Source organism: Eurytemora carolleeae, unplaced genomic scaffold (assembly GCF_000591075.1).
Source record: "Eurytemora carolleeae unplaced genomic scaffold, Eaff_2.0 scaffold562, whole genome shotgun sequence".
NCBI classification, from domain to species: Eukaryota; Metazoa; Arthropoda; class Copepoda; order Calanoida; family Temoridae; genus Eurytemora; species Eurytemora carolleeae.
In genome coordinates this window covers 1-72,089 of record NW_019396470.1, presented here as the reverse complement: position 1 = coordinate 72,089, position 72,089 = coordinate 1, and the positions used below count along the sequence as shown (strand labels likewise).

The 72,089-nt window shown below is 32.1% G+C and overlaps 4 protein-coding genes across 4 annotated transcripts in view; 2 read left to right on the top strand and 2 right to left on the bottom strand.

Annotated features, from left to right (window-relative positions):
* The window catches only part of LOC111703893 (uncharacterized), an 80,998-nt gene extending 64,092 nt beyond the window's left edge, over positions 1-16,906 (top strand). The window contains exons 47-55 of the mRNA XM_023475978.1: positions 1,218-1,299; positions 4,056-4,100; positions 5,540-5,661; positions 6,301-6,386; positions 7,797-7,874; positions 10,697-10,762; positions 11,609-12,022; positions 15,470-15,554; positions 16,750-16,906. Of these exons, the coding sequence (XP_023331746.1) occupies positions 1,218-1,299; positions 4,056-4,100; positions 5,540-5,661; positions 6,301-6,386; positions 7,797-7,874; positions 10,697-10,762; positions 11,609-12,022; positions 15,470-15,554; positions 16,750-16,852 (1,081 nt within the window). The 3' untranslated portion in view covers positions 16,853-16,906. The remainder of the gene's footprint in view (positions 1-1,217; positions 1,300-4,055; positions 4,101-5,539; positions 5,662-6,300; positions 6,387-7,796; positions 7,875-10,696; positions 10,763-11,608; positions 12,023-15,469; positions 15,555-16,749) is intronic.
* Positions 16,907-37,991: 21,085 nt separating this feature from the next.
* On the bottom strand, positions 37,992-53,664 carry LOC111703891 (UPF0652 protein). Its single transcript, XM_023475977.1, has 19 exons — positions 53,559-53,664; positions 53,077-53,172; positions 52,138-52,275; positions 50,972-51,087; positions 48,856-48,974; positions 48,264-48,325; positions 47,286-47,364; positions 46,044-46,106; positions 45,592-45,706; positions 44,884-45,011; positions 43,800-43,931; positions 42,853-42,965; positions 42,573-42,682; positions 42,285-42,384; positions 41,100-41,154; positions 40,487-40,566; positions 39,983-40,037; positions 38,720-38,781; positions 37,992-38,280 (listed from the first exon to the last, which is right to left on the bottom strand). The coding sequence occupies exons 1-19, from the start codon at positions 53,643-53,645 to the stop codon at positions 38,218-38,220; spliced, it is 1,773 nt and encodes a 590-aa protein (XP_023331745.1). The 5' UTR covers positions 53,646-53,664; the 3' UTR covers positions 37,992-38,217.
* Positions 53,665-58,337: 4,673 nt separating this feature from the next.
* LOC111703895 (zinc finger and BTB domain-containing protein 14) lies at positions 58,338-63,750 on the bottom strand. Its single transcript, XM_023475980.1, has 8 exons — positions 63,502-63,750; positions 62,385-62,498; positions 61,625-61,726; positions 60,862-61,450; positions 60,283-60,401; positions 59,592-59,674; positions 59,389-59,485; positions 58,338-58,966 (listed from the first exon to the last, which is right to left on the bottom strand). Exons 1-8 carry the CDS (start codon positions 63,550-63,552, stop codon positions 58,718-58,720), a joined length of 1,404 nt encoding a protein of 467 aa, XP_023331748.1. The 5' UTR covers positions 63,553-63,750; the 3' UTR covers positions 58,338-58,717.
* Positions 63,751-68,517: 4,767 nt separating this feature from the next.
* Positions 68,518-71,598, top strand: LOC111703896 (egl nine homolog 1; the record flags this gene model as incomplete). The annotated part of the gene is given in 4 exon segments (XM_023475982.1): positions 68,518-68,919; positions 69,804-69,912; positions 70,689-70,750; positions 71,543-71,598. Coding segments are annotated over 4 exon segments (278 nt in total), but the record flags the coding sequence as incomplete, so codon positions are not given.
* Between the last annotated feature and the right edge of the window lie 491 nt (positions 71,599-72,089).

Genomic DNA, 72,089 nt, shown 5'->3' with positions numbered 1-72,089 from the left:
CTTGAGACATAGTTGAACCTGCCGTAGGTCGCTCAGCGACATTAATAAAATTCCGTCTCAGGTTCCAAAGTTGTAAGAACTAAGTAGTAAATTGCTGAATATGTTTTCTGCTTGTTTGTTTTGAAGCTTGGAGCACCAAAACGGCCAACTCGACATGACTACATTGTTTTTGTCAACTATAAAGTTTGATTTTCATGTTTCTGCAAATCTAGAAAGAAATACAGAAAATCTGCAAACACATTTTCCTGGCGCAATATAATCATGTTCAAAGTGAAAAATTGGAAGAAACAAGAAAACCGGAAAGATAAAATTATCATTATCTTTCTTGAAATTTATATTCAGAAATAATGGAATTTACTCGACACAAACTCTAACTTTTTGTATTCGTCATATCTCAGCAACCAGAGGGTCTAAACCTTAAACTTTTCTAACTTTGATTTGACATCAGGTTGCAAAAATAAAAAAGATTTGGGTATGATAAAAGGTTTGTTATACAAACCCCATTATTTTAAGAAAGACATTTCTTGTTTTTAAAAACCGAGTTAAAATAATAAAAAACCAAGTACTTTTTCAGGTTTAAGATTAATTCTGGAAATAAAATTTTCTAATTTGTCAACAGTTCGTTGCAATACTCTAAAAGTTTTGATTATCAAAACAAAACATTGCTAAATTTCAAATTTAATTTCCTCCAGAAAAGAACTGAGTTTTTGCCACAAACTCAGATTTTTTAAGTGCTACATCTTTGCAGCCCAATGTCGTAGATATTTGATATTTCAAGCTAAGCATTTTTACAGATCAAAAAATCTAAGTTTGAAATATAAGATATAGTAATTAAAAATTTGATTTTGCAGTAAAGACACAATTCCATAAAAACTTCATATCCTCCAGATATTAACAAAAAATAAAGAATTAAGTCTTTGCTACAAACTCTGATTTTCTCATACCTATATCTCTGCAATCCAATGTCGTAGACCTTAGATATTTCAAACTATGAATTCTGTAAGATGAAATAATCTTAGTTTGAAATATCAAAGGAGTAAGCACTCAGGTGGCAGAGATATAGGGATTAGAAAATTTAAGTTTGTGGCAAAGACTCAATTCTTTTAACAAACTGTTAACTGCTTCTTGCTCTTATTGTTTCAAGCTTGAAAGAGATAAAATGGAAGAAAAAATATTGAAAGAAGTAGAATTTTAAATTTAAATTGTGTTTACTTTAGACTGGAAGGACGGATGGTGATCCTGGAAGAGCATAATAAACAGTTGGAATCCCAGCTCGGAAAACTTAAACAAATTCTAGAGGTAATTAGAAAATAAACATTTCAAATTGTTAAAAAATATTTTTGTTCTAACGTTTAATTTATTTTTACAAAACAACTGATTTTTTTTTAAATTGTGTATTTGGTGGTTTAATTGTATCTACTTATCCGTATAATCCTTCCTAATAACAACCTTCATGAAGATAACAATCAAATATTTCAAATATTTTTCAATTTTATAATCATGTAAAAACAATCTACAATAACTAAACAGTTACAAAACATTAACCTCCATTTGAAAAAATTGTCGAATTAGAAATGATTTCTTAAAATTGTAAGATATTGTTAAAAATGAAATCTAAATACAAAGACAACTATATATACTTTTTTCAATATCTAATGTGTCTAATTTGGAAACAATCTCTTTAATCAATAATTCTGTTTGAGTTTATAAGACGATTTTATTAATTGAATGAAGTTTCAACTAACAAAGTTTGAGGAGTTTAAACTTCAACCTTTAACATTTAGATCAATTTTCACCAAAACTTTCAGCAAAAGGCAACAAATTCAACCAGTCGCACCCCAGAGGGTTCAGCTAACAAGATTTTAACTATTTCATTAAATATACCCCTTGCCCTTATTATGCATATGCAAAGTTGTCACCAACACCAAAAAAGACTTGAAAATTACACGAAAAATAGCGCAAAATTAATGAATAATTAATTTTAAAAATACAACAACAAAGTTTTTTAATAAAGCAAAGTATTGATCAAGATTTAAAGATGATACATGGATACAAGGTTGGAAAGTTAATTGCTTCGCGTATACTCTGCGTTCATATTGAAACCAGTTCTCTCTGGGAGGAATTTATAAACAAGAATAGATGCTCAATTTTCGTTTAGTATCCGAGGAGGTTAACAGCATTAAATTTTGATAATTTTGATAATTCACATAATAGTTTCCTATGACCAGAATATTTCATTAATATTTTTATGTTAAATATGGATCCCATGCCAGGCTTCGACATCCGTCTTGTGTTTACATTACCGCCCAGAGACAGTACACTGCAGTACAAAAGATGCGTACACTTCTGAAATAACTTTCCTTGCATTACATCCTTGCATGGATACATGTAATATGCAAGTAGAATAAGCTTATAAATATATATGAAGGCCTTAAGGGCATTATTTAAGGTCAATTTTTATTTTAAAAGGAATTGAGTCTTTGCAACAAATCCCAATTTTCTAATACCTATATATCTACAACCAAATATTGGGAACCTTAGATATTTAAAAATTTGATTGTTTAATATAACAGAAGTCATAGTTTAAAATATCTAAGGTCTCCAAGATCGGGTTGTTAAGATATTGGGATTCCTTTTAATGTATTTCTATCATAGGCAATTTCAAATTTAAATTAATTAAACCATAACATAAAATTTTTGCGGATTTATCAAAAATATTTGTGAATTTTGAAAAATCATATTTATTTTCTGAACTCCATCCATAACCCTTCCCTGGGATTATGTGAGGTCACACAAAAAATTTAATTATAAATTGAAATCAGTTTAAATCAATGCAAGTTACAAATGATAGCATGTTTCAAATGAGAAGATTATCAGAATATATCTAAATAGCCTATTCTCATCATGAAAAACAAGGCATTTTAAAAGGAATGTTGTGACCAAAAACCAGTCACCTCCCCCCCCCCAAAAAAAAACAAACACAAATACACCATTGTGTGGGGGAGGGGTGAGGATAGATGGAGGATATCAGTTTACTATCTTCATCATAAACTATCAAATATAAGATTATTCAAATTCTGGAAATTTCACTAATTGGGATTTACATATCCCAAATTTCTTCTCTTTTCTCTTTCTCTTTTCATCTTAAATTTCAACATATTAGCAGTTTTGCGAATTTTACATTTCTTTCTGTTAAAATAAATTTAAAACATTTTCAAATGTTGTTAATGACATTGAGTATTTCATTATTTTTTCTAAACATTTTTACAAATATCTTAATCACAATAGAAGAAATAGGTTTGTCCATTAGAACTTTATAAAACCTACGACTTTGGGTTGCAAAGATGTTGAAATTAGAAAATCAGAGTTTGTGGCAAAGACTCGATTCATTTTCAAAAACATTTAAAAATTTTCTTAATTTTTTTTTTTTTTTGCATTTTTGAATTCATTTAATCTCGTTAAAGTAAGATTGAAAAACAATCTTAAAAGAAAAAAACGGAACTTATAAAACGAATAGGTTTTTTTCTTTTTTTACCTGAAAACCAAACCAACCAAATAAATCAGCTCTAAAGTTATATTTTAAAATGTTAGATTGAAATTCAATTGTTATCATTGTAAACTTTATTTGCTAAAGAATATTCATGAGCTCAAAAATATGTCTGCAATATTTGTCATGTAGCTGTCTGTACAATATCAATGAAAATGTTTCTGCAAAACTCTTGTTGAAACTAGGGATGGCCATAGTTTTGAGCATTGTTTTCCGTTTTGAGTGTACATTTTGGAAATAGTTTTCGTTTCAAAACGAAACGATTGATTTTTGCCACGATCGTTTTTTTATTTTAAAAAACGAAAAACCGTTTTGAAAAAAATCTAAGATGACTTTTGAATTTAAAATGAAAAAAACTACTGTTTTGAAATTTTCCACAGTTTCTTAATTTTTGGTTTTAAGTCAATCGTTTTTAAAGATTTAAAAATTATTTTAACCAAAAACCCGAAAGTGTCCATTCCTAGTTGTGACTAGATCTTGTTGTTTACTAATTGTGTTTGTTTTCTAGCCCGGAGCCGTATCCTGGAATCCAACCGGAACACTAACTACAAAGGTACAAACTTTTATTTCAACAGAAAATTAGGAATTTCCGAGAGTTGTATTTTTCTGGAATTTTTCTGTAATTTTTCTTGAAAATCATAACATTCCATTTGTTATATTAATTTTCTTTTCTAATTATTAAGATTAACTTTTCTTTTTGGAGGACTTATTAGAATATATAAACGATGTTGTCTAATTTGTAACATTTAATAACAGTTTTTCCCATTTTTCGTTCTTTTTTCCTCCAGCTGTCTGGATTTTATTTCCAAATTGTGGTTTTTCTATTTTGCACCTTTTATAAAGCGATCAATAACTTTGCTACAGTTTCAACTTTTTTAATTTGAGGAAAATTATCTAATTTCCAAATATCTCTTATCATGTTTTACAAAACGTTAGATCACAGCTTGTGCAAAGTTTATCCATCAATCCATATGAAAGATCAATGAAGATTTGAACATTTTCACTTTTCTACATTCTCACGTTTTTTGGCTCACCCTGTATCTTCTTTTTCTAAACTCCTTTAAAGTGTCGCAATTCATACTAATTTGAACATTTAAATGCTTCATGAATTGATCATTTGAAGAATTTTTAGTGAAAATATAAAAGAAATTTATTCATTAATCATCCATGAGCTTGATTTCCTTTTTGAGTTTGTTTATTTGCATTTTGTTTCTTGAACAAATGTTTAAATTATTTTTCATAAGTTGTAAAAACTGTTTAATGCATACAAATTTACAAATTTACAATGCAGCTCAAAAACAAAAAGTTATTTATAAAATATAATATTAACCATGGTAAGATGTGTAAAGATGACCTTTTAACCTGTTTTTGAATAGAAAAAATCTCGTAGCTTATCTTTCTTGAATAGACATTAACTCTATCAATTTCCGTTTCGGACTCTGCTTCATATATTTGCAAGTACCACAGATAAAAATTATCAATTTTTGATGATAAAAAAATATATCCGTCAATCTTGCTCTGACTAAAGATTAAAATATACCATTCAGGCTCTTAAAAATTACGTATAGGCCATATTGATGTGGTAATATTAATTTTTTCCGCTTAAAGGGAATGTAAGCGTATTTTAAATTTAACCTTTCATTTAAAAATGGCAATGCCCGATTGACAACGATACCCGTATTTTCTTGTCTGATCAAGTATAAATCAGATATAAATTTTTATGATTTAAAAACCGATTGTGACTTACGCATTTATAAATGATATAAGAATATAAGAATTATCAGAATTAAGCCTAGAAACTATAATTGATCAGATAAAGGTATCAAAGGTATCGTTGTAAATCGGCCATTATCATCTTTACATTAAGCCTAGAAACTATAATTGATCAGATAAAGGTATCAAAGGTATCGTTGTAAATCGGCCATTATCATCTTTACATGAAGGGTCATTTGAATTACACGCGTACACCCTCTTTGATATTAAATGTTCTAGGCTGTGACAGCATCTCTGCTGGCAACGGATTCCCCTGTTCTACCTCACAAGATGAATGGAGGATATATCAACCCTCCACAAGTTAAACAAAATGGGAAAACTCCCCCTGCAGTCCCAGCTAGGTTAATAAACCCTTCCCATGGGATATTTTGGGAATATACACTCGCTTAGTTTTAATTAGCAAGAAGTGGAGTAACATTTTTAAATTGGATCCGATTCCGTCGTTAGAGTTTTGTATATTCTAACTTTTATAATTGATTATGGCTCTATAAGTCTATGTATTCTATGGCCAGTTTAGAAAATAAAGTTTTTTAAATATGCATTAATGAAACCTTTAAAAATGGCTCTCCAAATTTTTAGATTACTAGGCTATTGGGCGTTTCGCACCCATCTTCTATTTTAACTTTTAAGTGTGGCTCTATCTCTGAGTATCTTCTCTTTGTACAGTATAAAACAAAAACAAAAAAAGTTTGCGGATTTCATAATATTTTTTCGCGCATTTTCAAAATTTTACAAAACTAAAAAACTTTTTAAAAACAAACTTTGAAAATTTTGATCATTCATAAACCTTCCCTGGGGTCACGTGAGGTCCTACACAAAATTTGACAAGCTAAATTTTTATTTAGAAGAACAAATGGGTAGACATAGATAAAAGCTTTAATCAGAAAAAAAAACAGACTTTTACAATAAATTTATGAAAATAAAGCACACACTAATACTTTTATTTATTTTTTGAATTATCCAAAACATTACTTTTTTAGAACCCGAGACGGAAGTGGAACCAGACTAAATGGTTCCTCTACTCTGAAACGAGGAAGCTCAACCAGTGCAGGACAACAAGCTTTAGGAACATCAATTATCCAGTTCTCAAAGCGAATCCCCCTCCTACCCAAAGCAAGCAAGAAAAAAAAAATGTTAATCAATAAAAAGTCTTTTTTTCTTATGGCCTATAGGTAGGATTTTGAATTCATAAATCAATCAAACATATGCTAGAATTTCTGTTTGGCAAGAAATTGAGTCTTTGTCACAAACTCTGATTTTCTAATCCCTATATCCAATGTCGTAGGCCTGAGATATTTAAACTATGAATTATGTTGGATCAAATAGTCTAAACTTGAAATATCAAAGGTTTATACCATCAGGTTATCAAAGTATGATTAGAAAATGTGATTTTATGGCAAAGACTCTATTCTTTTACCATTTTCACAAACAGAAATTCTAGCATATGTTTGATTGATTTATGAATTAAAACTCCTAACTAACTAAATTGTAAAAGAATACAACAGGGTGAATGTCCACAAAGGCTTCTAGAACTCCCTCCCCCCCCCCCCCCCCCCCCCCCCCCCCCACTAACCCTACCGTCGAATTTTTATTAAATCGTGTAAAAAACAGAAATAGTTAAAATAAACCCAAATATGGACTAAATATTTACAACAAAAACACATTCCACTTTTTAGATTAAAATTTGCAGTTTTAAAATTAAAATCCCGAATTGTATTTAAGCCCAGGAGGAGGGGAGGGCTGTTTATTAATCCAAGCTTTAATAGATAAAATATATGCAATATTGAATACTTTTTGCATAAAATAAAATTCATAATTTTATTCCTGCAATTGAAATACATTTATTTGAGGAGGGTTTAGGAAGGGGACTTTTTTTTAAACCAAGTTTTCCATTTTCATTAAATATTTAATTCCATTGAAACATTTTATGTAAAGTGACAAAAAGGGTGGAGGGTCAGAATCTACTTTGAAATATTTGCAAAATACAGATTAATTTCTAGTTTTCATGGCTGGCAGTTTTTAATTCACATATCTGCGCATTCGACAGAAAATATTCAATCCCTTATTAGACATTTGAAAATATTCAATCCCTTATTAGACATTTGAAAATATTCAATCCCTTATTAGACATTTGAAAATATTCAATCCCTTATTAGACATTTGAAAATATTCAATCCCTTATTAGACATTTGAAAATATTCAATCCCTTATTAGACATTTGAAAATATTCAATCCCTTACTAGACATTTGAAAAATTCATTTGAAAAAAATGATTTAAAATTAGATTATCATAGAATTACTTATTGTTTCTTGTACCCTTTATGGCTAAATTAATATTTTTATATACATTTGTATAGAGGTATCATTCTGCGTTGTTCCTTAAAATATGAAAATAAAAGAAATAATTAATTTTCTAATTTTCTAATTTTCTAATTTTCTATTTTTCTATTTTCTAATGTTGGATAATGATTTGCAGAAGAAGTATTCCGAGCAAGTACTCTATCTAGAAGGGAGGGAAAGGAAGGAAGGATTCCATTCAGACGAGAGGCTTCAGGTAGATTCGTCACATATTTTGAAACCCATTCTCTGGTTGCAGTGAGAGGTTTCGTGAATGTATAATTTTTTCCTAAAGGTTTCTCTATACATTTTCCCCAGAAACGGACAGAAATTGTGTCAAATCCCTGGCGATAGCTCTAATTCCAAGGAATTTTGATAAACCTAGAACTAATTACAGCGCACCTCACATTGGCTTTTTCAGCTGAATACAAGCCTTTTACACTTATCTTACACACACATGAACCTCTGTACTCGACGAATACACAAAGTTTTTAAGATTACCGTTGTAAATCGGACATTGTTCTCTTTGCATGAAAGATCACTTTAAGTTAAACTTACGGTCCCTTTGAGGCAAGGATGTAAGGCAAGGAAAGTCATTTCAGAAGTGTACACATCTTCAGTACTGCAGTGTACTGTCTCTGGGCGCTAATGTAAACACAAGACGGATGTCGAAGCCTGACATTGGATCCATCATTCACATAAAAAATCAATGAAATATTCTGGTCATAGGAAATTATTATGTGAATTATCAACATTATCAAAATTTAATGCTTTTAATCTCCTCGGATACTAAACGAACACTGATTCATCTATTATTGTTTACTAATTCCGCCCAAAGAGAACTGGTTTCAATATGTACGCAGAGTATACACGACTGCAATTGACTTTCCTTTCATTACATTTTTGCTTTGAGGGTTGCATTCTTTAAAATGTACCATTAAAACATGTGTACAATACAATTGTATAATTGTACACACAAACTATGCTAGCCTGAATTGTATTCCTGTTTTCCTTTATTTCTGTATTCACGTATTCTTGTATTAAAAAAATCCTGTATTTCTGCATTCGTGTATTCCTGTTTTCCTGTATTCCTGTATTCCTGTTTTCTTGTATTCCTGTATTCCTTTATTCCTGTATTCCTGTTTTCCTCTATTCCTCTATTACTCTATTCCTCTATTCCTCTATTTCTGTATTCATGCATTTCTCTATTCCTTTATTCCTGAATTCATGCATTTCTCTATTCCTGTATTCCTATATTCCTATATTCCTATATTCCTGTATTCCTATATTCCTGTATTCCTATATTCCTGTATTCCTAGATTCCTGTATTCCTGTATTCCTCTATTCCTCTATTTCTGTATTCATGCATTCCTCTATTCCTCTATTTCTGTATTCCTGAATTCTTCTAATCCTATATTCCTTTATTCCTGTATTCCTATATTCCTGTATTACTATATTCCTGTATTCCTGTATTCCTCTATTCCTCTATTTCTTTATTCATGCATTCCTCTATTCCTCTATTTCTGTATTCCTGAATTCTTCTAATCCTATATTCCTTTACTCCTGTATTCCTGCATTCCTATATTTCTGTATTCCTGTATTCCTGTATTCCTGTATTATTGTATTCCTGAATTTCTGTATCCCTGTTTATCTGTATTCCTGTATTCCTGTATTCCTGTATTCCTCTATTTCTGTATTCCTGCATTCCTCTAATCCTATATTCCTTTATTCCTGTTTTCCTATATTCATCTATTCCTCTATTTCTGTGTTTTTGCATTCCTCTATTCCTCTATTCCTCTATTCCTCTATTCCTCTATTCCTCTTTTCCTCTATTCCTCTATTTCTGTATTCCTGCATTCCTTTCTGTATTCCTGCATTCCTCTATTCCTCTTTTACTCTATTCTTCAATTCCTCTGTTCCTCTATTTCTCTATTCATTTTTTCCGCTTTTCCTCTATTCTTGTATTCCTGTATTCCTGTTTTCCTCTATTCCTGTATTCCTGTATTCCTGTATTCCTGTATTCCTATTCTAATGTATTCGAGTATTCCTGGAAGATGTGTTGAAATGTTTTATCTGTTCAGATATATAACTGTATTAAAAAAATCCTTTTTTGTGAGTAAAATCTAAATTTTCTTATTTTCATGTCATTTTTTAAACAGAGCAATTCTTTTTAATTATAAATTGAGAAATTGAGATTTTGTTTTAGTTTTTTTCAAGCTTTATTTTTTAACATATCATTTGTAATTTTCTGTTCGTAAAAAATATATTTTTAACTCTAAATGTTGTAGAGTTGTAGAAAGAGTAATTCATTTTAAACCTTTGTGAGAGAAAGAATTGAAAGGTTTGAGTTCAGGATTCTTTAAATACACACTCGACAATTCTTTAAATCAGTTGGACAAATGGAATTACAGTCGGCAGTTTACGGTCTAGGAACTAGAGGGAGGGGGGGGCAGTTTACGGTCTAGGAACTAGGGGTTTACACTTGGGTTTCCTTTAAATATCTCTTTTAAGGGTAACCACTAACCAATCAAAACTCAAAGAGAAAAAATCATCTGAAAATTTTCAATTTCCAAACAAATTCTATCTCTTTTAATTATGCGTTTAACTTTACTAAAGATTTAACCTCTTTGTTTTCTAGTATACACTAATGATTTCACTTCTTCAACCTGGCTTTGTTTTATGTTTTAAACTAAAATGTCCACCTCTTTAGTCTGGTTTTGTTTTCTGTTTTAAACTAAAGATTACACCTCTTTAGTCTGGCTTTGTTTTCTGTTTTAAACTAAAATTTCCACCTCTTTAGTCTGGTTTTGTTTTCTGTTTTAAACTAAAGATTCCACCTCTTTGTCTGGCTTTAAAGGTGTACACCTTTGATAATTCAAACTTGATTATTTGATCTTTAAGAATTTATAGTTTGAAATATCTAAGGTCTACGACAAATATATAAAGATTAGAACAGTAGAGTTTGTGGCCAAGGCTCAATTCCTTTGTTTTTTTCTGTTTTACTCTTCTACAAAGAAATAGAATATGTTTGTATTTTAGTACCCCGAGGAAGCGGTAACTGGACGGATTCTTTACCTAGAAAGGATTTATTCATTTCACAAACAGGTAACATGGGGAGCGCTTAGGCTAGGACAGGGTGGGGAGGAACACTAAGACAAGGACAGGGTGGGGAGGAACGCTAAAACAAGGACAGGGCAGGGAGGAACGCTAAGACAAGGACAGGGTGGGGAGGAACGCTAAAACAAGGACAGGGCAGGGAGGAACGCTAAGACAATGACAGGGTAGGGAGAAGTGCTATGGCTAGGACAGGGTAGGGAGAAGTGCTAAGGCTAGGAAAGGGTGGGGAGGAACGCTAAGACAAGGACAGGGTGGGGAGGAACGCTAAGACAAGGACAGGGTGGGGAGAAGTGCTAAGGCTAGGACAGGGTGTGGAGAAGGGCTAAGGCTAGGACAGGGTGTGGAGAATTGCTAAGGCTAGGACAGGTTGGGGAGAAGTGCTAAGACAAGGACAGGGTGGAGAGGTACGCTAAGACAAGGACAGGGCTGGAAGAAGTGCTAAGGCAAGGACAGGGTGGGGAGAAGTGCTAAGACAATGACAGGGTGGAGAGGTACGCTAAGACAAGGACAGGGTGGGGAGAAGTGCTATGGCTAGGACAGGGTGGGGACAGGGTCCTAGCCTAGGACAGGGTACAGGGGAGAAGCGCTAAGGCTAAGGACTCTAGTTTAAACTCTAGTTCTAATTTTAAAAAGTCCAATTTACATATGACACGGCAGTTGTGCAGTGTACACAGATCCATTTTACTTAATACATTGTTTTTTTCAAGCTTCTGGAAAAACTATTTGCCGTTTAAGAGCATTAAATACACAATAAAATTGGTATTTGTGTTCCTATTCTACTGTTTGATGGATCCCATTGTAGTTTGATTCCTTACTAATCCACTTAATTACTAGGGTCGTTGCCCAGAAGAGACAAGGCAGGATTAGGTAGACCTGAACCTGCCAGATCCACTGCTTTAGATCCCACCGATTCTAGACCAGGAGCCTCCGATACTAGACAAGGCGCCTCCGAGGAAGAAGGTGAACCTGAACTGCCCAATGGTGTACAGAGTGGATCCAATCCCTCCTGGGATACAATAAGATCTAGAGAATCTAGTTTATCTAGAAACCAGATTTCTAGTTTGTTTACAAACAGTTCATTAAACCTACCCTTGAGAGAAACCTCGTTGAACAGTACTCTAACAAGGGATAGGAGCAAAGATCCTCCAATAAAAAAAGAGATTCCTAATTCTCTAGTCAACAGAGATGGGAGCAAAGAGCCAGCGTTAACAAGAGACAATCCGTTTAGAGACGCCATCTTAGGATTAGGTAATAGGATGTTTTGTTATTTTAGGATTAGGTAATAGGATGTTTTGTTATTTTAGGATTAGGTAATAGGATGTTTTGTTATTTTAGGATTAGGTAATAGAATATTTTGTTATTTTAGGATTAGGTAATTTTTTTGTCTCGTTATTTAATGGTTCTCTTATCATTCTTTTCATTAAAACCATTCACAAATCACACTATATTGTTTCTTAAGTGAGATATAAGCTCTCTGAAGATATTTACCTATACAGGGTTACCCACAAAGGATGATACTGTAAAGAATACTTATTACTCTTAAAATATGACGATTTCAAGGTTAAATTTTGTCTTCTGCTTTTTTTGCTTTTTTAATTGGCTTATTTATTGATTTGGCTAAGGAAGAAACCAATTTACTCAGCATGAGTATACGAAAACAGACGGTGTAAATTCCGTACAGTCGTCTCTGAAGTCTCATCCTTTGTGGGTAACCCTATGCTTCATGTGTTTAAAGTTGAGACAATTTTTACAATGATTAATTTTTATTCGGTTTCGCCGAATTCGTATTTACATTCTTATTTTTGGCGCTACCCTGATTTTGTTCCCATTATTTTTATGGTTGATGTAAATGTTTAACTATTTTCCAAACCAAATTGTTTTTGACAGAATTTATTATTAAAATTTTCCTTAAATTCTTTCTGTCGAGAAATTATTCTTTCAAGTGGCAAAGAAAAAGTTCATAAAAGAAAAGTTTCTTGGAAAAATAATTTTACAATAAGTTTGTAACAAGAAGATAGATAGAGAGAGAGAGAGAGAGAGAAAACATCAAATGATAAAATGAAAAAAAAAAAAATGAAAGGTTTCATTGTGCAAACTACAGCGTACTCACTTCTAGCAAGAAAAAAGTGCACAATTAAAGAGATTGTTCATGAATTTAAATATTTAAGATTTTGCAAAAATGTTGAACTATTAATTAATCAATTATAAAAAAAAATATGATTTAAGAAAAATTGGTTTACATGCGGTAAGTTTTAGTGCAATGCTATGCACAATTTTATTTCTCTTCTGATATCTATAACAACTAGAAATTCAAGGCGCTTCGCGCCCTTCTTTCTAGCCTTAGAGGGCGCTCCGCGCCCATCTTCTAAATTAGTTGTGAACATGTTCTCTTTGTGTACATCGTAAAACAAAACAAAAATAATTCGCGGATTTTTAAAAAAAATTTCGCGGATTTTCAAAATTTTTAAAAATTTAATGACGATCGAATTTTGATAGAGACAAATATTTGAAATTTTGATTTTTCATAAACCTTCCCTGGGGTCCCTAGATGTCCCACAAAAAATTTGGGCCCGATCGGTTCAGTAGTTTTGACGTTTATTGGATACAAACAAACAAACAAACAAACAGACAGACAAACAGACAAGCCAAATTTATATATAGATAGAGACAATACCATTATGATTATTTGTTGAAGCTTGCAGCAAGATAAGTTTTGAATTTTTACAGATAAGTTTTGCGCTATTATTGCGCATGTTGCGAAAAGATAGATAAAATTCATTTTTCTATTAACTTTTACTGAAAAATTTGAACCAGGGCTTGTAATTTTATCGACCTTTCCAATTCATAAATTTTGGTTTCTTAAACATGTTTTGAAATAAAGAATTAAAAAACGGGGGAACATATTTGTATTAAAGATTGGCAATCCTTTATTTCATTTTTCATTTCATTCTTGAGCATTGTAAATTCATTCTAACCTAACCAACAATTGAAAATAATGAGAAAATTTTTTTTTTTTTCATTTCTTTCACTGCAACTTGTTAGGCCTTATCTTGGATATTAGACTTTATAGAAAAAGAACTATGAAAATGATTACATTAGGTTAAACCATTAGATGACATTTTTCAGGGTTTACAGAGGCAAAGTTTTATAAAAAAGTAATCTTTGATTTATTAAAATATCTATGAAACAAAATGAATGTTTTTTATTGAAAATATGTTTCGAGTCAATTATCCATTGTTTGATTATATGCACTACAGAACTAAGAAGGACCTCATCTAGAAAATGTGTTTCGAGTCAATTATCCATTGTTTAATTATATGCACTACAGAACTAAGAAGGACCTCATCTAGAAAATGTGTTTCGAGTCAATTATCCACTATTTAATTATATGCACTACAGAACTAATTAGGATCTCATCTGGAAAAAAAGTTTTGTGGAATCATTAAATAATTTTTGATAATCCACACTTTTTACATGAAGAGCTGATTAGGACTTTACGTAAAATATACTTTTTAATGATGGATTCCTAGAACTATCTATATAAAAGTGCATGTGGCCGCGAGAACTAAATTTACTCTTAAAATGGCTGATCGCATATTTTCAAGTTACCCTCCAATCCTCCATTTCAAGTGTGACTTGCGCATTTCTTGTTTATAAGAAGCAATGGAGAAACTCACAGAAATAAACACTTTTCAAGCCAGAAAAACGACAGTTTCTGCCACATATCAGATTAAAGTTACAAAAGTACCTTTGTAAATCGGAAATTGCTATCTTTGCATGGAGGGTCACTTGAAATTACGCTTACATTCCCTTTAAGTATTTTAAACCACTCTTCACCAGCAAATAAGATAAGAAAGATTAAGAAAAAGATATAAATAAAATAAAAAAGCAATTTCATAAAAAACCATTTAAGCTACTAAATACCGTAATTTTCTTCAATTAAATAAAAATGTTTGTACTCTGCCAACTGTTTGTTTTAAAATCATCGTTGGTTGCCTTCATTTTAAGGTATTGACGTTTCTTGCATCGTAAACAGTCAACTTAATCGTTGCAAATCTGGGTTTAGTAACAAGCTTTTGCACAAAATTCGACAATAATTTGCCAATTTGTTTTTAAAAACTAAAGCTAATCCCAAAATGCCTTATATTTCTGAAAAAAAACGTATTTATGAGGTAAATAGGCCAAATATAGAAAATTGATGTAACTTTTGATATATTGCGCAGTTTTGACTTGTAAGAGAGTAGATATTTGCAATCTTATTTCGTGTAAGGCAAGTAGAAAAGATGTTAGGTACTTTACCAAGTGGCAACTTCCCAAATGTGCAATTTCCCAATGGTTAATTTAGTCCCTCTGAGGTGCCGCAGGCAGCAATCTGGGGCCGAGCGCCGTGTCTAGGATGGGCTAGGGACCGAGCGCTGCGGCTAGGACAAAGTTGGGAAGTTACCGCTTGAGAAAATTGCAGATTTGGGAAGTTACTGCTTGGGAAAATACCCTTGGAAAATTGCCACTAGGAAACAATCCTTTCAGAAAGTACCTAACATCGTAGAAAACATGCCCTTCCCTAACCCACACCCCACCACCACCACCACCACGCCTACCAACCCCCACCACCACCACGACGCCTACCACCCCCCCCACCACCACCACCACGCTTAGTAAAAGTGCATCTTTGGATTTTTATAATACGTTGTTTAGATAAAGGATCCTCTACCGGAAATATTTTCTTCACGGATCAATTTGATAATCATCCTTGGGAGAACCCAGAACTTAATCCACAAGGGTAATTATTCATTAGTTTGTAGCTGCATCAGTTCATAAGTTCAGAACTTCATTTTTTCTTTATAAATTCATAGTTTCATGAGCTTAAAATGAGCCTTTAATGTCGAAAGGAATTGAGTTCTTACCACAAAATCGAATTTTATCTTCGCAACTTGATAGTGTAAACCTTTGGTATTTCACGCTTATACTATTTGATCTAACAGAATTCATAGTTTGAAATATCAAAGGTCTATGACATTGGGTTGCACAGATGTAGGGTTTAAAAAATTGGAGTTTGTTGCAAAAACTCAATTCCTTTACATTTATTATTTCATAACTTTCAGTTTAAATCATAATTTCATAAGTTAATAATTATATGAGGTTTACTTACCTAAGTTCATAGTTGCATGGGTAAATTATTTCACGAGTTAAAAAAAATCACTAGTCATAATATGATTTCATATTTTAAAGTTTTTTTTAAATTCATTTATTTTTAATTTATAATTCTTAGAATTCCTAATTTTCTGTTGTCATTATTTTTATCATTATCTTAATGTTTTGTGATTTTTTTACTTCTCTAATCTGCTCACATTTTCTTTTCTTTTTTATTACATTTTTGTAATTAAACTAAATTGTAAGAATTACTTACTTGTCGAGTGGCCTTAAAATAACTAAAATTAATAGAATTAGTATTTGATGTCGTTCATTTCTTCTTGTTATAATGATTAAAAGCAAAACAAAATATAGTTAATTAAAAGATGCTTAAAATACATCTATTTTGAAACCATGCTTGACATCATCAATGCAAAGTAAAAACTATTCTTAAAGGTCGACTGTAAGCGTAATTTCAAGTGACCTTCCATTTATAGAGTGTCAAGTCCGATTTACAACAATACCCACCTTTGCTTGCTTGATCAAGAATTTCGTAGATATTTTTATTTATATAGCGGGAAATTAAGTGCCAAGAAACCGCGCAAGTGTACATTAGCTTGGAGGGTACAGTGTACAGTGTACAGTGTAATCTCAAGTCTCCCGGCCCTCAATCTTCAGCAATACAAATAAGGGTTTCTCAGCGTTGTCCGGACAAAGGTTTAAAGGGAACCGTTGTGAACTTGACATGCATCTTATAAAATAGAATGTCACTTGAAATTACGCTTACAGTCCCTTTAATTTCTCTAATTCTCAATTTATGATTTTTTATGATCATATTACTTTAGAAGCAGGAGAAGAAATCCATCTGGTTTATCTAAGTCAAGTGAATCAGAAGATTCAATGTTTCAACGAGATCCTGCAGCCACATTGCAGGCTATGGCAGGTTAGTTTTACAAGTTTTAGAAGTAAAGTACTAAAAACGATAAATAAAAAGTTCTCCTAGTCCTGGCATTTCCAAAATGTGAGCTGCCTTTTTTGTGCTGTCAATATTAACGGAGATATAAAGAATTCGCTCTGATTTTAATTTATTAAAGAAAACCCAAATTTTTGAAATCTAAAGAAAATTCTATAAGGACTATGAAAATTTAATGTTTCAGAATCATGCATTTAAATTTGGTTGACGAACGAATGCCGCGAGTTATTATTAAAAATCAAAGACGCCACTAAAGTCATCTTCCTATTGTCAAGTTTATATTCAAGAAAACACCGTTAATGATCATATGATTATGTTCAGGAAACCCAGTAAACAATATGATTATGTTCAGGAAACCCAGTAAATAAACGACACATTTAAGAATATTTGTGTCGTACTTTATTGCCTATTCTAATTTTATTCCATTTACACCCTTATCTTTGTACAATGAGCTATAGCCCCCATAGATTATGTATGTACATTATTATTATCAACACTATAAGTGCAAATCATTTATTTAAAATGTATGTTACTAAAGATAAACAGCAATGCATAGATAAAACTGATAAAATCAAGGAACAAAATAAGTCTTATTCATACGAGCCTGCATAGCGAATTGTTAGAAGTTACACTTTTAAGATTATTGATATTCAAGTTTTACGAAAAACTAAACGAACCAATCTTTGACAATTTCTGAAATATTTGTGATATAATTTTTGTTTATACTATACAAAACATTAAACCATGCTATACATGACAATATGGTAATGTATTGCTAAATGTACATAACTTGTAAACTCTTTTATTGTTCGCAGTACATTCCTTACTGTTCATGTATGAACTGAAACCAGTGTTTTAGAGAAAATGTGTCTCTATAGTCTACAAAGTACATATCAATATCTTTAAATGTGTTTATCATAATTAATTTTGTCAGAGAAATGTTAGTTGGAGAATAAAATAAACCTTTTCACTATTTACAAGATTTTTTTATTCTAACTTTTGAAGGACCTAGGGATGAGGAGGATAATTACGTTTTTTAGTCTTGAAACTGAGGCATAAATCTGCAAGAATTATTTCAAAATATTTGCTGAGACAAAGGATATTAAAGGTACCATAATTCCATTGTAAACCGGAAATACAATAAGAAAAAAAATGATAAGGTAATTTTGCTAATTATTACATATCTCTCTTGAAAAAGAAATATTTTATATGAATGAAAACGTGCAAGATCCCCCCACCACCAAACGGATTATTAAATTCTACATAGCTCCCCTTTTTCTATTCGCCTCGAACAAACCACAAAGGGAATATTTAAATTTCATTTCGTTTTGAAAACATAAACATCAAAGTCTGAAAATGTTAGAATTAAAGCAAATTTTTGTTTCATGCAATATTAAAGATTCAAAACGAATCTGTTTTATGATGATAGGTTTTAAAAGTTTACATTTAAAAAGAATTAAGATTTTGATTGACGTAGTTTTTATTTTATATTTTAATTTTTGTAATAACTAATTTTTTAAACTTTTTTATGCTTAAATCATTTTTTTCTTTAATTTTTTATTTCATGGAAACTTTGTATTAAAACCTTTTATATTCATACTTTAGATTTTGTTTAACTAAAAAATAGTCAAAGATTGAAGATTTAAAGATTGCAAAAATATAGGGATTATAATTTCATGAGTTTGAGGCGATTCACTGTTCAGTTCCTTTCTTTATATTTCTTTTATGTTTTTTTAATAGTTAATTTTTTTATTACATCTCATTTGTCATGTCATATTTCTTTGTAAAATTATTTTTTAGAAAGTTTTATTTGTTTTTAAGTTTCGCCCCCCCCCCCCTCAGCATATTTCCCCCCTCACTTGACCACAGCATGATCGTTTATAAAATTTGTTCAATGGAGAAAAAATACCAACATTTTTCTTTAGCGCTCCGCGCTTCATTTCTTATAGAATTCCGATTGGTAACCCTATCCGGATTTCTACGTACAAGGGGTTTGCTGCCGTAACTGTTGGATGGAATTTGAATAATCTTTTTAGAAAGGAATTGAGTCCTTGTCAGAAACTCAAATTTTCTATTCCCTATATATTTTCACCCTGATGTTGTATTTAAAAGTAAGTATTCTAATCTGTAATCTACTTCGAAAATGTTGTTGTCCTAATTTTTTGCAGATTTTGAGAGATCTGGTGCAGGACTGCAGGTCTTTAGCCCAGACACAATTCCTATATTTTCTTTAAAACAGAATTGAGATTATCGGAACCCATTATCTGATGTACAGAGCAAACTATTTAAACATAACAAATTAGAAAATGTTTAAGAAAATAACGTTAATAATGAAGGTTAAGTAAAATTCAAGAAAATTTAAACTGGATTACCAGAAAAGAAAAAAATCATGTAATTTCTGAGAATTTATTTTTTCTGTTCTTCTAGGGCTGTCAAAATGATAACTCAAGGTGTAAAATTTTAAATTGATTTATCATTTCCATTTTTTTAAGAATTAAAAAAAATTAAAATTTCCATCGTTTATTTCCGGAAGTTAGAACTTTAGAGTATTGTGAATCTTGGGATCAAGTATTGATCTCCATCTTATACAGATCTACGGATAAATCCAATTCCTCTCCGATATCTCGTAATAGGCATACCCTGCAGGGATAACTTTGATTGAAGGTCAAGTATTGATCTCCATCTTATACAGATCTATGGATTAATCCAATTCCTCTGCGATATCTCGTAATAGTCATACCCTGCAGGGATATCTTTGATTGAGGGATCAAGTATTGATCTCCATCTTATACAGATCTATGGATTAATCCAATTCCTCTCCGATATCTCGTAATAGTCACACCCTGCAGGGATAACTTTGATTTATGGATCAAGTACTGATTCTCAAATTTAAAAGTGGCCATAGTAGATATCAATCTCTGATAACATATAGACAAGAAGGAATTAAAATAATCTATTTCAGCAAAGTAACTTTCTCCATTAATCATAATATGAAGAGACATCTTATACCTGGTGCCCTGGAGATAATAAATCTAAATTATTATGTTCTTAACATTCATTATCTATTTAACTTTACGTTTTCATGAGAAAGGAGGTTAACGGTTAAAATCTCCCCACCCCCTCCCTACAAAGAAGGATTCAAATATCATTCCCTCCCCAAGCCCTCAAATTCTTCTTTACTCCCCAGTACACTCCCTCCAGTTAACCCCTTCCCCCGGCCAGCTCCTTATCCTCCTACTCCAGTTGCCCTTTTCCTACATACAGTTTTCCCCTTCCCCTATTGAGTTTCCTCAACTTCCTTCAAGGAAATTAAAGAATAAATAGACGCGGAAGTCTGAAAATGGGAAATTAAAACTCAGATTTTGCAAAATTGAAATATTCAAAACAAAGCCATCAAACAGCAACAAAAATGTGAAAAACAAAGAGCCAGTTTAAAAAATTTGGGTTTAAGTGAAATTTTATTTTTTAGTATTTTCCTTTAAAAAAAGAAAAAAGATTTCAAAGCCTCGCATTGCAATTGGAATGTCACATTAAAATATTCATTTAAAATTTAGGTTGTTCATAAATTCAAAAAGTAAGATTTTTTAACTGTAAGAATTCTTTGATTGTGACACGCATTACACAAATATGTTATTTTGAAAAAGTCAAAATTGTTAATAAGGATTTTGATATATATTTACAAATCAATGCATAAAAAAGCAAGTATTAATAATCCCAATCCAGTAACTGGAAGGAAAAGATCAATTATCTGCGACATTACTTGTATGGCTTTGTGTCCTCTTACGTCTTCTAGTTTATATTTTATACCCAAGTATAATGGAAGATTTTTTTAGTCTACTAGCAGATGATTGAAAAAAAATAAGATGTAATGAATAAAATAAAGATATGGTGGAAAAACTTTCTAAAGGATGTTTCTTCGTCTTGGAAAATCGTCACTTTAAAAAAGAATTTATCTAGAATCCCTGTACTAACAAAACAACAACTTCCATCTAGGGTTGGGCAAAATTTAAAAAAAATCTTTTTTTAAATTAATTAAAAATTTCATTCGAAACGAAATGATTACTTTTCAATGGATACCGCTATACCTTTACTCGTATCGAAAGAATCCATAAACGTATTTTTTGGGAGCTGGGAAAAGAACAGAATTTTTGTTTTTTCACCATCTGATAACAAGCGGATTGAAAAAGCACTGACATGCCTATCCATAATTTCCCCCTCCCCCCCCCCTCTACTCCTCCTCAACTATTTGTATTACAAAAATTCCTCTAAACTCAAATATTTCAAAATAAATTCCATAAAAGTTGAAAATTTAATTTTGGAAAACTTTGGAAAGATAAATTATATTTTTTACTATAACGGGGATATTTGATATATTTATTTGCTCTGTACACTACAGGAATACCTACAGAGATAACCAGAAAACTCTGAAATAGGAAGACGACTTTTAAACTAAAGTTAGGACTTAAGCCATTTCAATAAACATCAACATAGCAATTGACAGCGTAAATAGACCCTATTCACTTAAATTGTGCTTTGATAAATTACTAGTATTTGTAACAACATCAAAACAGTATGGCTACAATGTCGTCTTTCTATTCCATTGTTTTCTAGTTTTCACCGTACAAAAGATAAAACTTCAGAGACGACCTACAGAATTTATTCAGATTAATTTTTTTCAAAAAAAGTTTGCGAAATACGAACGAAAATTTTCGGGAAAGTTTTTGTTTGCTGGAAACCCTACTTGGGACATGTATTTATTCTTGTGTGTTGATTCTTTTTGTCTTATATTGTCTGTATTTGTACTGTACTGTATATGTCCTGTACAGCTTACTTGAGCAGTTTAAAGGTAGGCCCGGTACTCAACATGAACGGTAGTTTCCAGAGCCCTATGCCCATTAAATGTATATGTCTAATTCCGCCTGGCTATTTTTTCTACACTAATTGTTTAAACTATGTGAAATAAATGTTATATATATAAACCAATCCAACATATCCCATAAACCTTTAGGAATTACCGCTTACATTACTCTACTCTATACTATACTCTATACATTCCTCTACTATACAGTGAATCCTAAAAAATCAATAATATTACGAACATGTTTACCAACGTTGAATATCTTTAAATTTATTGTTTTTATATTTTAACAATCCGAAATTAATGACTTTTAAAAATTTTTATTGTCATTTTTAAAATATATTTAAGATAAAACTTTTCATTTGTGGACTGTTTCACCGACATTTTCTAACCTTTCCGAACACTATCTTACCTTTTTCATTGTGATTTAATTCGATGAGAATTTTTCCAATTACCTTTTAAAAACCAAGGCTATCAACAAGTGCTTAAACATGCTAAAATGTACATGTAAAGGGCTACAGTAAAGCATACGTGAGTTAGAGCAACGTAAAATCTAAGTTCAAGGCGTTACGCCAATTAAAAGTCAACCCAGTCTTGAAAATAGTTGAGACGTTTAATATGCAGGCTAAATCTATGTGTTCTACATTCTCTACCCTTTCTTATACATTCCCTACCCTTTCTTATACATTGTCTACCTTTCCTATACATTCCCTACCCTTTCCTATACATTCTCTACCCTTTCTTATACATTCCCTACCCTTTCCTATACATTCTCTACCCTTTCTTATACATTCCCTACCCTTTCTTATACATTCCCTACCCTTTCTTATACATCCCCTACACTTTCTTATACATTCTCTACCCTTTCTTATACATTCCCTACCCTTTCCTATGCATTCCCTACCCTTTCTCATACATTCCCTACCCTTTCTTATACATTACCTACCCTTTCTTATACATTCCCTATCCTTTCTTATACATTCCCTTCCCTGTTTTATACATTTTCTACCTTTTCTTATACATTTTCTACCTTTACTTAGACATTCCCTTCCTTATACATTCCCTTCCCTGTTTTATACATTTTCTACCTTTTCTAATAAATTCCCTACCCTTTCTTATAAATTCCCTACCCATTTCCTATGCATTCCCTAACCTTAGATGTAGTTCTGACCACTGCGCAGGTGAAATATGTTGTTCGGCCCATTGTGCAGCTAAAAGATGTAGCTGGACCAAATGTGCAAGCAAAGAATGAGGAGAAAGATGTATTTCAGCCCATTGTGCAGCTGAAATTTGTAGCTTGACCCAATGTGCAAGTAAAGAATGTAGTTCGGACAACTGTGAAGGTGAAAGATGTATTTCAGCCCATTGTGCGCTGAAACATTTAGTTTGACCCAATGTGCAAGTAAAGAATGTAGTTCGGACCACTGTGAAGGAGAAAGATGTATTTCAGCCCATTGTAAAGATGTAGCTTGACCCAATGTGCAAGTAAAGAATGTAGATCGGACCACGTGAAGATGAAAGATATATTTCAGCCCACTGTGCAGGTGAAAGATGTATTTCAGCCCATTTTGCAGGTGAAAGATGTAGTTCAGTCCACTGTGCAGTTGAAAGATGTGGTTTAGTCCACTGTGCAACTGAATGATTTATTTCGGCCCACTGTGGGAGTGATAAGAGTATGCGGGTCAGAGTTATGAATTGAAATTGAGCTTTATAATTTCATTTGTTCAACTTCAAACTTTGTTTGTTTGTTTGTTTATGTTTAGATTCCGGAGCTAGATAAACATAAACATAGACAAACCACTCTCTGTATTAATTTCATATCATTTTAAGGATCATAATTGAAAACATTTGCGCTCTGTCAAAATATAAATGACTACAACAACATTCTTATTAAAAGACATATCTTTTTTCACAATTTTTAAGAGCCAAAAAGGTTATCAATCTATTTCCTAAGAACTAACTTTATTTCCATATCAGTATTGTATTTCAGGATGATAAGCTGTATGTCTATATATAAAGTTGTAATCTCTGTTTGGGTGTCTGGGTGTCAGAATATGTGTCTGTTTGTCATGAAAACTGTCAATATATGAGTGAAAATGTCTGTATGTCTGTCAGAATATGTGTCTGTATTTCATGAAAACTGTCAATATATGAGTGAAAATGTCTGTATGTATGTCTGAAGGGTGTCTGTATGTCAGGAAAACTGTCAATATATCAGGGAACATGTCTGTATGTATGTCAAAACTCAGAATATGTGTCTGTATATTAAGATGGATGTCAATATTTCAGGTAAAATGTCAGTATGTATGTCTGAATATGTCTCTGTGTGTCAAGTTGAGTGTCAATATATAAAAGGAAATGTCTGTCTGGATATGTGTTTGTATGTCAGGAATAATTTGAACATCTGGATGGATATAAAATCGAAGTATAGGATCCATCCTGAATGCTGAATATCAAATTATTGAATTAAATATTTTTAGATTCAGAACACCCGCAACCCCCTACCAGGAGAAACTCCCCCTCCCCCCTATTAAAGGGACTGTATGCTTAATTTCCAGTGACCTTCCATACAAAGATGGTAATAACCGAAAAATCAATAATGTGGAAGATATCGTCCTATTTCGAGCTTGAGAAGTGTCTAGATCTAAAATTCCATAAGTTTTCCTACAGTAGAAATGCGCAAGTACCTTTTGTACAAGAACAACAACTTAAAATACTCATTTTTTTAAGAATTATATTTGTTACGTTGCGTTGTGAACTTTACATCAGGGTCACTTGAAAATACTCTTACAGTCCCTGTAATATAAAATATAGAAATCTGAAAGTTTCACATTAAGAGAACTCCCCCCCCCCCCCCGCCCCCCAGCAGCTCTAACAACATATTGGAAATTGGAAAAACGGGAAAACTTGTTTGATTGCATCAAACATTGGGACCAAGGTTTCTCTAACCCCGGCACACTGTTAGAATTCAAAAAAACTGATTTAACACACGATACAGAATATACGGTGTTGTTTAACTTGTGATCATGGGACCCAGCGAAATGGGGAAATCCCTTTTCAAAAATTTTCGCCTTTTTCGAGAAACAGATTTATGCAAATTATTAGCAATTTTTCGGGAAATTGTGGCAGTTTTCTACGAAATTTTTCATCTTTTCGCTTACTTTCCCAAATTATGCAAATAGTTTTCGAAAGCGGAACGAAAATTTTTGCGAAATTTAGCATTTGTTCGCAAAAGTTATCTTTCGCTGGATATGATTGAAACTACATATTGTTGTTAACTTTTTCACTAGAAACTCTAGGATGGCCAGCTTAAATGTAAAATTCTGAGGGTTTTTTAACTAACTGAAGATCTGCAGAACAACATAAGATTACATTAGTTCAAAAGTTATGAAATCCGATCCAGTACAGGATGCCGGTTTAGTCTTTACCGTACTGGCTAGTCTAGTGTACCATGAAAGTGGCTGAGCCCAACGCGTGCTATGCAACAGAATAAAATATAAAATAAAAGAATAAATAAAGAGAATTTGAAGTTTTCAGCAGCATATTTGATCCCCTTCGCTGGAGCTGAGGCCACCGGAGGGACTAAACGTTTATTAAATGCTTACAACTCCATGGCATTGACGGAAATTTACAATCACACACTAATTACTCCATCGAATGAATGGTAATTAACACTCAGATACTAATTATTCCAATGAAGAAATTGTAATTAACACTCAAGATACAAATTACTCCATAGGAGTGTTAATTACCACCCGTGCTATGGAGTAATTAATACTCTGGTGGAGTAATTAGTGTCCTGAGTGTTAATAATTACCCCTCCGATGAAGTTATTGGTGTCCTGAGTGCTCATTATCATCCCTCCAATATAGTAATTGGTGTCCTGATAGATCATTATCATCCCTCCAATATAGTAATTAGTGTCCTGAGTGTTATTTACCATGCATTTGATGGAGTTATTAGTGTTCTGAGTGTTAACTATCATTCATTAGATTAAGTAATTGGTGTCATGAGTGTAAATTACCATCCCTCCGATGGAATAATTAGCATCCTGAGAGTTAATTACCATCCCTCCGATGGAATAATTAGTGTCCTGAGTGTTAATTACCATCACTCCGATGGAATAATTAGTGTCCTAAGTGCTAACTATCATTCATCAGATTAAGTAATTGATGTCATGAGTGTAAATTACCATCCCTCCGATGATGTAAATACCAATCGTTGTATGATTTGAGTCGATCAACATGTTCTTTAGATGCTTTCAGTCGTACTGTCCAGTCTGTTCTACCTAGTGTTAAGTAGACCAAGCACGTTTTTTGCAAAAAATTTAGCCTGACAAGATCACAGTGATTAAAACATTTCCTTGTTTATTAGGGAATATCATTAAGCGTTTATGTGTTATTTAACACAAATATCTTCCTTCTCCGCACCATTACTTATATATGGTTTATAATAAGTAACTCGAAATTTTGTATGATTTAAGTCTTTGACACAAACTTAAAATTTTAATCTCATCTTTTTAACCCAGTGTCGTAGATCTATGATGCTTCAAATTTTGAATTCTTTTAGATCAAAAAGTCTTAAATATGGATCAGGTTGAAAGGCTACAGTAATAAGAAAGTTTGAGGTTGTCATTGCGCTGATATTTATGATGTGTGTAAATGATTTTAACGATGCAATTAAAAAAACTGAATCGTTCGTTATAATCGGTTTTGAAATTTTAACAGTGTACTATAAATCATCCTGGAATAGTGGACTGGGTAAAATAATAGAAAATCCAATAATTATTCTGATTTTAACAGTGTACTATAATTCCCAATTCTCTTTACAGTGTTTATTTGACACAGTAAAGACTGGAAACCAATTTGTTTGTGTTTATATTACCTTGTTTAAAATTCTCCCTTTTCCCCGGAAATAAATTAGACAAATTACGGAAATAGACAAGATTAAACAATATTAAAAGCACCTGTACAGTGTACAATGTACAGTGTACAATGTACATTCACTACTTCGCGGGGTTTTCGGAATAAGATAGATCAGTTGGATGCAAAATGAATTCACAACTTTGCGGTTTGATAGCGCCTCCAGATATTGTATTGAGTGAGCCATGCTGGCAATATATTGTAGATGAACTGAGATTTGAGGAGAATTTTTTTTAGGATAACGACGACAAAAAATGTAAAAAGAAGTTCTACAGTCAACTAATTTGATGTTTAGGAACATAATTCTTAATTGAAATTTTCTCAATACATCAATGTTGAATAAATTATTTATTTTTTCATCATTATATTGAATTTATTAATCTTAAAATGTCGTCTTTTCAATAAAAATTCCAGGAAATCTACAGAAAATGTTTGTGAACAATGAGATATTAAAGAAACCAATAACTGAATCCGATTACATATTTTGGATGATAATAGTTAATTTTTATTTTTTAAACAGCTGATTAATTTACTGTCAAATTTTTACTACATTTTCCGTCGTCATTATTAAATAATTTTTAAAACCCGATTCTCTAAACCATCCCTCAAAAATGACCAATCTATGAGGATTTTAAAGATTAAATGTGCGCTCTTGCTGAACAAATATGCACCGTTAAAAGGTCTCAAATTATTCCTAAAAAATGTCTCCACAACATTACAATTTCAGTTAAACTATACCATACATTGCCGTTCACTCCCTTTTAGATAACCTATAATATTTGTTAACTAAAAAGTCACCATTTGGTACAGCGTTACCCGCAAAGAATGAGCATTTTTGTAAAAATGATCGTTTTTAGTTTCGTTTTGGATTTGTAAAAACCAACGAACCTTCGTTTTAAGATAAAACTAACAGTTAAACTAATAAGCGTTACTTTAAGCTTTTGAACACAAAAACGCAATGAAGAGACAGTTTTTGAAGCAACAGGTATATCTTGTAAGTTTTCATAGTTAGACCCTTATATTTGCTTTAAAAAACTTCCGTTTTCTGTACTAAAAACATATTGATTTCCTAAAAAAACGAAATTTTTTTTACAAAAACAAAAATTCTTAATCGTTTTTATCATTTCAAAAAGTACGGCAGAATTAAATGGCTGAATTTAAAGAATTTGAGCCGCGGCTTAAATATAGTTGGTTCTAATTAAAATTGTTTATTCTATGTTTCAAGATTCAAGCCGTTTCAACCATTTTTGAGCCATGTTATCTATATTCTATATAATTATTAATATAATTATTTATATAATTATTTCTTCTATATAATTTGTATATTTATATGTAAGCTGACAAAACGGCTGGACCAAATTGGCTGAAAGTTTTTGAGGGAACCCATAGGCCGTGGGTGCCCGGGGGAATACATATAAGGTTAAAAATTTTTAGAAAATTCTTTTTAAAAAATCGAAAATGAGACTGTACGTCTCACGAGCTTTTCATAAAATGGTCTGTCTTTCTCAAGCCTTAAAAATTGACGAAGATATAAGATATTAAGGCAATTTTGAGTTATTTAATAAATTTAAATTTGTACAATCTTTGCAATGTCGTCAATTTTGAATCAAAAATCGTAGACCTGCAATTTTTGTGTTGATGAAAAAATGCCACCTGGATCGAATTTGTCATATAAATCCCATGTATGAACCAGAGTCAGGAGTGAGAATGGTTAAAGCCTAAAGGGATTGTAAATAAGCGTAATTTCAAGTCCCCCCATCTTTCCTGCAGTAGGAATGCACACGTCACGTTCGATGTAAACTGTCAGACTGAAATGCCTTGATTTTAAAGGGTTCATAATAGCGACAGCGTACCCCGGTAAGATCAGCTGGAGTCAAACTTGAATTGAATTGTAGAGAGTTAAAAATAATCAGTGATATCTAATTCATACTTGATTCAGACAGTTGTAAGTGTGACTCGTGCATTTATATATCTTCGAACATGTTTACAAAAATCGGAATGAATTATTTTAAATTAAATGCAACTTAAGACGATTCGATACCGATCTAAAGATTAAACAAGAAAGAAGTTAAGATTTTTGAAATTATTTTCCTGAAAGTTTGACGAATATGATTAGAATTCGTAGCATTATTTACAGAGGGGTAAGAGAAGCTTCTCATATATACGGTAAATTTGAACTAGGCTTATCTTTTAATTTGTCTCAGAAGGAAGAGANCTATATAAAAGTCCCAATACTACATAATAGTCTAGGCCTAGTAACAAAACAAACATAGATTTTAAAAGTCAAATCTACAAAAAGGATAAAACCTTTTGATTGAGTGACTGTTTGTCAAAATTTAAATAATTATTTTTAAAAATCCTCACTTGCACATTAACCATTATTGTTACAGGTCAAATTTATAATGAATAGGCCTTGAAAAGTTTTACAAAGAACATGTTTCACACTAACCTATCTCAACTCGTAGGGCAAAATCAAAGGGATGGGGTTGAAAACACCCCTCCCCCCAGCCTATATTAAACAAAAACCAAATTATAAACAAATGCTTTTGAGTTCTAAAATTATATCCACTAAGGCCCATAGTTTAAGGATTTCGAAACCCATTTAAAAAAATGTTAAAAATTCATAAGGCTAAGGCCAAATAAATGTTCAGAAAAATTGATTTACCTTTTTTAAAGTTTGTGTTAGGTGTTCCTGCTCTAGCTCATTCAATCTTTAGGATTTAGCATAAAACAATATATATGTGACAGGAAATTTTTGTTTACGAATATTTAGTCTATGTATAGTAATTCTTTAAACAGATTTTTGGCATGTCAGACATTTTTTTTCAACAATTTTGACTTGTTCTGTAACAGCAGACTATATATCTATGTTCGCTGATGAGGGTGTATAAAATTTCATGATTTTTAGTGTGTTCAGACATTAAATAAAGCTTTAACTGCAGACAAAGGGATTTAATATTTTATTCATTAAATCCCAACTTTAGCTTTATTGTTGGCTGTGCTACAAGCAAAGAAAATAAGATTTTCTTATAATCATAAACGTCAAAACGGCTGAACCGATCGGGCCTAAATTTTGTGTGGGACCTCACGTGACCCCACGGAAGGTTTACGAATGATCAAAATTTCAAAAATTTGTGTTTAAAATATATATGTAAAATATAATATAAGAAAAATAATTTGTCAAATATTGTCAAGCTAATTAAGGTTAACTTCTAAATCCTGTCAGTTAAAAAATGAAAATATCACTGTGCACAGTGTGTGACATGTCCAGTTTATTTGATAAATTTATTGAAAATCTATTTTCAGCCATTTGTGCATTGTGTTGCATTAATTTCCAAATGTTTTTAATGAACACCACAGAACCACAAGCCACGGTAAACTAGTTCTCCTGGTTAAAATACTGGTGAGTTCTAATTTTAAAATCTATGTTCACTCACTAACTGTAGAGGTTTCATATTTGCTATTTTATTTATTTATATGTATCTCAATATTTAAGTGATTTATTAGGTTGTTAATGCGATGTGTCGTGGATTTTGAATGAGAGCTCAAAATATTTCGATACAAACGGGATGGACTTCGTTAATTAGTTTTACGTTGAGCATTTTGGTTGTTATTCAGATATATTAAGGTAAAGTAACAAGAAAGGGGAGTAAAGTTCATTCGTTCCAAGAATGTTATAAGTTAAACACTGCTTTTTAAAAACTTTTTTTGTTCAAAATTTTTTAATTATCGTTAAAATACGTTCTTTTTGGATCGCTTTTGATTCGGGTTTTCTGTCTTGTGGTCAAAATATGGCATTATAATGTAATAAGTAAGTAATGAGTATTATTGTTTATTTTAGTAAGTGATTATTTATTTATGAATTAAAATTAAGTGTTTAGGAGAAAATATTTAAAATACTCCAAGAATAGAGGTTGAGTGAATATTTCCCAGATACTATTCCAAATTGGACCCTGAAAGTGAACACTATATAAAAGTCCCAATACTACATAATAGTCTAGGCCTAGTAACAAAACAAACATAGATTTTAAAAGTCAAATCTACAAAAAGGATAAAACCTTTTGATTTTCAACCCCCTCCCTCCAAGTTTGTTTATGACATGGATTGAATTATTAGTTTGTATTGTGTACTATAGAAGTTATGTAATAGACCTGTCCAAGTTATGACTGGGTTTAATGGATCAGAAAATACAAATTTTACCATTAACCGAGTGAACAACAATATGATATTATAAAACTGGGGTTCTAAACTCACCTATTTTAGATTGTTCATTGATAAATATAAACACCTTTTAATTGTTAATTTTTCAGATGGATAACTAATAAGAAGGAACGTTGACTAAGGTGCGTTAGGTATTTTCCCAATCAGCAACTTCCCAAAGGTTAGGTCAGGCAGTCTGAGACCCTACAGGCTGCAATGAGGGACGAACACCTGTTAGGATTGGCAGCAGTTAATGCCGTACTCTTAAAACTTCGTCCAAAACTGTATCAATCCATGAGTACAACTCTTTAGCTAACAATGTCAACACGGACACAAGCCCTTAATTGATCAATGCCAAACATCTGGGCACAATCTCAGCTCATATGTTTCAACGAGGACTAGATAGCGATGTGAACATGGACAAAAGCTCTTAATTGATCAATGCCAAACCTCTGGGCAGGATCTCAGCTAGTATGTTTCAACGAGGACTAGCTATCATTGTCAACATGGACAAAATCAAGAACGATCCCATCGTTCCGAAAAAAAAACGAACGCTTAGAACTAAAAAAGAGGAACGAGAACGGAACGATTTAGCTGAAGGCCCTCGTTCTAGAACGGAACGGAACGATTTCAAAAAAGTCGGAACGTGCCCAGCCCTAATTGTCAACATGGACAAAAGCTCTTAATCGATCAGTGCCAAGCCTCTGGGCACGATCTCAGCTCGTATGTTTCAACGAGGACTAGCTATCAATGTCAACACAGACACAAGCTCTTAATTGATCAAGACCAAACCAATGGGCATGATCTCAGCTCACATGTTCTAACAAGGACCAAATTACTCTGTCACACTAATCAAAGCAGAGTCTCTACCAAATAATTCGTATTTTAGAGATCTATGTTAAAAGTAAAGTTAATCGACGTAATTACAAGTTTTATGTCCATATGCATATACAGTTTAGTTTAAGTTTAAAGTATGTATCTACAAGTTTAGTGCAGAAAGCCATAACGAAGTTAAGCTGTCACAATTTACAGAATAGTTTAAGTTTAATGTACATATCTAAAAGATTAGCAAAGATAGATATAAACATAGTTAATCTAAATACAACCCATGTTTTAGTTCAAGTTCACCAATATCCTGTTATACAATATTTATTACAATGACATGATATTTATTAGAGGGCTAGGGGCCGAGCGCTGCGGGAAAATATCCTTGGGAAGTTGCCACTTGGGAAAATGCCTTTGGGAAAGTACCTTTAACATCGTTTAGGGGAGGAGTGGGGGTATAGAAGGAGTTGATGTGGTGGGGGTAAGGTTTANAATATAGAAGGAGCTGAAGCAGAAAGTTTGATTAAACTCTAAAAGTTTGTAAAACTGTTTCCACCACTACTAAACAAGATTAGCCATCTTTTTAACAATTTATTTTTTAAATATAAAAAGGTTTTTATAACACTTAAATTACCTTGTATAAATACTTCTGGAAATAGTCAGAGCAATCAATATCATTTTAATAGTATTACAGTATTCCAATTTTTCCCACGTTGGGATTCTTGGGTCCCCGGGACCCTCCCCCTGGGGGGTAGACAAGGGATTCTGGGACCCCAAAAACTCCAAGTGGGAAACAATATCCAAAATTTATTTTTGATATTTTCAAAATAATTGGTATTAGAAATAGTCAATACATTCTTCTTATCTTTTCATTGGTTCAGAATTCTGCTAATCTCTGCTTCTTTTCGAATTCTGTTCATATTTCTGGTTTGTTGCAAGGAAGTTTAGCTCATTATATGTTTCTAAATCAGTTGCCTATGTGGTCCCGGAATTACAGATGAAAAAGCGGTGAGTTTAGTTACATATCTTATATTCTACAGGGGAAGCAAGCTTCAGCTTGGAGTACTGAAAGAAGGAGTTTAACCCCTCGTGGGTATCCAAGCTGTGCATACTGGTTTTTACTCAACCAGATGTAAGGGACAGCTATGGAAGATTCCTCCTAAGAGAGCTTCAGGGCTCACAACTCCCCCTTAACCCCCCTTAACTCGGAAAGATTATAACAAAGAAGGACAACAGGGAGCAATCCCAGATACCCTTCCTCTTACAAACCACCTTATCTCTCTCCTACCTGCTCCACAACTCGATGTCAAAAGAACTATTTGGAAAGACCTTAAAGTGTAAAAACAAGAAAAACAAGAAAAAAGAAGAAAACTTTGAGCAGAAAATTAGAAGGGGATTTGAGCTTTACACTATCTATTTTTTTTTCACCGATAGCGAAAGAAGACAAATACACAGGATGGTAGACGTCACATCCTCCCCCCTCTATGTATACCTACCCAAAATAAAACATGCTGAAAAATGTGTAGTTCTTTCTTGCAATTTGGCTAACTGCCAGGACATCCAAAATATGCATTTCTTTTAATTTTCAAAAGTAGCCAAAGTATGATTAAAGGATGGATGAAGGATGGACATTCAAGATGAAAATGTAAAGAACAAGAAATATAGAAGTCTCAAAATATTTCAATCTGATATCGCATAAAAATTAAAAAATATTGTAAAATTTAATTAAAATAAATTATCAAAGTTAAAAATATGTTTCTAAATTCAATATCTCAGCTGCTGCCACTGAACCTATAAACATTAATAATAATAAAATAATTCTTGCAAGTTTTCTGGAATTTGCTACCTCAGCAGGTTGGTAAATTGTTTAATGTTAATAACTTTACTAAATATAGATCTATACACAATTAATGCCTCCTGGCTCTGTTGAATGGTGAGGAAAGAAAAAGGAACACTGCACCAAACTCAATGTCAGAATCTCCGCCTATAAATAATGACAAATGTAATAAAAGGAGTTTTGACTAGGAGTAGATTATAACAGTTGGATTGAAACTGAGAACATCTTAGGCAGTACTTGTAAATTATACTTGTACTTGATGCTTCTTCATATTAGGTTGATGGATATTAACATGGTTCCCATGGGTTGTTAGGGTTTCCAGTCGTAATTTCGTTACGCGTAATTACGACCGTTCTTCTACTCAGAACGGAACGGAACGGGACGGAACAGAACGAGAACGGAACGATAAAAAAAAGAGGAACGAGAACGGAACGATTTAGCTGAAGGCCCTCGTTCTAGAACGGAACGGAACGATTTCAAAAAAGTCGAAATTACGTTGTAGAAATTACGCGAAATTACGCCGTAATTTCGCGAAATGGATATTTCCCCAATTACGCGTAATCCTGCGAAATTACACGAAATGAAAATTATTACGCGTAACTGCACGTAATTACGCGTAAGAGAATAATCTATTACGTTGGAAACCCTATGGGTTGTAGGTTTTACTTAAAAACTGGCTAACCAGACCAGTATCAATTTCAAGTCGAGGTTTTTCCATATGCAAGCCTAGGCCCAGAAATGTAAAAAAAACCTCTGTTCTCCTGGGTAATACAGCATTGACAGATGAATTCAGGCATTCCTTGTTGATTATCTTGTTTTCCTCATCAATTTCCCTTCATACCTTAAGTTTCTTATGTGTGTACGTTTAACTTGGATTTGCCATTTTTCTCGGTCTCCCTGTACTCCTAGTTTCTGTTAGAAGCTCTTATGCAAAGACCTATAGGTTCTGCTTTGAGGAAAGCTAGAGTTGAACATTATTAGCCATCTTTACAAGTTTACAATATATTTTAATCAAAAACTTTCATTTCCTATTAACAGTAGTAAAGGAATAAACTCCATCAAATGCTTTTCTTCTGGAACCAAAATAAGTGAGCTTAATGTTCCATCAGTGAATCAATAACATTTAAATAACATATTTTTTTTAGATATTTCAAGACACCAACTAAAAACAGAAAAACCTCTTCTGACATTAAATTTTCGTTGAACGAACAAAATACCAGTGTCAGTCTTGATGCAAGTGTCAGCCTTGATACAAGTGTCAGCCTTGATACAAGTGTCAGCCTTGATACAAGTGTCAGCCTTGATACAAGTGTGATTTTTGATACGGGTGTCATTTTTGATACGGGTGTCAGCTTTGATACGGTTGTCAGCTTTGAAATGAGTGTCAGCTTTGACATGAGTGTCAATTTTGGTAGGAGTGTCAGCTTTGATACGATTGTCAGCTTTGATACAAGTGTCAGCTTTGATAGGAGTGTCAACTTTGATACAGGTGTCAGCTTGATAGGAGTGTCAGCTTGATAGGAGTGTCAGCTTTGATACTTAAGTGTCAGCTTTGATAGGAGTGTCAACTTTGATACAGGTGTCAGCTTGATAGGAGTGTCAGCTTTGACAGGAGTGAAAAAGATGACACTCCTATCAAAGCTGACACTTGTATCAACAATGACAATCTTGTCAAAGCTGACAATCGTATCAAAGCTAACACACAATTCTAACAAAAATCACCTTATACTAACCCATATAGTGCATAAAATTTAAATTTATATGTGAAAGTGTTATATTTCTCTTTGTTTTATAAACCATCGGTCTTGGAATGTCTATCTGAATCTGAATCCCATGGGATAAAAGAAGAGAACTTTACACTCCTGGTCCTGTTCCATCCCCTTCAAGTTCTCAACAACTCATTTCGATATCAGCTCATCCGACCTAAAGGAAACGGACCTAATGATTTTCTGACAACGACAATTGGTATATTATGTCTTGAAATATGTCAGGTTAGGTTAAGCTATCCGTTTAGGGCCACAATGGACCATGGACAGAATGAGAAGGTAAAATGTATACAATATTACTGGTTCAACTCAGGAGTCAGAGACCTCATAGATCTTCTAGTTTCAATTTTATGCACAAGTATGACGGTAGAAAATATATCCGGTTACAAACTAGAAATTCAAAATGTTTGTATTCTTTTCAATAGCTCTTCAATAAAAGGAATTATAATTGAGAACATACAAGAATTAAATCGTACGTACAGTGTCCGAATTTAATGATTATACGCCGCGTCTCAAATTCCTTTAAAAACCGGTTTTAATTGAGCAGATCAAATTCTTTAAATTCGGCCTCAATTTACTTTATTTTGAAGATGGGGGATTTGGATGGGAGTTCTATGTATAAGGGGGAGTCGAATGATTTGGATGGGAGTTCTACGTATAAGGGGGAGTCGAATAAAATCCATAAAAACTACTTAGTAAATAGTTTAGATACATTCTAGGTCGGTTCACAATCCACATCTTCTTCATCTCCCACCCTGTTAGTTTTCAGATAGTATTATCATAATTTTCCGCAGTGGACCTTTCAGAACATACACAAACTATATATACACGGTGTCCCAATATACATGGTATATATCTGGACCTTGCAGAACATACACAAACTATATATACATGGTGTCCCAATATACATGAGTATATATATATATCTGGACCTTTCAGAACATACACAAACTATATATACATGGTGTCCCAATATACATGGTATATATCTGGACCTTTCAGAACATACACAAACTATATATACATGGTGTCCCAATATACATGGTATATATCTGGACCTTATATATAAACAATGTGTTCAAAAAGTCAAGCTGTGAAAGGGAGTTTTCCTCCTATTTTTGCATCAATTTGTATGTTTAAACAAACGAAATGAAAACCAGTTCAGTTGACAAATCAACCCTTTTTCAAATAAAATCCTTGATTACGAAAGGGATGTAGAAACCTTAGAATAAACGAGAAAGGAAAACAAACTAAAGCATATTTTAATTTATTGTAGATCTGGAGACCTGGCTATATCCGGATCAAGAATCCAGGATACTGATCCAAAGACCAGATCCGGAAAGGAATCCGGATTGACATCAATAAAATCCTAGGCTAATTTTCTTTTCAAAGTTATTTAGTTTTATTAAAGTCCCATTCGAATAAAATTGACCGCAACTTATTTTATATAACAAAGATTCTTTATTTTTAACAATGTTTTAAGGAGTTTATAGCTGGTCCATGCACAATATAGATGCAAACTGCTTAGGAGTCTACTGAACAAATGTCAGAGGATATGTACGCTAATTGGGTAGAAAGTACAGACTTTTGTCATAATTCAGGTCCATTTTAGGCATTCTTTGAGCCAGAACCAGACATGATACCGTTTATATTTTGCATTATATAATTACTGAATACCGACAGGTTGTATTCTGGTTTAGGGAATAATTTAAGAATAATTTAAAACTTTAAATTCATACATCCCTGGAGACACATTAGAGATATGTACCCTGCAAGACGAGGATACTGGAGACCCAGAAAGTATACTTAGATAAAGATATATTAGAAACCAGTGCAGCTTCGCGCCACTTTTATTCTTACTTCAGACAAAGCTCGAAATACGAAACAAAATGGATCCATTCTTATTTTATCTTAAAGGGACTGTAGGTGTATTTTCAATCTACTGAAACTCTTTTAATTGCTAAATGCTACGTTTCAACTGTTATATATTCGGGTCCGTCCTAGAGAACGATTTTTGGACCCCCTCCCCCCCCCCCATCCTATCAATTTTGTACATGGATCTTACAGAAAGTGCCTGTCCTAGCTGCAGCGTTCGGCCCAGACAATTTCTTAACCTAACATAACCCTAAATAATGCTAAATAAATACTAATTTGGTCATGTACAAAATAGATAGGAGGGGGGTAGCCAGGGGGAGGGGGTCCAAAAATCGTTCTCTAGGAAATTATCGTTGAGTGTGAGAAAATAAAAATATACTTTTGAATGTTTGAAGACCGCTTTTAACGTATTTAATGGTCGGTACGTAAGTAACAGATTAGCTTTGTTGTGTACAGGCCACGGTTTAGATGAATTCAAGTGTGATCCGATATGTTTAAACAGAGAGATCTTATTGTTTTTCAAAACTAGTGAATCCGTTAGGGGTTAAAACTTACGAACTAATAAACAGTCTTAACGTATTTTTCTTTATTTTTGCTCAAATAAAAAGGTCAATAGGGTACTAAATCGGTCTTATCGCACTCTAAATAGAGTCTCACTAAAAATGATGTCACAAAAATTCTTTACATAGCAAAAACATCACTGAGCAAAAAAATAATTTATTTAAATAAGACTTTAATTAATTAAAACAAATATTAATTCATTATAATAAATTATCGATGGTATTATTCGAGTGGGTGTTGAGTTTATACTTTTATATTTTGCTATTTCATGAGCAAATATTTGGCGTTATTGTTTATAACAAGTTAAATAATGTGATGAGTCAGAGGGATGGATGCCAGAATTAGGTCTGTTCAGAGGGATGAATGCCAGAATTAGGTCTGTTCAGAGGGATGGATGCCAGAATTAGGTCTGTTCAGAGGGATGGATGCCAAAATTAGGTCTGTTCAGCTGAAAAACATGCCAGAAGTTGTCTGGAGGAGTATTTCTGATTTTGGTTTAATTCTTGAAAGAACCATCGAACCCTGTAAAGCCGGCCAGACGGAAGATGGGGTAGTAGCTCTGAAACATAAATCAAATAATCTTTTGAATTTTAATACAGGCGGTCAAAAAAAGAAAAGAAGGATTTACAAAATGCGGTTGGTCATCAAAACATTTAAAAATGTCTTCTTGGCAATTATCATTGGGTTTTATATTTTTACAATTATACCTAAATTTCAGTAATTGTAAAACTAAAGAAATCGGTATGAAATGTACGGGAAAGGTTTAAAAGAGCTCCAGATAAATAACTAAATGAAAAACTAAATATCTGCAAGCATTCCATTATCAGAAAGTTCAGAAAACGTAATTTTATAAATTTTCTTTCGATGTCTACGAAAATGTGGTCTAAACTGTAGTAAATCAAATTCTGGCATGAAAATTAGCGAAAACAAAACAAGAAAATGGTGGAGATTTGTTCTTAACGCTCTTGAAAAATTTAAGTATAATGATTTTTGCTGACCTTTTTGTCCAATTTGTTACACCAATTCCAGGCGCTAGTAAGTCTACCGTCAATACAGGACCCTAGAAGTAATAAACTAATTAATTTAAATATTTCGAATGATAAATTTAAAAAAATTAATATAGACATAAGTACATTTCATTTGTCATTAGCCCTACACAAATTACAATACACAGCCGATAAGGCTGTATTAATTGATAGGCCCTACACAAATTACAATACACATTTAAAAATAATTAATTAATTACAAAAAATTTAAAACAAAGGAAAGATAAAAAATCGACGAAATGTTGTTTTAAATGTAGTAATTTGTATGTCACAATACAATAATAATAAACAAACGAAACCATCAACTGGTTATATAACATATACATTTATTTACTCAACAATCCCTTGGAGGACTAGTGTGAGGCATGTGTGTATTTTGTATAGAAATCGTAAATTCACATGTAAATGGTAAATTCTCTGTGTAAATGACATACATTATCATCCCTGCTGTGTATCTTATTAACTTGATATAACTTAAATTTAAATGCAAATTGTAAATCCTCTGTGTAAAGGTATATCCATGTGTAAAATATTTATTTTTTTTAAGTGTAAATGTGAATGTAAATTGTAAATCCTTTATGTTAAGACACAAGCTTATTTCCCTGTGAAAAATATTTAATTCATGTTATGTAAGTGTAAATGTAAATGTAAATGTAAATGTAAATGTAAATGTAAATGTAAATGTAAATGTAAATGTAAATGTAAATGTAAATGTAAATGTAAATGTAAAGGTATATCCATGTGTAAAATATTTATTTTTTTTAAGTGTAAATGTGAATGTAAATTGTAAATCCTTTATGTTAAGACACAAGCTTATTTCCCTGTGAAAAATATTTAATTCATGTTATGTAAGTGTAAATGTAAATGTAAATGTAAATGTAAATGTAAATGTAAATGTAAATGTAAATGTAAATGTAAATGTAAATGTAAATTGTAAATCAAGTTTTCGCTTCTCTGGACATAAAAGAAATTCGACATTTTAGTTTTTTAAACCAAACATATCCCCCCCTTAAAAATCATTGAGTTCCCCAATTTGTCGAGTGAAACAATTTTTAGTTCGCATACATCTCTAATACCTTGGAGAAAAGTAAATTTTAAAAAAATTCTTTACCCCTGTAAGAAGAAAACAAGGGAAAGTATATATTTAGACACTTTTCCCCAAAACCGTACATTTCTCCACACACAAAATTCAGCGAAAAAGCCCCGTAAATTTACCTGCATCGTAGAAATTGTCTGCACCAGATCCATCAAAGGCATGCTTATAGAAATCCTTAAAAAAATATTTACATTGAAAAACAAAAAATCAGCGAAACAAAATAAGAAAAATTATTTATAATTTCTTTAAGTGTCCAAAAAATCAGTAAATCTTAAAGAAATGTTCACTAGATCAGGACCCAATATTTTTCAGGACGGGTCCAGGATCCGGATCAAAATTGAATGGATCCATAGTCCCATATAATACTTTATCCCAAAAAGTTTATTTGCAACTGAAAATCTTTTCTTTTTCCTGCTTTAAAAGGAATGATACCCTTAACAAGTATTACTTCAATGGGACCAAAAGTATTATTAGCAGGGGGATGGTTTTCATATATTTTAATGGCAACCATAAAACCACGAATGGAGTTAGACATCACGCCGCGCCCGTGAGTACCTTCCTATCTAAATGATACAAGGTCATGTTCAGGTAAGGCCTGGTAAAATGTCTATTGTCTACTGTACCTGGAGAATATCCAGTTGGCAGTCTTTTACTGAACCGTAAACTTTCTCTATCATTTCAGATACGTCGCTATTCTCATCAGCTGCAAAAATTACACATTAATCAATTAATCAATCAATCAATTTGCCGACAAATCCATCAACCAATCCATCAATCCATCAATTAATCCATCAATCAATCCATCAATCCATCAATCCATCAATCAATTCATCAATCAATTCATCAATCAATCCATTAATCCATCAACCAATCTATCCTTACATAAATCAGTCCATCAATCAATCCATCAATTAGTCAATCAATTCTTCATCAATCAATCAATCAATCAATCAATCAATCAATCAATCAATCAATCAACCAACCAACCATACAAACTATCATTAAATCATTAAATCATTAAATCATTAAATCATTGAATCAATATATCATTAAATCATTAAATCAATCATTAAATCAATAATCAATAAATCAATTAATCAATATTTTACATAAATTCACTTCAACTTTTCTATGCTATGTCCAAATAATTTTAGCTCTTCTAATTTAAACCTTTTTTAATCACACACAAAAAATAAAACTGAAAAGAACAAATAAATTAAAATATTTAATGTTTACCTAATCTTGGGATCGATTCTATAACGTTGACAATAGGATTAAGAATTCGGGGAACCTGCAACAGAAATTATTTAGATAAAAACAATATGTTTATGAAATATTTTGTAAATCAGAAATTTATTAAAATTATAAAACTCTGGAAAAAGAGATGGTGTTTCTCCGGACATGGGTATAATAACTTTCCTTTTTGAAATTTCTTTACTAGTTTATAAAATTGATGACATCTTAAACATACATTTTAAAGATTTGTCTCAAAATATTTTTCATAAAAAAAGGCTGTAATTAACAACTTGACAAATTTCCTAGTAAAAAGTACATATTATCATCAATTTCCATCCGTTGTCAGCACATTTTTTCTTTAAGACAAACGTTGGTGCTTAAAACATACAATCTATACTGTGAACAATAACGTTGACAATATTAGTAAAATATTTTGATGCGTTATCTTTTCTTTCGGAAAAATCTTTGTTTAAAACCTTCTCTATCACAATTTCTAGGGAGGGTATCACAAATACCGAACTAACAAAGAAAACAAAAACAAAGTTGATTTTTCATAAATATGTTTTAATTGTTATGATCTGAGAGTTACTTATAAAATATTTATTCCTGTTTCGAGGATTTTTGGTACTGAAGACGACATTTTCATATTTTCCAGGAATGTTCGAAAACAAGTTGGAAGCTAAATATTATTTTAAAAAATAAAATCAAAACATATTATGAAAAATCGACTATATACAAATGTGGCGAAAGATAATCGATGACTGTAGGTTGTAATATCTGAATGATTTGTTTGAAATTGAATAGATTTTTTACGGTCTAAGTCGTATGTTGCATCTTTCTGAATTTGTATGGACACTACGTTCTTCGGTATGAGTCGTTTTTAACAATTTTCTCCTTATAGACGCAACAGCTAGAAGTAAGATTAGTAGCGATCAAAAGCGCTTAAGCATTAAGCATTAAGCATTATCGCATTAAGCCTATACCCCCTTTCATTTTTCGCGAACACTCCCTTTAACTATGGAGAAAAAGATTTTCAAAAATGGAAGGGGGGGGAAATGATTTTTCAAAAAAATATATTAAGAATACGAGGTTAAATTCTGAGAGATATCACCAGTTTCAAAGCTCGAATCGATCCGGATCGTGAGATCTTTAACTAGTACATTATATCACTACCACTAAGCTAACCTGAGTGTATTTATCAATGAATGTGAGCGCATTAGGAACATTATGATCACCAAGATGAACAACACTAGATCCAATCCAGCTTCCAACCTTACGCTGGGACCTAATCAATGAATCAATGAATGAATCAATCAATGAATCAATCAATAAATCAATCAATAAATCAATCAATCAATCAATGAATGAATCAATCAACCTATTTTGATAGATCAATGCAAATTTTTAATTCCGCAAATTTTATAATGTAAAATAAATATTTTTCAGAAAAAAATTATTTTTTAGAACAGTTACCTATGCAGAATTTCATGCATAGCCCTGCCAATCCTAGGCGCAGACTGTACCCTGTTTAATCCTTGTCCGGTATCCCGTAGACTGTAGTAGTTTCCAGGGTCTAGCAGATCCTAGAGAATATCAATCAATCCATCAATCCATCAACCAATCATTTAACCAATCAACCAATTATTTAACCTATCAACCAATCATTTAATCAACCAACCAACCAACCAACCAACCAACCAACCAACCAACCAACCAACCAACCAACCAACCAACCAACTCAACCAACGAGTACCTCTTCAGCAAGACACCAGAGTTTAAACATATCAGTTTGTATTTCTCTCCACAAAGTTAAAGACTGTAGAGCATACTGAAACTGCTGACTATGACCATGAGACAATCGAGCACCTAAACATTAAAATCAAGATAAAAATCAAAATTAAATAATAAGAATTAATAATCAAATCAGGATCAAGATGGTTCGAATTAAATAAAGTCGAAGATGAGGATAATTAAGATCAAGATACGGATTAAGATCAAATAAAAATGGAGATCTGGACAAACATAAAAATGAAGATTAAGTTAAAGATGAAGATCAAAACAAGTAAGATCAAGTCAAGATGAAGATCAAGACAAGGATGAGGATCAAGAAAAGGATGAAGATAAAGAAAAGGATTGAGATCAAGACAAGGATGCAGATCAAGATAAGGATGGAGATCAATATATGGATGGAGATCAAGACAAGGAAAAAGATCAAGATCAAGATAAGGATGGAAATCAAGATAAAGATGAAGATCGAGATAAGGATGAAGATCAAGATAAGGATGGAGATCAAGATAAGGATGAAGATCAAGATAAAGATGTAGATCAAGACATGGATGAAGGTTAAGATTATGAAGATTTAGATAAGAATGAAGATCAAGATAAGGATGAAGTTAGATCAAGAAAAGAATGAAGATCAAGACAAGGATCAAGATCAAGAAAAGGATCAAGATCAAGGCAAGGATGAAAATCAAGATAAAGATGAAGATTAAAACAAGGATGATGATCAAGATAGAGATGAAGATCAAGACAAAGATGAAGATCAAGACAAGTATGAAGATCAAGATAAAGATGAAGATCAAGACAAGAAGAAGATCAAGATAATAATTTAGATAAAACAAGAACGAAGATCAAAATAAGGATGAAGATCAAAAATAATAATAAGTTAAAAATAAAAATTAACAATGTTTTATCAACTACCTTTAGATCCTGCCCGGATCGCAAGAGATCTCCGACAATCATTTGGAAGGTTTTCAGGGAAGTTAACAGTAAGATACTCGATCATATGATCAACTGGATCTCTGTTGAATAACAGGAAGGATGCATTGTCACCTAAAGAAGTAAATATAAAAACTAGTTAGGGAAAAAATTAAATTAAAAAAATAAACCATAAAATTAGACTGCAAAGGTAAGTGGACTAAAAAAATAAGAAATATATGTTTAAGCCCCCCACACTTTTTGAACCCAGGCCGCTAACGGATCAAAATGCGGCCATCGTTAAAGAATACATCAAGATTATTTCATCTCGTTTAAGAATTTCCATTATTACATTTTTTTCTCCTAGCATTATCAAATTCTGACAAACAAACAAACTTGTCGGTTTTCTTTCTCGAAAAAATAAATCGTTGATTGTACTCTATATGGAGGATTAGTCGTTAAAAATACACTGACAACACTTTAAAGATCTAGAATAAAAAGTGAAAACTGAAAATTTTGAATTGGAATAGAAGCTCCCCCAGCTTAAATTTTCGAGAATTCACCCCCTTCCTCCGGGAGCATTTTGTAGGTTTAGAGAAATTAAATGGAAAATTTCCCAAAAAAAACGGTGTTAAGCATTTTCCCAAAGGCGACTTCCCGAGTGACCATTCCGAAGTGGCAATTTCCCAAATGTGTAATTTCCACAGCGGCAACTTCCCAAAGGTTGGGTTAGACCTTTTCCAAGGCGCAGCAGGTTGTAATGGGGAACGACACGGGTGGGCTAGGGGGGCCAATCACTGCGGTTAAGATAGACTTGAGAAGTTGCCGCTTGGGAAATAGCACAGACGGGAAGTTGCCACTTGGGAAAATACCCTTAGGAAGTTGCCACTTGGGAAAATACCCTTAGGAAGTTGACACTTGGGAAAATACTATTAGGAAGTTGACACTTGGGAAAATACACTTAGGAAGTTGACACTTGGGAAAAAAATATTGGGAAAATACTTAACATCGTAAAAACATTCGATTCCAAATCCAGCGATTAAATCCCTTTACAACATATTAAAAAAAATTTAGTTTGAAGAGATACCTATTGAGTAAAGACACCACTCGATCTCATCTTCTGACATTGTATCACTAGAGAACTTGTTGATTAATCGTTTCACTGCTGCTTCTTTTAGTCGGATAGCGTGCTGGACCTCAGATCTGGTTCGACCTCTAAACGTAAATCAATCAATCAATCATTTAATAATCAATCAATCAATTCATCAATCAATTCATCAATCAATAGCTGTTGTTACTGTGATTATATATCTACCTGTCTACTATAGCTGTTGTTGCTGTGATTGTATATCTACCTGTCTATTATAGCTGTTGTTGCTGTGATTATATATCTACCTGTCTACTATAGCTGTTGTTGCTGTGATTATATATCTACCTGTCTACTATAGCTGTTGTTGCTGTGATTATATATCTACCTGTCTATTATAGCTGTTGTTGCTGTGATTATATATCTACCTGTCTTTTATAGCTGTTGTTGCTGTGATTATATATCTACCTGTCTACTATAGCTGTTGTTGCTGTGATTATATATCTACCTGTCTACTAAAGCTGTTGTTGCTGTGATTATATATCTACCTGTCTATTATAGCTGTTGTTGCTGTGATTATATATTTACCGGTCTATTATAGATGTTGTTACTGTGATCATATATCTACCTGTCTATTATAGCTGTTGTTGCTGTGATTATATATTTACCGGTCTATAATAGCTGTTGTTACTGTGATTATATATCTACCTGTCTATTATAGCTGTTGTTGCTGTGATTATATCTGGATGTTTGAGAAGGTTTAAACAGTCTCGTTCTCGGAGAAAATCATTCACAGTCAGAACCTTCTTTACAAACTTAAACTCTAACAAAAACAATTACAAATGTTTCTTTTAAGACCTTAAACAAATTTGAAAGCAGAAATCTAAATCATTTAAGTAAGGATCATTTAGAATTCAAACTAAGTTACAAATACAAATATTTGATTTAGTTTGAAAGTAAGAAAAAAATTCATAGTTTCTTTGTAATTGTAAGAAAAATGTTGTCCAACATTATCTTTTTTAAAAATTTGATGAAGAAATACCGATAAACAAATAGTTAGTTTGAACAAAACCAATCTTTACTGAACTTAATTGATCCGAAATTTGGAAACCCAACTTGATATAAAATCCAATTTAAGCAATGATTTTGTATTTATGTCCCTAGAAGTCTCTGTATATCAGGATTCTGACTGTCCATCAACATATGAACCAGCTTCCCATAGTCTTAACAAACACAATCAATTAATCATTCAATATTTGAACCTCACTCACTCAACCCACCCAGCCATCCCCCCACACAGCCTACCCACCCACACACACGTCCATAATCAACTAATCAATCGATCAGTTAATCAATTATCACTTAAACAAGAAGTTCTTGAATCAATCTACTGATTAATGTATCAATTAGTCAACAAAAATCAGATTCTTGTGAAACATTGGAGGAATATAAATTTTCTAGAAAAATCTATTTCCCCCACCCCCTCCTTATTTGTTGAATTGGGTAAAGTAAATGTTTTTTTATGATAAAATAAATATATTTTTGGATAAAAAGAATCGATAAGGTTGAAAACCAGGGAATAGGAAGAAATGGCGCTGGTCTGGCATGAGAAAGCCAGTCTCACTGCTTTGCAGACAATTTCGGTAAACCTAACGCACACTCTTTAAGTACAGACACACAACATGACTACAGTCAAGGAAATTGCAGAACAATGTTGTTAATTATAATTAAGCTTGAATAACGACCAGTTTTTTGTAAACTTTAATCAAATTATATTCTTTGCATGACAATTTGGCATGTGTTGATTTAAAAATATAAATAATATAGTACATGTATATTAAACTTATTTTTAAGTAAATAATTAACAATAAACAAATGTACTCTCCTGCAAATACCGAGATTCGTACATGTACTGTTTATACCTACAGTACACGCCTTCGGTTCGGTAAACTTTACAAACACTCTTTTGGTACAGACACACACACGTTTCCGCCCCCTGATGAAAACATTTGAATTTTGATGACAAATTTTTCTTTCGTTGTAATATGCTTATGTCTCTTTTCACTCGATATTGATAATAATAATTGAGAGAAATGAATGAAAACACCCCACTTGGCACCCCAAGATAAGTATATATGAATGAATTTTTTAATCCTGCAGTATGACTACAAATGAATGGAAAAATACACGCATTATCCAAATGAATGATTAAATACAAACGCATTATCCAAATAAATAAATTAATTAATTAAATGGTCAACAATTACTCCATGCAAATCCAGATACCCAAAATAGTTTAAGGATTTCCCCAAATCTGACCCTTGTTGGGAATGGAAACCCAAATTGGCAGTTCTGTGGGCCATGTGCCAAGTTTAACAATACTAATGAATAAACTCTCTCACCTGTTCTCATACACTCCGGATTAAGGATTTTGTGTCTCCGACCAATCTCAAATACTGTAGAGAAATATTCAGCATTTTCCTGTACAACCAATGTATTTGTATTTTACATTATTTAACTAAAAATTTGCCTTTTGCATCTTGAATCGTGAATTTATGTAAAATTGTACAACTTACGTCAATGTAAAATATTTGAATCTTACATTAATTGAAAAAAAATGTGATCTGAAATCTATGTAAAATATTTGTATCTTGAATCTATGCAACATATACAACTTACATTAATAAAGAATATTTGTATCTTACATCAATATAAAACTAAAATATTTACAACTTACATTAATAAAACATATTTGTATCTTACATCAATATAAAACTAAAATATTTACAACTTACATTAATAGAACATATTTGTATCTTTTATCAATATAAAACTAAAATATTTACAACTTACATTTATAAAAAATATTTGTATCTTACAACAATATAAAACTAAAATATTTACAACTTACATTAATAAAACATATTTGTATCTTACATCAATATAAAACTAAAATATTCATAACTTACTTTAATAAAGAATATTTGTATCTTACATCAATATAAAACTAAAATATTAACAACTTACTTGAATAAAGAATATTTGTATCTTACATCAATATAAAACTAAAATATTTACAACTTACTTTAATAAAGAATATTTGTATCTTACATCAATATAAAACTAAAATATTTACAACTTATACTAATAAAACATATTTGTATCTTACATCAATATAAAACTAAAATATTTACAACTTACTTTAATAAAGAATATTTGTATCTTACATCAATTTAAAACTAAAATATTTACAACTTACATTAATAAAAAATATTTAAATATTTTACATATACAGGTATAATTTGTAATGCGTACAATAACTCAAAATATTTTCATAAAAATGCGACATTTTTTATTTTTAGAACAAATTATTTAATTACCTCAAAACTTCTGTCTTTTATCATTTTCTGTCCTGTCTCATAATCGGCTGCAACCGCTAATCCTGGAAAATTTTGTAAATCTTTAAGCCTGAAGTTTCTGAGGTAGTTTGTTTTGTGTGAAGTATCGTTATTCGTTATTCTTGCAGGAAATGACATTCACGGCACATGGGATGTCGAAGAGGAATAACATTTTTCTGCGTAAGATTTAAATCAATGCATGATCCGACTTCTAATCAAAAATATGCAGGGTGGGAAAACTCAGGGATTCTATGCGTTATTTTTAAGTAACCCTTTATTTTAAGTGTTGGATTCTCAATTCAAATCTTAAATCTGAGCAATAAAGGAGAAGATACTGTCGTCTTTCCATATAAGAAGTGTTTAATTCTGTAAATTACGTTTTTTAATTTTCTGCTGCTGAAGTCCGCTAGTCACTTGTAAACCGAAACCCCAATTTATAATGATCCAGTTTTGCCAGAAAAAAATAGGATATTACATCATGATGTTGCTCAGATAAATTTTAAAGTGTCGCTTTGTGAATAGGACATGTCGTCGTCCCTTAAAATAACGTCTACAGACCCAAAGCCGAGTTAACCTGAGAGAATGGCGCAAATATCCCTGAGCTGTTCATGTATCCGCCCAGTCTTTGATTTCCAGGAGAGGATATCCACCTTATCCGTATACTCGCTCACATTCAGGGTAGCCTCACTCAACCTAGGATACAAATATGTTCACTCACATTCAGGGTAGCCTCACTCAACCTAGGATACAAATATATTTACTCACATTCAGGGTAGCCTCACTCAACCTAGGATACAACTAAATTAACTCACATTCAGGGTAACCTCACTCAACCTAGGATACAACTAAATTAACTCACATTCAGGGTAGCCTCCCTCAACCTAGGATACAAATATGTTTACTAAAATATAAATATCAATCCAGAATACAAATATATTAACTCATATTTAAGGTAGCCTCACTCAATCCAGAATACAAATATATCAACTAATATCTAGGGAAGCCTCACTCAACCTAGGATACAAATATATCAACTAATATCTAGGGAAGCCTCACTCAACCTAGGATACAAATATATCAACTAATATCTAGGGAAGCCTCACTCAACCTAGGATACAAATATATCAACTAATATCTAGGGCAGCTTCACTCAACCTAGGATACAAATATATCAACTAATATCTAGGGAAGCCTCACTCAACCTAGGATACAAATATATCAACTAATATCTAGGGCAGCTTCAGTCAACCTAGGATACAAATATATCAACTAATATCTAGGGTAGCCTCACTCAACCTAGGATACAATTATATCAACTAATATCTAGGGAAGCCTCACTCAACCTAGGATACAATTATATCAACTAATATCTAGGGAAGCCTCACTCAACCTAGGATACAAATATATCAACTAATATCTAGGGAAGCCTCACTCAATCCAGAATACAAATATATCAACTAATATCTAGGGAAGCCTCACTCAATCCAGAATACAAATATATCAACTAATATCTAGGAAAGCCTCACTAACCTAGGATACAATTATATCAACTAATATCTAGGGAAGCCTCACTCAATCCAGAATACAAATATATCAACTAATATCTAGGGCAGCTTCACTCAACCTAGGATACAATTATGTTAACTAACACGCGGAAGTGCCCGGGATTGCCTCTAAAATTTTATAAATCGAAATTCAAACAAAATGTTGAATTTTTCTAGAAAAATTTCGAATTTTCGAACAACATTTTTTTTAGCTAATTTTACCCCCGGGGTACTCAAGAGTTCCCTCAAAAATTTCAGCCCCTTCGGTTATTAATATATTCTCTTTGGTCAGGCCGTTTGGTCAGCTATTATAGCTGACATAAATATGAACGAAGAGCTTTATTATATAGATATCTAGGGTAGCCTCACTCAATCCAGGATACAAATATATAAACTAAAAAACCTTGCACATAATTAACATTTTATCGCAATAAAACCATAAAACCAAGAATTTGGCCAATTAATGCCAAAAAAATAAAAAATCTGAAATTTCTTTCGTCGACTTAGTTCTCTCTCCTACCCCCCCCCCCCCCTTATATAAACAATATGATAATATTAAAAATATTAAACCATGAATACTGAATATATATTCTGATACAGCATTTACGGAGCTGACACAGAATTCTAAATAAAAACTTTTATTTGAATAACAGTTTAGTCATCATTTTTCTTTTTTATCATATAGAATTTGAAGAGTTCCTTCTTAAAATACTCTTCTACTTAAAATAAAAAATCTTTTAAAATTAATAATCTATATAATCATTGTTTACAGAAATTATGATTAAATATAAATATCCATTCGAAATTGTTCGGTAGCAGAGGCGCTAATATCTGGAAGTAATGGGGAGGGGGGGGCACCATTTCCTTGTTCTTTCACGATGCACTCCTGTATGCCGAGTCCATTAGCGCCTGATCGAATCAGGGTTCAGACATGTGTTTGGTGTCTATTCTGAAACATCAGAAACAGTATGGCGGTAGCATCTATCTATCTATCTAGCTCATTATTCAATTAGAGATATGAATCCTTAAATCAGCGCTATGAAAAAATGATTTTCAAAGATGGGGTTAAGGGGGAGAGAGAAATGATGCCCGAAGAAAATTTACCACTCTCTTTAAATCGTCCTACAACGGGATGACTGTTTGTACCTGAGCAGTTTCCGTTCTGACAAGGTGAGACGAAGAGGAATATATTTAACTCTCTCAGAGAACTCTGCTAGTTCAGAGTTACCCGATGCGCCATCCTCCTCACATTCAGCATTCATCTAGGGACAACAGACCGGGCGTATATTTTTCAGAATTAATCCCCCCCCCCCTCTTCTGGAGGTGAAGGGTTGGAATGATTTTGTATATCTGGGGGAACAAATAAAAAATTAGACATCAAAAGGCAAAATTTATTTTCATCCTTTTCGATACTTTTTACCCAATTTTTCTTGTCCCTTATGGATTAAAGAAAGCACCATTTATCTTTATGATTACATGAGTTGTTACAAACTCCTGGAGACTAGCGAGGTTTTTTTTAAATCGTTAAAAAGTTAGAAATCCATTATGGAAGCCATGGAAGCATTGTATATCAATACTTAATTTATCCGTCCTGAAAAAAAATTAGGGACAAATAAAATACAAAATAAATCTTTCATGTAAATATAATATTTAAAGTAAACGTATTTTTTCAGGGTTTTTATTTTAGATGCAGAATTTTTATTATAGATGCAGATTTTTTCGGGCGTTCTATTGAGTCTTTTAAATCATTCCTTACAAAAAAATAATATAAATTCTTTCCGCGCTATAGAAGGCGATAAGTCTTTCCCTGGGATATTTAGAAAGATGAAAATTTCCCTGTATGATACTTGAAAATTAAATCAAAATGATACCTAGAAGTGCTTCTATATAAATACTAAACAGATTTGTTTAAACTAAAAATTCAGTTCGATTTGGCAAATATAAAATGCAGAATCTTCCCTGCTATCAAATAGTTTTTACGTTGGCATATGTAAGTGAATCTACTCAATATAAAGCAACATTTATCAATACCTTTTCTTCTCTAAATGAAATTGGAAAAAATATGCCGGTTAAGAGAGTTTTATAAATAACTTGCAATCATCCAGAAAAAATGTTTATTAAAAATTAAACTTTACTAGATTTTTAGAACAGATTAAAAAATATATTTAAAAAATTAATTCTGAACCCCCTAGGCTTAGCACGTCAATATAATTACCAAAACCATACTGTAGTCCTTGAATTAGCACACGGGAAATTTTCATCTTTTTAAATTTCCCAGGGAAAGACTTGACACCTTAATAACTGGAGTATACCTCTACATCAGTAGTTATATCTATATCTAGAGCTCCTCTCGCGTCAAAGTCTCCAACATTTTTCCCTATTTTATCCTCCGGACCTTCCCCTAGGAACTCTTTTACCAAGCTAGCAGCAGATACGTTAGGTCCAAGATCCTAAAATAATCAAGAATATAATATGTGTTGTTATCACTTTTGCAAATTCAAAGATAGACCAGTGGTTTTGGGGAAATAACAAGATATTATTGATATTTCTTGTCATAACAAAATATTCTAGTGATAAATTGAAAACTACTAGACTTGTGTTCCTAGTTGCAGAATAAAGGGTATTGTGAATATTATAAAAACGGTGAACAGTCCCATTTAGTATTACATCCTCAATTTTCTTTTTTGTTCTTTTTTAATACCTAAAAAATGTCTTTGAATTTTTTCAGAACTAATGGAAAAAACATTGCATTATGTTTTAGCAAAGTTAGTGAAATCCTCTAAGGAAAACATTTTTAATTATAAGTATTTATATCCGGAAGATTTTGGCTTCCTGTATCCGGGTCCGCAAAAATATGCGGATCCACGGACCCGGATCCAAGGGGTAAAATATCACCAAAAACTGCAAAAAAAGAGATTATACTCAAAAAACCCAAAGCGGATTTTTTTTTTTTTAAAGAGAGATTATAAGAATTTCCTCATTTCTGAATGGTTCAACAAGTTTAAGGATAAAAAAAGCGAAAAAATAAATTAAAAATTTGAAAATTATTTTTTTGTTAAAGAAATTTAGTAAATCAAAAATGACTTGGATCCGGATCCGGATTTGGATCCGGATCCATTTTTTCCAGTGCGGATCCAGGATCCGGATCCGCATCAAAATTAAATGGATCCTAAGCACTGCAGAACCTTAGTTTTCAAATGGACTTTCGTCTGTTTGTACTTAAAACCTTAAGCAATGTAAAATATGAATACCTTTCCATATTTTTCTACCACAGCCTGAAGCAGCATCTTCTCTCTGTGTCTGAAGGCCTTGGATATCGGTATTCCATCCACCATCGGCTCGACACCCTGCATGAATCCATAACAATTGATTAAAACCTTCAAAAAAAGTTACCGGTGTCATATTAAAAAGCGTCCGAGAAAGATAGTGCCCGGTCTACTGTGTTTCGGATTGAGTTTATGTTTTGATTATTTTCAGAAATCCTGGCGGAGTAAATAAGAAAATTACTGATTTTATTTAATAAAGGTGGATTTTATATCACATTATAATTCAGATAAAATTAAAGCCAATATAAACCAATATTTAGTACATCGAAGTTAAAGATAAAACATTAACATCTTTGCGTTGAGGTTGACTTGAAATTACGCAAAATAATTCCCTTTAACTCGAATTTAATTAAATCCATTCGAATTCTAAAACCTATAAACATTTATATTTCTTATTTACATGTAACCTTTTGTTCTTGATCTTTTTGAGTGATGTGGGCTTCCGCCTTCCCATCCAGCACATCCGCTAGACTGGGTCCAGACAATCCGGCCATTCTAAATATTTGCTAGATTCTGAAATAATATTAGTACATTAAAAAGTCAAATTTTAGTAGCGAGTCTAAGATTAATTGTTTCAGTTAAAAATACTGAACGTCCTAAAAGGAGTGGGTATATTCCTAGAGAACGATTTTTGAAGTCAATAAAGAAAGCTTTAACAATATTGTAAACCATAGGGCCATTAAAAGAGGTCAATATGGTCTTATTTCAAAGAAATAAACGATTTAATTTTATGCTTTTTTGGGCTGATTACTATTTGAGGTGGTGGAGATTACCAATTGAGGAGCGCGCTTGCCGCAAAACAGATTTGGGTGGCGGTGATTACTATTTGAGGAACTCTGGACTCCCTCCCTCGCCCCCTAGCCAATTCTAGCCGCAGCGTACGGTCCAGAAAGTGTCTTAACCTAACCTAACCCTAAATAATGCTAAATGATTAATTTGGTCATGTACAAAATTGATAGGAGGGAGGAGGGGGGGCCTGGGGGGTCTAAAAATCGTTCAAACCCCAGTTAAAAATACTGAACGTCCTAAAGGAGTGTAATTGCGGCGAAGCGCAATTCACCAACTCTCCATGTAAAGATGGAAACGCCCGATTTAGAGTGGTACACTTGAATCATTAATCTAAACAAAATGTGGAAGCTTGTTTTTTAGACTCCAAAAAAATTCGGATAGTTTGTCCATTGTTTAACACGAGAAAAAAAATGCACATTTCACACAAAAATGGGGTCCAAAATCGTTCTTTAGGACGGACCTAATGTATTTGTCAATCATTATTGCAATCCATCAAGGACCAATTTTATGTTTTAAATATGTCTGAATTACTTGCTTGTCGAGATATTTACCTAAGAAATTGCAGAAACTGTAAAACAGATTTGATTTCAACCACTATAATATAGTCTATAATTTCAAAATAAACATATTCATACAAATAAAAATGTTGCTGCGACTTGTGAGAGACATTTTATTCATAATTCATTATTTCCGAATGCTCTATTAGACTAATACTATTCATAGAAATTATTTGGTTTGTACTTTGCAGTTCTAGTCAGCTGTTAAGATATTAAATGTCGTCCTCCATTTAATTATTTTTAATGGGGGATGGTGTATTTCTGGACCTACGCCCATCCGTCCTACTGCCCATCCGACCAACTAGCACGTGGTTTAATAGCTGCTAGATGGACTTCTGGCCGCAGCGCCCGTTCCCCCAGCATGTCCTAGCCGCGGAGTTCCGCCTCCTTGCCGTCTCATGGCCGCAGCGCTCGACCCAGAAATTCTCTGAACCTATAAATTCATAACCCTCAAATTACAAAAATAAACGGCTGTCATAGGTTGGATGTTCCAGCAGGTCGGATGTGCAGTATAGCGGATGGGCAATAGGACGGATGGGCAGTAGAGCAGATCAAATTGTTCCCCATCGGAGTGTAAACAACTTAAAGCATCGTGAATCCATCCATTTCAAAAGTTAAACAAAGAATATTTTCACATAAAGAATTAGTGACTTTCGTTAATAATTATAATTGTCATTCTTTTAAGAAGTTTAAAAAAACGTCTTAGGACTGTCCGACGATTTAACCCTCCAATTATATCTCTTATTAGATCGTAAGAATCTTTCCATTATAAAAATTCATTGTAATAATTCATATGTTATTATTTATATCATTTATTTCAGGAAATCAGTTGTTTATCTGTTCATTATTGAGAATCAATTGCTGCTATATACGACAACAACATTAAATTAAAATCTCAGAAAACAAAATTTTACGGAGATTACCAATTGAGGAGCGCGCTTGCCGCAAAACACATTTGGGTGGCGGTGATTATTCGTCGAGGAACTCTGGACTCCCCCCCTCACTACATGCACTTATTAAATTACGAATTAAGTGAAATGGTTCGTTTACACTGCACAATGGCTGTGTCTCATGTCCATTGGACTGTTTAAAGTCATAATTTAAGTCTAAAAGTCGTCTTCCTCTTACAGAGTTTTCTGGTTATCACTACATGATATCCAGTATTCTTCTACACAAATTTATCCCATCATCATTCCTTCATCTGTAATCTTCTAAACCATTGCTCATACATGTTGTCTATATCTTCAGCAATTTCATATTCAATATCTGTTATACTTTATTCACTTACCATAATACCTGTTACAAGACTGTCTTTGTGGAACTTCTATTTATCAAAAAATCGAGAATTTACTGACATTGATTCTCATAAAAACATCAATTTACTCCAAAATGATTTTTGAATCATGTATTTCCAAAATGTTTGTATTACATTTTTTTGCATATCAATTCTTTAGAAAAATTATTAAATATTTTAAAATTAATTCACTTAAAAGTGCATTTTTGTGCAGTTAAGGTTTCCCAGTTCAGTGTAATGTACGTTAATCTTTGACATTCTGTTACAAAAAAATAAACCTGTAGGTAGCGTTACAAAAATGTCGTTATTTAAAGTTACAAAAATTACATAAGTTAACGTTACAAAATAAGATATTCATTACAAAAAAACAATATTATCTATCATTGCAAACTTATGTTAATAACCAACATTTTTAGTATAACAAATTAACCTTAGAAATAATGTTATTTAACAGTAGAATATAACGTTATTTAATGTTAACAAATAACATTATTTAACATTCAGAAATAACATTATTTAACTTTAATAAATAACTTTATTGAACGTTAAAAATAACGTTATTTTACGTAAACAAATAATCTTATTTTGCATAATCAAAGTTAAAAGAAAATTTTTTTACATTCTGTAACATTACAATTGTTAATAACGTTAGGTAATGTTACCCTAAAGTTATGATTTAAAAATAGTAACGTTACTTGGTCACAGATTTGGCTCAGTGTTCGATGCAAAATTTCAAATTGATTTGTTTTCATATTCTATGGCTTGCCCTTGTGTTAAAAAAAGTTCTAACTTCTAAAAGCTGTAAAATAAACGATATGTGTCAATTCTTTGAATGTGTGCGGGAAGTTCGGGAAGCGGAAAGACAAATTCTATTCTTCTGTGTTATTTTCCCCATATTTAATAGTATATCTTTTTATCTATTTCTTAGCGTCAGTTAGTCCCTGACTTAATCATATTCACTATAGTCTACATAAAGTCCCCAATTATAGTCTTCAGTAATTTTTTGTTATTCATCCACTATGTAGTCCTTTTTGTCCACTATTTAGTCCCTTTTTTGTTGGCTTGTGTAGTCTGCAGTAAGTAAAGTTCCTGCAATTGTACTTTGTGACTATCCTATCTTTCATAATCCATATATATTCTTTCTGTAGTTCCTCTACACAATTGTTTTCCAGTGAGGGATACCCCATTACTTCTCGTGTAACCTGCAATGTAGGGCCGATAGAATCCTTATCTTATCTTGATATTCTTCTATCATAATATGTGATTTCTTAGGTCATCAGTTTTCTGTACCCTCAATGTTTTGTAATACCCATAATTATAATTGAATAAATGTGGTGCTAACATCTACTTGTTTAACTCAATAACAGAGGTTTGGTCCATCACCATCACTGAATTTTAAAATTAAGTAACATATATGTTTTTTTCTTGACAGAGGAAAAATCAAGTGTGGATGAATTTTTTCAGATTGAAAAGGAGAAAACAGTGAGAATTTCTATAAGCGACTAGTCAGGACTGATCAGAGAGCAAAACTGTAAACACCCCCCACCCCCAATCGTAATTGGATTAAGATCAAACAAATTTCGCATGCGGCGCGCTCATCCTAGTCCTACATACACTAAAAACTTTTTAGAACTTTGTGCCGACCCTCTTTCTAACTTTCTAGCTACAGGCCTGCTATGGAGATCTTCTTGATAACTGTTCAGTATATTTAAGGGCTATTCAACTATATTAAAAAAACCTTAAATTTACTTCCTTGCCAATACCTCTCTTAAGAAATGATTTTCAAACGCATTTTAACATAACTGTCAAGTATAAGATTAAGGTTTTGTGATAAAGATTACAAGGACACTTAGTTCTGGCCACAAACTCTGATTTTCAATTCCCTATATCTTTGAAACCTATGTCGTAAACATTAGAAACTGAGATCAAATAGTCAGAAATTGAATTATAAAAAGTTTAAACCACCAGGTTGCAAAGATAAAGGGATAAAAACATTGTAATTTTTTACAAAAGTTCAATTTCTTCTAGTGATTTTATCTGTATATGGCAGTTCTATGAATATTGTCATAACAAACTTTTAAATTTTTATGCGATTTATATAATTTTCTTATTCATGAAGTCTGAACATAATATTTACATCTGAAGTTTAATGGAGATTTTCCAATGTTTACACAGATATTTTACAATTGTCGGATTATCATTATCTGGTTTTAAACATTAAAAAGTGTAAAATTTTGATTTAAGTTTTCCGTTGCCTTATATTTTTTCTGAAATAACTATACCCTTACATATTTTTTCTTCTTAAAATTTTAAGCGCAAACTTCCCATATTAGCAAAAAAATTTCATTTAAAAGAACAATGTGGTTTTGTCATGTGGGAGGGGAGGGGGGGGGGGCTAAATTATCTTTTTGTAGAAACCAGCTAAATTAGCTTTGCAATCCATTATTTATAAATGTATATTTTCCTATTATAGATATCCTAAATATTGAAAATTAAATTTGTGACTTATAAAATTAAAAATTGAGAACGAAATGATATAAATGAGATCAATGCTAGCTAAATTCTAAATTTGTTCAATATTTAAGTTAATTTCCTTGTATATAAGTTCGAAAGTTTTTCCCCAGGTTTTTAATTGCCAAGTTCCCTTTAGGTATTCACCTCTCAGGCTATTCATATTTTTTTGGAAATATATATCCCCTGACTAAAATACAGCGAGAGAAATATATTAATATAATAATGACGACTTTCTTGTTAAACTTTTCGTAACTTTTTTCAGTAGAGACAAATGAATGTTCCCAAAATAAGCTGTTAATAAAAGTGAAAAATAATCTGTAAGATTTCTTTGCAATTCCCTCAAATGGACCCTGGACTTCATTGTATTGATATATACGACGACACCACTGTGGTATAATATAAAGGATCGGTACTATTGTCCGACTGGTTTAATGGAACATTCTCCGATTCTCATCACGTTCTGTAGCGGAGGAACATATCCAGGGTTCACCATTCCAGGATACACGGGCTGATAGTTCTCATACATAGGGAACCCGTTCCACAGGGAGTTCGGGTTGTGGTATTGAGTCATAGGGTCCGGGGTAGCAGGGGCCTCCTGCTTCAGGGGGGATTTTTCCTTCTTCTTCTTTTTAGCAGGGGGCATCATAGACATCCCACCTTCCTGAGTTTAACACATGATGAAATTATTAATTTGGTTTTTTGAAAATTAAGCTGGGAGCTTTTGTGTTGGATACTTATAACGCCAATGGCTTGATCTCGATATCCAATGGCTTGATCTCGATATCCAATGGCTTGATCTCGATATCCAATGTGCGCACTTTTAAATTTAAGAATCAATGCTTAATCTCTTTATTTCAGTTATTTCCTCTCCCGATCAAAACCCTCCCTTCATTTCAAGACTGGGCACGATTAAAATGCGGGATATCGAATACAGATAAAATTAATCTGCAGATTACTAAAGATCAAGATCAAGCATTGATCTCCATATTCACAATACAAGAGTTCTCAGTCCTAGACTTTTATTTTATTTAAATTAATATTATTTGGAAGGCCAATGTTTATGTTAGATCATGTGTTAAATTCCTTATTATGTCTGTCCATGTGTGCTTTCAGTTTATCTTGTCTAGCAAAGCTTCTATCACAAAGTGTACAGGGAAAAGGTCGTTCTCCAGTATGTGTTCTAAGAATACCAAAAAATAAATAAACGTTAAATCAATCAAATAATTGAATAAAATCTACTCATTAACAATTAGATTGAGAATCTTTAAAATCCATATTTTTAGTTCCTAATGTGTCGATTTAAATGAGAAACTCGAGCAAACTTGGCATCACAGAAAGTACAGCAGAAAGGTTTGATATTGTTTTGCATCTAAAAAAGAGTAAATTAGTATAGTTTAGTTAACTTTAAAACTAAATTTATAATTATCAACATCTGAAAATTTAAAAATATAACGATGCATCTCTCAATGCAAACATTTCACAAATGAAAAATATTTACAATAAAATACAGGAAAACAATTGAAGAAAATGTTAAATATCTCGGTATAATTACTTTTTTCTGTCAACATTTTTACTGTTTTTAGGTAGGCGCACACTTTTCATTATATTAAAGCATAATTATTAATAAAACTACAATTGGCATCGAATTCGAGAAATTTCAAAATCCGAAAATTTTGTTCCAAACATTTTTGAAGATGGCAATCGTCTGATTAAGTATGAATTAGATAAAAATATTAGTAATTTTGAAATCAGATAACTTTCAGTTGTAATTTCTCTACTAAGTGACATGCGCATTTCTGATACAGGAAAACATGAAGGAATTATCAGATTAAAACCATTTTAAAACCATATTCCTGATTAGATAAAGGTTTATAAATGGGTTCCTTTGTTAATCGGGCATTTCTATCTTTGCATGGCAGGTCTAGGATTACGCCCTTTAATAGCGTGACTATTAATTAGACAAATTTTTTAACTTACTGTATGGACGGAAAGATGAGATCTAAGATTATGAAGGTTTGCGCAATCCTTTGCGCAGACCGGACAGATTGGACTCGTCGCCTCGTTCATTATATTATTCACATCTTCTGGTAGTAAATCTAAGGAACATAAAGGTTGGTTAAAAAAGAACTATTAAAAAATATGAAAACACTATTTTTTATTTTGAACTTAAATAAATCAATCTTGCCCCTTAAACATCAGATGAAACATTTATTTGTACCTAATTATTGAAACTTGTTTTTCTGAAGAAAAAACCACAATAATTTGTTATTAACAGAAAGTAAGAAACATTTTACCCCCCCCCCCCGGACATCTTTGAACTCTCAAAAATTAAGATATTATTTAAGTATTTCAAAAAAGGTTAATTAAGTTCTTACAATAAATCTGCCAAAATTAACTTGATTAAATTTGGACACTTCAAATTAAACTAATATTTTTTGATTATTTAACTTTTGATAATTTGGGTTAGTTACTGTAACGAAAAACTTAACCAGAGTAGTTGGCTTTGAAATTTTTGATAAATCCAATTTTTTTTAATAAATAATTAATTAGTCTTACCCATTTGTATTTTTTCCCCTGTCGATGATTTACTGTCTGGGGAAGTTTTTTGTTTGTTTTTGTCTGGACTTGTTTGATTGACTGATTGCACCTGGGCCTGGTGGTACATGGCCGCCAGATTAGACATATTCATCATTGGTGTCACATGCTGCTGGTTGTACCCCCTGTACGGATCAACAGATTGTACATTAGGTTGTTCTGGCGGAGCTTCCATGTTAAGTGCATTTGGCGGATTTGCAAGCATTGGCTGGCTCAAAATTTTATCCGACTGTGCTAGGGTAAGTCCATAGGATACTGGTGGGTTATACTGTGTACTGCTGGGGACCTGGCTGTACAATGTTTCAGTCTTAACCAGATGTACATCAGTCTTCTGCGTTTCTTCCTCCTCCTGCTTTTCTTCTATTTCACCATCTGACTCCTCTTCCTGCTCCTCAATCTGAGCCTCCATTTTGATATTAACAATCTCATCGGCCTTAGAATCAGACTCAGAGGATTTTTTGTCCTTGGGAGCACTGTGATGGAGTCCTCGAACACCGAGGACCTCGGCAACCTCGAGCAACGAGGCCAGGCGCTCCTCGTCCACATTTACCTAAAAATATTGGAAATAAAAGTTAAGATAAAAAGAATTCTTTTTGAAAAAAAAATAAATTAAGAATACTCAAAATAAAGGTAATGTTATGTAACATGAGTAGCTAAGCAAATTAAGCAAAACAATTTAACTTTTAAAAAATGGAGTTATAAATTTTGTTTTAAATTTGCTTACCTCTCCTGTGTAGATGAATCCCATGAGATCTTTAAGGTCTGAAACTTTAATTTCTGATAAAACTAGAACAGGGCGCTTCGCATTACACTCAAGAAACAGTTCCTAAATAAAGAACACATAAAATACGGCAAAGTATATTTTTGATTTTTAAATATATATTTTTGATAACTTACCATATCATTGACATAAAAGATGATGAATAAAAGATAATGGATAAAAAATAATAGATAAAAGATACAAGGATAAAAGATAAAAGATATTAGATAATAATTTGATATGTAATATATTTATGATATGATATGAATTATAAAAGAAAAAAGAGAATAGCCAATAGATGATAGATAATAATCATAAACATGAAGTGATAATAGAAAATTGATTGATATAAAAATTAAAGATAAAAGATAAAAGGAAAAAAGATAATTAAAGATATGTGATATTTAATGATAAATATAATTGATAATTGATGATAAAAAAATAGATGGTAGATTAATAATAATAATTAAATAAATAATAAAAAGATAATTGATAATCATAGTAAAAATAATAATGATAGTAGATAAAAGAAAAAAGATAGTGATAATAGAAAATACATAAATGGTAGATTAATGATAATAATTAAATAATTAATAAAAAGATAATTGATGTAAAAATAATAATGAAAATAGATAAAAAGATGGTAGATTACTGATAATAATTTTAAATAAATAATAAATGATAATTGAAAATCAAAGTAAAAATAATAATAAGACTATATTACCAAAAAGTAGTCCGAGCAGGTTGAAAGGACAAGTTTATGCGCTTTAACAGAACCGTCCTCACAGGACAAAGTAACATCAGCCAGTCCTTCAGTCTGATACAGGGTGTTAAATACCTACATAAATATATATATACAGGGGGTTAAATACCTCGATAAACAGATACAGGGTGTTGAATACTCAGATAGATAGATAGAGGGTGTTTAATACCAAGATAGATACAGCCTACAGGGTGTTTAATACCTAGAGAGATAAGATACAGGGTGTTAAATACCTACATAAATATATATATACAGGGGGTTAAATACCTCGATAAACAGATACAGGGTGTTGAATACTCAGATAGATAGATAGAGGGTGTTTAATACCAAGATAGATACAGCCTACAGGGTGTTTAATACCTAGAGAGATAAGATACAGGGTGTTAAATACCCGGATAGATAGATACAGGGTGTTAAAAACCTAGATAAATAAAAATATACACAATACAGGGTGCTAAATACATAGATAAAACGATAAATACAGGGTCGTTCTCTAGGACGGACCGTTAATTTCCTAGTATACGATTTTTGCCGCCCCCCCCCCCCTCCTATCAATTTTGTACATGGATCTTAAATGTAAATTAAATTTAAGCCTGTCCTAGCCGCAGTGCTCGGCCCAGAAAGTGTCTTAACTTAACCTAACCCGTGGCTGCAGCGCTCGGCCCCCTAGCCTGTCCTAGCCGCAGCGCTCGGCCCAAAAAAGTGTCTTAACCTAACCTAACCCTAAATTAAAAAAAAAATAATAATAAATTTGCTGAAAAATAAGTGGTCATGTACAAAATTGATAGGCTAGGGGGGGGGGGCGGGGGGGGGGTTCAAAAATCAAATACTAAGACGGATCCTGCATAATATTGTAAAATATCAAGATATCATAGATACTATAAATAGATTTATATGTAGATGATTATTATTTAAGTAAACTATTTTACTGACAGAATGATAAAATCTTTTTCAAACTTTTCTTGAACAAAAAATGTTACAAATCTATACGTATGAATCTTTTTATGTAGCTATCAATAATAAAAAAACACACAAATAAATGATAAAATAATATGTCTTGTTTGCAACTAAACTGTACCTGTCCCATATTTGGTAGATGTGATGCCCATTTCAAATGAAAAGATTTCATCGTGAATTTTTCTATTTCACAAGTTTATTATATTCACTGTTGTATGATGTAGTCAATTGCAGGCCATGTTTGATTTATATTTTGGATATAGTCTTATTGTATATTTGAATGTCGCTGCTCCGATACTCAGTCAGATTCAAACTAACTAAACTAAGCAAGCAGTAAGCAGGAGGGGGCCGGGGGCTGGTGGGGGTAAGGGTACCGGCGTTTGGTCCCCTATTTAAGACCCCCCCCTTCAAAGCTGTAGTGGGGGGCGTCGGGAAATTGTATATAGTATAGGGTTTTGAGAGAATTACTAATATATAAAAATATATTTCAGCGAAACTTACAATATTTCATGAATTAAAAGTAATTTAATTTATTTTCCCTCAACGCTCTAAAACGTCTGTATCATAAACGAACGTGGGGGCCGGAACCCCATCGTTCCCCCTCCGCATGATGACCCCCCTCACCCGTCACCCTCCCCCTCCTCCTTTAACGTTGGAACATATAAAAAAAATTGAAAGGAGAGGGGGTCTGGGATTGAATTTGTTTTTATTACAACAAAATCATTTGGGGGGGGGGGCTCTTTTAATATTATCTGCTTTTAATATTTATCTGCTTGCGTTTCCCTTCCTCAGGCAATCTACATTCTACATTGCATTGCATTGCACTCACAAGTCACTCAAACTAGAAGATTAATTGAAAAGAAATAAAATATATTCTGATTCACAACAATACCCTTCAAAGCTTTGTCTGGTCAAGTATTGCATTAAACATTCATCCATGTTTCCCAATTTGAAAACTGATTATTTTTATTTGTGGTTTCTATATACAAAAGTGACTCGTGCATTTCTTGCTTCAGAAACGATGGAGATGATGAAGGCTTCAAAGGTACATCGGACATCCCACTCTATAAATGGAGGGTCACTTGAAATTACGCATTTATTCTATTCAAATATAGTTACATCATAAAAAAACTTATAAAATCTCATTTTTGCCCGTAACTAAAAACGTTTCATTAAAAAAGCTTTAATCAATAATACTGCCTTCAATGTAAATACATATTTGATATCATAATTTATTATACAATACGTATCAATCCTATGGAAATATCGATATTTTTTAGAAACGTTTCAATCTCTATTTTTTATCCCTTGAAGCTTACAAGTTACACCACAGTAAGAGGGATGAAGGAAATTACATAAATAATTTATTTATACATGTTATATGGAAGTGTGTATATGATCGAATAGTTTACATAGTTAAAAAAGGTATTAATATTTTTTCAAAAAAGGGGTTTTTAAGGGGGGGCACAATGACCCCACCCCCCTAGTTGCGCCTCTCTGCAAATGCACCTGTTATTTGTCAATGTTCCTTGTATCATGTATGATTTTCTCTCTTTGAATGTTAGCTTACTCAATGTCACTCTTCTTTCTTATTTTTTAAGTACATTAAGTAAAGTAACTCCTAAGATTTCTTGAAATAGAACTTCATGATTTTCCTGATTTCCTTCACATGTCAACTTCATGCAGTACATAAATTTCCTGACAGACCCGGCATGCATGAAACCCAAGGTTATAATGCAAGGAAAATTATTTCAGAGGTGTACGCATCTTTTGTATTGCAGTGTACTGTCTCTGGGCGGTAATGTAAACACAAGACTGATGTCAAAGCCTGCAGGGGATCCATTTTTCACATAAAAAGTCAATGAAATATTCTGGTCATAGGAAACTATTATGTTAATTATTAAAATTATCAAAATTGATGAAACCTAAACAAGTTTAAGATTATCTTAAAGAATATTTGTTTCTTAAAATTAAAGTATATCGTAAATGCAGAATTTATTCTCGGGGGGGTCAGATGTGGGGGGTTGGTGACAATTTTGTTGAAAATTTAGAAAGAACAGCAGTCGTTAGGTGTTTGAAAATAAGAAAACATTTTAATTAAGAATATATGGTGGCCGTGGGCCCCTCCCCCCCCCCCTCAGAACAACCCATCTATACGCCCTTACCATAAAAAATTATGAAATGTTCCTTTAAGACGAATCCAATTTTGAAAATATGTTTCATGTTATAAAACAAATATGCGTTGGTTGGTCTAGCTTTCCATCCTTCTTTCAAAAAATATTTCCACAAATGACATAAGCCGTGGAGAGACAGTCGAGCTCCTTTACAGAAATGTTGATTTTTCAAAATCTTTACAAATGTAAATTATTTAAAATAAAATTCTTATTTTTAAGCTCTTATGTTATGGAGAAGTATTGTTGAGCTCGGAGGATAATTTTTCAAGTTTACTGATGATCGTATAACATCTTGATTATAAACATCGATATCTAATTCATTCATTATCGGTCAAAACTGTTGGGTTCCGTTGTAATCAGACACATTTCCATGTTTACAAATATACTCCCTACAAAGCTGTTGGGTTCCATTGTAATCAGATATTTCCATGTTTACAAATATACTCCCATTAGTACAAAGCTGTTGGGTTCCGTTGTAATCAGATATTTCCATGTTTACAAATATATTCCCTTTAATATGTAGCTTTAATAACTAAACCTAACTTAAGATAGAGAAAGCCAAATTTAAGTTTTAATTAACATTTGAAAAGTTACAGAGTCCAAAACTAAAGAACGAAAAGTTTTGACTTAAATTTTAAGTTCCATGGTTAAATGCCACTTCTGACTTAATTTAAACCTGAACTTTAACTTAAATATTCAACCCTGTGGTTAAATATTTAACTCGCCGAAATCGACGAGTTTAAATTTAATCACAGGTTTAAATTATCTTGAAATCCTGCATTTTCCCTATTTGTCTATTATTCAATCATCATTCAGCTGCAGCTGAGAAAGCGGCATTCAACTTAACGATATATTTAAAAATGAAAACCTTGTTAAAGAAATTTCACGTTTTAGATAAATTAATTTCTGGATGTAAACCCAAAAAACAGTTGTATGTTTTGTTTTCAGTTACGTAAGAACAGCTGATTAGCGATGGTTATGTAATATTCTCCGTAAATCCTTTTCTCTGATTGGTTCAGATTTTCCCGGGAAATTCAAATTTAAAATTGAGAAAGTTTAATATTTAAATAGCTATTCATTATTTTACAGAACTTTTAACCTCGAACTTAAAATTCGCGCATTCTTTAGTTTTAGACTCTGGTCGTATATTTAAATACTCATTCTTGTGTGGTAACCCTGTACATAGCATAGATTCCCCATATTGTTTATGTATAAATATACATACTTGAGAAAAATTGGAAAATTTCCAACTATTATTTACAGAGTTGAGAGAGAATCATATTCCTATAGTTCACGTTACACTATACTTGGACACAGTTTCTAAACGAAGCTTAGTGAAGTTTTACTAATCACATTGTTTATTTTTTTTTCTATAAAAAACAGTAGTTAATGCCACGAGCTTAATTTTGAACCGATTTTCGTTGAACATTAAAAATTGTAATAAAACTGTTCGATGGTGGAATTCATACCAAAGCTTTTTTTAGAGTAATTGACAATAGTACATTACATTTAGTAGCTCAACATTTCCCTCTATTGGTGCAAACAAACCTCTTGTATAGAGTGTGTTTGTTTTAACATCAAAGGATTTACAAAATTTAAATTATAAATATTATTTGGTAAAAGTTTGGAAATATTATACCAATATTAAAAATAACAAAAATCGGTTCAAAACCGAGGCATCAATCGTAAATAAAATCAAAAACATCAAAAATTAATGAAAATTGCATCTGAGGCATCAATAGTAAATAAAATCTAAAACTTCAAAAATGACTGAAATTTGCATCTGAGGCGTCAATCGTTAGTAAAATCAAAAACTTCAAAAATGAATGAAATTTGCATCTGAGAGACTGAGGCATCAATCGTATAAAATCAAAAACTTCAAAAATTAATGAAATTTACATCTGAGGCATCAATCGTAGAAAAAATCAAAAACTTAATAATGAATGAAATTTGCATCTGAGGCATCAACCGTATAAAATCAAAAACTTCAAAAATGAATGAAATTTGCATCTCCGGCATCAACCGTATAAAATTAAAAAACATCAAAAATTAATGAAAATTGCATCTGAGGCATCAATAGTAAATAAAATCTAAAACTTCAAAAATTAATGAAATTTACATCTGAGGCATCAATAGTAAGTAAAATCAAAAACTTCAAAAATGAATGAAATTTGCATCTGAGGCATCAATCGTATAAAATCAAAAACTTCAAAAATTAATGTAATTTACATCTGAGGCATCAATCGTAAATAAAATCAAAAACTTCAAAAATGAATGAAATTTACATCTGAGCTGAGGCATTAATCGTAAATAAAATCAAAAACTTTAATAATGAATGAAATTTACATCTGAGGCATCAATCGTAAATAAAATCAAAAACTTCAAAAATGAATGGAATTTGCATCTGAGCTGAGGCATCAACCATAAATAAAATCTAAAACTTCAAAAATGAATGAAATTTGCATCTGAGGCATCAACCGTATAAAATCAAAAACTTCAAAAATGAATGAAATTTGCATCTCCGGCATCAACCGTATAAAATCAAAAACTTCAATAATGAATGAAATTTGTTAGAAAAATGTTTGAAGATTTGTGTTTGCTTCATTACATCCAAAGTTCTGTGCAAACATTTTTAGAGTAAAAATCAGGAAAATGTTGTTTTGGAGAAACATTTTAAGTCTAACGAAAAAGAAACCTTTTAGAATTGGACTTTAATCATGATTGGACAATGACATCTGCTGTATATTTTGATACATAAGAAACCATTAGAAAACCTAACCCTTTAAGGGATTGATTATCATTATCATTTTTTAACTAAAGAATTGATTTGTAGCAAAGTTGTTCAAGAAACAACTTGAGTCTTTGCCACAAACTCAAATCTTATAATTTCTAAATCATAGTTGCAAATATCTAAGGTCTACGACATTGGATTGCAAAAAATAGAGATTAAAAAATCAGATTTTGTGGCAAAGACTCATTTCATTTAAAGATATTTGCAAAATGGTGAAGATTTTAAATACATGATGACCAATGACCATGCAATAAAGTGTAGACTATAGATATACATAGTTGGAAAAAGAGTAAGCTATTTATTAATGCAAGGTTAACATTTTTACAAAAGTAGATTTTTAAAAGATTTTATACAAAAATATGTGAAGAACCTGTTATTTTACTGTATAATAACAAAAATAGTTTGATTGGTGCTTTTTTAAAACTTTTTTATTAAAGAAATGTCAATCGGGATTTTAATTTGTAACTTTCAAGATGGTATATTATAATATTTGTTGGAAAGAGAGTTGGAAATCTTAGATAAAATGGAAAAATGGAGAGTTGATTGTTTGTCAAGAACCGGACTAGAAATAAAAGTAAATTAAGTTGATTGTTTGTCAAGAACCGGACTAGAAATAAAAGTAAATTAAGTTGATTGTTTGTCAAGAACCGGACTAGAAATAAAAGTAAATTAAGTTGATTGTTTGTCAAGAACCGGACTAGAGATAAAAGTAAATTAAAGGGATTGTTTGTCAAGAACCGGACTAGAAATAAAAGTAGATTAAAGGGAATGTAGTCGTAATTTCAAGTGACCCTCCATTTACAGAGTTGCATGTCCGATTCACGCAACGGTACCCTTAACAGCTTCGTGGAGTAAAAAAGCAATATCCATTATATATATTCCCTTTAAACATTAATTATTTTCAATTAAGGTTTTTTTTTCAGAAACAGTGAAGAAATTCTATGAATTTTAGACTAATAAAAACAATGATATCTTTTATAATTTCCTCAAATAAAGATTACAGATTACCATTCTGGATCGGGCATGCCCCCAGCTCTATTAGCAAGAAAGATGGCGTTAAATTAAAAAGATAGTCCCTTTTTAGCATTTTTTAACAATAATAAATAAAAATTTCAAAAATCCAAAAAAGGTATATTTTTTGTTCTCCGCAATTAAAAGATATCAATTTATGGTGTTCACTGTAAATATCACAAAGATAAATATTTCTTTCGAATACTCATAATAACAGTTTGCAACTTATACTAATGCATTGATGAAAACCTTTTACTTAAAGTTTCATGAAATGTTATCAAAGTTTTTTTTTTATTTAGATTCTTCTTGTTTATACATTTTTTTAGATATATAAAAATACAAGATAGTTTTTGAAATACTCGAATACTATCGATATAATATAATAATCTTTACAGTCTTGGTTTAGTAAGACATGTAATTTGTAAAAAAACAGAGCCATTTTTTTAGGATAAAAACGGAGAACCATTGGTATTAGGAGAAAGGAAACTTGAAAGACGACATTTCTTTGGTCTTTGTCCAGTCTGTAAGACTATTGGAAACCATAGTTCCTGCTCAGGTATTGCGAGAACCAGACAACTCTGGAATAGGAAGACGAGTGTTTACTTACACTGTTTTCTTCGTAACAACAATCAAATACACACTTAATCTTTTTTATGTATAGGGTAGGGTGGAGGACAGTCATACGGCGGGACTAAAAAAATCAGAAATGGTTAATAAAGTTTTTAAAATTTTTTTGAAGAGCCCTTGAAAAATAACATCTAAATATTTGTTACAAATAAAAACATTTATTTTTGAACATTTTTCGACGTACTTTTTGCACTTTTTTCCCTTGCACACTAACCATTAAAGATAGAGGTATATTTTTAAATTGAAGGCCTTGAAAAGTTTGACTAGGAACATGTATCAGACTCTTCTTTCTCAACTCTAAGGGCAAAATCATATTAATCTATATTAGACAACAATAGCACAATCGGGATAATATGTCGTCTTCCTATTACACCGTTTTCTGCTGCATAATTTTTTTTAGATTGTAGGCTCGACTCACGCCCGGCCCTTTTTTCTTGTAACACTTTTAGCTGCTTGAAGTTGCACAGTGCAAATGGTCAGATTTATCTGAGGCCGGATTTGAAAAATTTGAATCGCGTCTCAAATTTGAGACATGGCTCAAACCTGGTTGGTTACGCTTGAAATTGTATTCATGGTGTTTTGATATTTGAACCGGAACTGGTTTTTGGCGGATCAGCGAGTAGCGACGATGCATAAATTCTTTAAACTCGGCCTCTTCCTGAATAGGCCTTAAACCTTTGTATTTCTATTTTCAACTTGTTCAAGGTTGCTTGATGGTTTTCTATTGTTCCAAAGAGTGTCAGAAAAAAGATTGGAAAGCTCACAAGGTATTTTTTCAAACAATTTATCTCATTTAGGTGCACATTTAAGTACTCATTTAGGTACTCATTTAGGTACTCATTTAGGTACTCATTTAGGTTCTCATTTAGGTAATTTAGGTACTCATTTAGGTACTCATTCAGGTAATCATTTAGGTACTCATGTAGGTACTCATGTAGGTACTCATTTAGGTACTCATTTAGGTACTCATGTAGGTACTCATTTAGGTACTCATTTAGGTACTCATTTAGGTACTCATTTAGGTAATCATTTAGGTACTCATCTAGGTAATTATTTAGGTACTCATTTAGGTAATCATTTAGGTAATTATTTAGGTACTCATTTAGGTAATCATTTAGGTACTCATTTAGGTACTCATTAGGTATTCATTTAGATACTCATTAAGGTAATCATTTAGGTACCCATTTAGGTACTCATTTAGGTACTCATGTAGGTACTCATTTAGTACTCATTAAGTACCATTTAGGTACTCATTTAGGTACTCATTTAGGTACTCATTTAGGTACTCATTTAGGTACTCATTATTTAGTACTCATTAAGTACTCATTTAGGTACTCATTTAGGTACTCATTTAGGTACTCATTTAGGTACTCATTTAGGTACTCATTATGCATGAATAGAAATAGGAAATGCAAGAGTTTGTAGATATGGTGTCAAATGGGTGTCAACATTTATTTTCATTTCATTTCTCTTTTTAAAACTTTTTTGCATTAATGTTGGGATTACTGTTTCGTAAAATATTAATAATAAATGAATATTTTAAAAATTAAATTTTCTAGATTTTGTGTAAAATACTTCTAAAACTTCGTGGAAAAAATATTCACATTTTTCACAGGTATCATTTTAAAGAAAATTCTACAATTTGATTATTAAAAGATAACAACGTATACTGCAGTTATGCTTACAATTTTGAAAGTCATGCACATTTTTTAAAAAATGTATGAGATGTTTTTTTAACTATAGATTTTTTCTTTAGAATTTAAAATTCGATCTAATCCTTTGATCTGTCCCATGCAGACCTTAAATTTTAAACAAGTTTTTCAATTAAATCAATCATATTATACTGAATACAGAGCGTTCTATATCATATTGGATTATCTCTAAACTTTAACTCCAAAAGACTCAAATAATGCTTGAAAACCCGAATCATGGAAGATAGTAGCAGCATATTTCTCCGGAACCGGGCCACCGGAGGAGACATTTAATTACCGGAGTTACAAATTGACACGCAACCTCCCAGCGGAGGAGGAAAATATAAATAAACCACGAAACCTACCCTTTATTCTGATAATTTTAACCGTTACACCGTCATAGGGGGGTGGGGGG

What these genes read in the sequence shown, in the direction of transcription:
- LOC111703895 (XM_023475980.1), bottom strand. Translation starts at nt 63,552, where the DNA reads ATGAAATCTTTTCATTTGAAATGGGCATCACATCTACCAAATATGGGA. An exon ending in CATTTAAATCGACACATTAG is followed by an intron (nt 59,486 to 59,591) that starts GAACTAAAAATA and finishes TGGTATTCTTAG; the next exon opens with AACACATACTGGAGAACGAC. An exon ending in ACATGGACAGACATAATAAG is followed by an intron (nt 58,967 to 59,388) that starts GAATTTAACACA and finishes TGTTAAACTCAG; the next exon opens with GAAGGTGGGATGTCTATGAT.
- LOC111703891 (XM_023475977.1), bottom strand. Translation starts at nt 53,645, where the DNA reads ATGGCCGGATTGTCTGGACCCAGTCTAGCGGATGTGCTGGATGGGAAG. An exon ending in ATATAACTACTGATGTAGAG is followed by an intron (nt 51,088 to 52,137) that starts GTATACTCCAGT and finishes TGTTGTCCCTAG; the next exon opens with ATGAATGCTGAATGTGAGGA. An exon ending in GTGGTGTCTTTACTCAATAG is followed by an intron (nt 43,932 to 44,883) that starts GTATCTCTTCAA and finishes TTACTTCTTTAG; the next exon opens with GTGACAATGCATCCTTCCTG.